Source organism: Hyalella azteca, unplaced genomic scaffold (genome assembly GCF_000764305.2).
Source record: "Hyalella azteca isolate HAZT.00-mixed unplaced genomic scaffold, Hazt_2.0.2 contig13432, whole genome shotgun sequence".
Taxonomy (NCBI): Eukaryota; Metazoa; Arthropoda; class Malacostraca; order Amphipoda; family Hyalellidae; genus Hyalella; species Hyalella azteca.
In genome coordinates, this window is record NW_025943355.1 from 1 (window position 1) to 68,559 (window position 68,559).

General features: G+C 40.2%; 1 protein-coding gene across 1 annotated transcript; it reads left to right on the forward strand.

Moving 5' to 3' along the window:
- Positions 1-20,014: 20,014 nt before the first annotated feature.
- Positions 20,015-42,797, forward strand: LOC108668655. The gene is made up of 9 exons (XM_018155900.2): positions 20,015-20,136; positions 25,865-25,906; positions 26,683-26,787; positions 29,176-29,287; positions 29,699-29,839; positions 36,693-36,803; positions 38,393-38,548; positions 41,499-41,764; positions 42,274-42,797. Exons 1-9 carry the CDS (start codon positions 20,089-20,091, stop codon positions 42,358-42,360), a joined length of 1,068 nt encoding a protein of 355 aa, XP_018011389.1. The 5' UTR covers positions 20,015-20,088; the 3' UTR covers positions 42,361-42,797.
- Positions 42,798-68,559: the final 25,762 nt, after the last annotated feature.

Sequence of the window (68,559 nt, forward strand, 5' to 3'; positions counted from 1 at the left end):
GCCTCGGTGTTGGCATGCCGATATCACCGCCTCGGTGTTTGCATGCCTATCATCGCTCGCATTCAAGAGAAAATGAATTAGAATCCATCAGTCATGAGACTATAAGGACTTTCAAAACGTTATTCGCTTTGAATAACGTGGCAGAAATTCAGGTCGAATCATTGCCCTCTTGTAGAAGCGAAATATAACATATATTGAACCTAACACTAAAAGTATTTCGCTTTTCGCTTTTTAAGCTTGACGTTACACGGAATTACCCATCGTTACAGTGGCGAAATAATACACCTTTATGAAGTGCAGTAAACAACAAAGCATTTACAGTGTTCCCTCTCACCAATTACTATATTAAAAGAAGACCCTTCACTTGGTATTATGAGGATTACGGCGACAAGATATAATATTGTGAGTCGTCATGGCGACAGGATATAATATAATATGGCAGGCCATAATATATGGCCCTAATCCTGCCATATAAGTAATATGGCAGGATTATGGCGATGGGATATAATTGTGAGTCGTTACTGTGAACACAAAATTTAGTATCATATTTATGTGGCGAGGAATTATCAGGACAGTTAATTAAAAATAACCTTGAGTGTTTTGTAAATTTTTTCATTGTGGACGTGCTAAATTAATTAGAATTGGCAACATTACAAGCTGAAAATAACAAGTAAAATAGGCTGCTGTAATTGGAAATTATTCTCGTGAACATGTCTGTCAGCATGGCTATGTCATGAATATATTACACACCAAAAAAACTAGCAATCATTTGATTATTGCCAATCCCTTTAATATGATGGACTGTTCGGGGATATCGATACTTCATTCCCTTGAGTCGACGCAGTGACCCACATCTTAGACGATCTGATAATTCAGTTTCTTTCAACAATATTTTTCTCTGTCAAAGAAGCGGCTTGAAATCAATCATGTATGGCTTATCTGCATGTGAAATGAGCCGAACTCGATAATTGCTTGTTAGACGACCCAGGCAAACGAATATGGACGCAAGGAAGTGTAATCTTGAAATGTACTCCGGTGGTTCGTCTATCGATAGAATATTTTACAGGCTGACCTTTTATTACAATACTTATCTTCAACTTCACTTCTTATTTGTTTGTTTGTCTGTCTCCTATAAATCCTATAATCGATACTTAAAACACTTCTGCCTCTCCAATCGATCTGAAATTTTGCACACTTGCGTAAAGTTGGAGACAACGCATGAATCAATTGACAGAATAAAGAATTTTGAAAAATTTAATTTGTTTTTATTCTAAAAATAAAATTTATAAATTAATTTTTTATATCTGATAGTAAAATTATAAATTCATCGTACATTTGTAACATCGGAGCCACTGCATTATTTTGAAGTGTTGTCTCTAAAAAGTAATTTTTGAACGCATATTATTCTCTGCAGCTTATGACGCATCAGAAGTTCTCTTGTCGAACCTCTTGTGGGAAAACTAATAACATTCAGAATAAAAATATTTATTATAAGTGAAGTTAACTACACGAATACCTCGCGCCCCTCCCGTGCGCTGCTTCGAATGAGTATGACTCAGATTCTATTCAATTATACAAAATTTACATTTCTCATAGTATCTGGTCGGAAAATACCAATGACAATTTACCCTCTTACATTGATGCCTAATAATTATTAGTGAAGTTAAATTTATTCAAATGAAAGAAAAATTTGCACACAAATTTCACCACGCCAATAAAAGTTGTAATGATGATTGTACACGATCACCACGTCTACACGAAAGTCGCTGTTAGACTCATCCATGAAAAAGAGCGTTCGTAATTATAAAATGTCGCACTCTCAATATATGACGGATATCACGGACATGAAACATGAATAAATTTGTTTGTATTTTTGCATTATCATTCTTTAAACGAACAATTCACCTCAGAATATGAAACAAAATTCACGTACGCGAGAAAAATAAATCAGTGAAGGGAGCATCAATTCAAATCAAAGGAGTCCACTTATTAGTTAATTAGACGAATATTATTTCTACCCGAAATAAGCGATTAAACGCATGGGAAAAGCTCGGCCTGTCGCGAGGCTCACCAACACTTCATTTCTTAGATGCAATTATAGATACTCGCTCTCAGGTTCTGTCCTTCATTTCAATTTTTGCATTTGTTTTAGCATGCCCCTAGCAGGTCTGATTTGCATCATGGATACAAATTAATTCTCCAGTGTCGGTCTCCAAACTACTGCAAGGAAACGTACCGTGATTACCACTAATGTATTTAATGATCAGGGGCTATACTTTCAAAACTCGCTAAGTGAACATAAGTACTTACGCTCTATTTTCTTGTCTATAATTGGTGGATTTTGCTTGAAAGGCCGTCAATGATTGGCTGATGAACTTACGATATCTTAACTTTTTTGAAAGTATAGGCCCTGAAGCTGTTTTTACGTCTAAATACGAGACACGCGAAGAAAAAGTATTCCCTGCAAGAAACGCTAAACGGTAATGAAATGAACCTCTTTAAAGAACTCGATAAAACTGAAGTGAGCTAATGATTCATAATATAATTTATAGAAAATACTTTTCCAATATATTATGCAATTGGATAACGTTTAATAATTTGTTAAAATTAGTGGTTATTTCAAGTAGTTAGTTCATACAATAGAAGTCAAAATACAAGATCAAAAGTAATTGTTCGTACATCACTTCTTGAATCATCAAATTGTCTAGGCGTAGGGTAACACGAGGAAACGGGCAGCCTCCTTTTTAGCGCATTTTCTCATTTATGGAAAAAATGCACTATTGTGCTCGCCATGTCCGTCTGTCTGTCTGTCTGTCTGTCTGTCTGTAAGTCTGTCTGTCCGTCTGTCCGTCCGTCTGTCCGTGACCTCAAGTTTTCGTCGACGAGAAAATGCGCTCTCTGTCACTCACTGCAGTGAGTACTGGGTTATATTTTTTACAACACTTCTCTTTAACTTCACTTCTTGTTTGTCTGCCTGTTTGTCTGTCTGCTACAAATCTTATAATCGATATTTAATACAATTCTACTTATCCTATCGATCTGAAATTTTTCACACTTGCGTAAAGTTGGAGACAATGTAAGAATCAAATGACAAAATAAATGATTTTGAAAACTGAATTTATTTTTCAATATTAAAAAATTAAAAAAATAATTTTGTCAACTACAAATCTTATAACTGATATTTGACACACTTTCACCTGTCCAATTGATCTGAAATTTTGCATACTTGTGTGAAGTCGGAGGCAATGCATGAATCAGTTGACAGAATAAATAATTTTGAAAAAAAATTTATATATAAAAAAGTTGAAAAATTAATTTTTTTAACATTCGAAAATAAAATGAATAATTCATTGTACATCTTTAACATTGGAGACACTGGATTCTTTAGAAGTGTTGTCTTTATATATGATGAGGAATATCTAATTCCTCCACATGAGGAATATATGATGTGAATTAGACGCTTATAGATTCATTCAAATTGTACTGAAAATTTTCAAATAACTAGTCATAGTCTTGTAGACCTCATATAGACATATCCAATTACGTTCAAACAGAGAGAGACTTCACAGACACGGAACCACTTCACAGAGACGGGAGCGCAGCCGTGGGTAACAATATTGACTCGTAAACAGGCCCTGGACCCAACGCCAACCATCAGCATGCAATATCTACACATAGCCTCAGATCAATGAGCTGTGTGTGACTCATATCACCACACCAACTTTAAAAGGCACAGCCACTGCTTCACAGCGCCGGAGCACAACTGGCCGGAGCGCAACAGGCCCTACCCACAACGCCTTACGTTAGTTTAGGTTAGGAGTAGGGCCGGGGAAAGGCGTTGCAGGTAGGGCCTGCAACGTTGTGCTCCGGCGTTGTGAAACAGTGTCTGTGACTGAACGGCGCTGTTGTGGTGGGCGATCTGTGTCGAAAGCCGAGAAGATGCCCGGCTGCGTTATACGCGCGGGAAGGTATATGAATCGCACTGTGGACTTGGGATATGCTGACCTCTAGCAATCCACCCACAGAGATGTAACCACTTCACAGAGGCGTAACAAATTCATAGAGGCATAACCACTTCACAGCCACGGAACCACTTAACAGAGGCGTAACCACTTCGCAGAGGCGTAACCAGTTCACAGAGACGGAACCACATCACAGAGACGTAACCACTTCATAGAGGTGTAACCACTTCACAGAGGCGTAACCACTTCACAGAGGCGTAACCACTTCACAGAGGCGTAACCACTTCACAGTGACGTAACCACCTCGCATAGGCGTAACAACTTCACAGAGGCATTACCACTTCACAGCTGTGTAACGGGTACGCAGCCGTGCAACACCAAATTTGTGCGCCAATCAGCCTTGAAAGAAACGCCTAGCATATTTCCGGATGACCACCAATCAGCCGCGGATTAAGCCATCCGTCGGTAACCAGCCCGTGACATCATCTTGCTTTAAATATTAGGAGCTTTACGCCACCATATTCTGAAGTGAACAGCTCAAAGAGTAATGATTGTCCACAACTGAACGTTGCATCGAATCATCACTTCGTACCCTGACTTTAGCTCGAACTGTTACTTGCGGACAACGGACTGCGACCAACCAGCCCAGGTCGCCAGTGGAACTGCATGCATCATGCCGTGCACCACCAGACGGTCACTTTTAGCTCACAACATCCGGGGTTAGGTTTCAGAAAGCATAGTTCAGTTCTAAAATCGTCCTTCGACGAGCGACTTCCGCAGCTTCGATAAATAACGTAACTTTTAGCTCACAGCATCTTGGGTTAGTCAGATAGAATAGTTCTGTTCCATAATTTATCGTCGTACGACGCGTGGCCGTTCGACCGTAGGCTGATTCGACACACGGGACAGATACGGACGGCCCCGGCGAGCTCCAGCCAGGTGGTGTAAAATTTTTTCGCGTAGTGGCAGACGACGCTGGACCATACGTACGACGTCAGGTTGTTTTCCTGTGGGCTGATTGGTCTAATTCAATGGATGTGACGTCTGATGGCGTACGGCTGATAATGTTACAGTCAAGAAGTGTTGTAGGTTACGTTCTTCAGGGAATGGATCATGATAGTCCATTCGAAGCACGGCATTGGTGGTCTCCGATATGCGTCCCGGTGTAACAAGCCCACCATGAGCGCTTCACTCCGTGATACGCTGGGCTCGTTGCCCTAGTAGTTGCCATTTCAAGATACTCGTATCAACATTTTATTTTAGAAGCTGATAGTCCAAACTTGAACTCAAAATTATCCTAATAAACACTGCTTTTAAAGTTTACCTAACAATGCTCTGAATAGCTTCATATAAAGTGATGAAAGCAAAGCAGCAAGTTATTTAGCAGAATAATAATTTTTATTTGAGCAAAAACATGCATCGACATTTAACTTACCGACACAAACTGTCGACCGGTGAAACTGTCCTGCTATTGGCTCATGACCCGCAGTGTTGTCGTTGTCCTTTGTTACCGTACGATCATTGATTTATTTTCAGGTGTCAATTGTGGTATTCTATTTCATATTCATTTTGATTCTAAGCCCTACTGAACTTCTGCTGCGATTCCTTTGCCGTAACAGTCACTGACAAATAACAAAAAAATAGCAACATCCATTATTATTTCTGGAAGTAAATTCAACGAAATTTGATCATCTTCACTCTAATACAACATATATCAAAAAATTAATTTTTTGCATCTTAGCAGTGTCAGTATATGAGCAACATAGTTGAAGCGGCTAGATACCTAACATATTTCAAGTGCAGCGCCTTAATGTAGGATTTTCAGAACATTGATAATTGTAATAATATATTAGGCTGATAATTAAAAAAACACAGTTAAAATAAGGGCAGATAATGCACTACAGGGCAGATAATATATAGGCAAATACATGGTTTATTAACATGGTTTATTAACAGCCTCATATCAAAGCATGGGGCATCAATCTATTGCTTTTCAAGCAATAAAGCTTCACGATTGGAGGTCGACGTTCTATTGCCATTGCATGGTGATGATTTGCCTCTTCGCTCGTAAACAAGAAAGTTCTTCGAAACTGAATTTAATTGAGAATAGTAATAGAGAGCGGCCTTAACTGCTCCCATTGGTAGCTTACGTGCCTGAGGAAGGCAGGCGTTTAAGCACGTCTATGAACCGTTGTCCTTTTAATAACGTCTATGAACCGTTGTCCTTTTCATCACGTCTATGAACCGTTGTCCTTTTAATCACGTCTATGAACCGTTGTCCTTTTAATCACGTCTATGAACCGTTGCCCTTTTAATCACTTCTATGAACCGTTGTCCTTTTAATCACGTCTATGAACCGTTGTCCTTTTAATCACGTCTATGAACCGTTGTCCTTTTGATCACGTCTATGAACCGTTGTCCTTTTAATAACGTCTATGAACAGTTGTCCTTTTCATCACGTCTATGAACCGTTGTCCTTTTAATCACTTCTATGAACCGTTGTCCTTTTAATCACGTCTATGAACCGTTGCCCTTTTAATCACGTCCATGAACCGTTGTCCTTTTAATCACTTCTATGAACCGTTGTCCTTTTAATCACGTCTATGAACCGATGTCCTTCGAAAGACGTTCATGAACCGTTGTTCTTTTCATCACATCTATGAACCGTTGTTCTTTTCATAACGTCTATGAACCGTTGTTCTTTTCATCACGTCTATAACCGATGTCCTTTTCATCACATCTATGAACCGTTGTTCTTTTCATAACGTCTATGAACCGTTGTTCTTTTCATCACGTCTATAACCGATGTCCTTTTCATCACATCTATGAACCGTTGTTCTTTTCATAACGTCTATGAACCGTTGTTCTTTTCATCACGTCTATAACCGATGTCCTTTTCATCACATCTATGAACCGTTGTTCTTTTCATCACATCTATGAACCGTTGTTCTTTTCATCACATTCATGAACCGTTGTTCTTTTCGTCACGTCTATGAACCGATGTCCTTTTCATCACATCTATGAACCGTTGTTCTTTTCATCACGTCTATGAACCGATGTCCTTCGAAACACGTCCATGAACCGTTGTTGTTTTCATCACGTCTATGAACCGTTGTCCTTCCAATCACGTCAATGAACCGTTGTTCTTTTCATCACGTCTATGAACCGTTGTTCTTTTCATCACTTCTATGAACCGTTGTCCTTTTCATCACGTCTATGAACCATTGTTCTTTTCATCACATCTATGAACCGTTGTCCTTTTCATCACGTCTATGAACCGTTGTCCTTTTCATCACGTCTATGAACCGTTGTTCTTTTCATCACGTCTATTAACCGTTGTTCTTTTCATCACATCTATGAACGATGTCTTTTTCATCACGTCTATGAACCCTTGTCATTTTCATCACGTCTATGAACCGTTGTCCTTTTCATCACATCTATGATTCGTTGCGATTTTCATCACTTCTATGAACTGTCGCCCGGTTAGTCAAGTCTATCATCTTTTGTCCTACTAATCGCTGTGACATTGCGTGTGGAGTTTACAGGACCGAAACAAAATTCACAGCCTACAAAATTGTGTGGATCAACATATTTGAGGAAAATGCCGGGTACCACGTATTACGTGCTGTTAATACGTAATTATGGTCACATTGATTGCGTTAAACATTTCAATCAAAATTTTATGTCGGAATTGTCCTCTAACGAATCAAAACATAAATGACTTATGTTTTGATTCGTTACCTCGAGCAGTAAAATTTTCTGACGTCTTTTACACTTCTAATATAATTTTCACTAACGGTCTGATGTATTAATTCGATCGATCATCTCATCGAATTGGAAATAAGGAAATCGAGGCATGTAGTTATCCTGAAATTACCACAACTCCTAAATGAGTGACAACTTATAAGCAAAGATCTAGATGAATCATGAAGAGGTGACTATTTAATTGCTTTGTGTAAGACTAGTGACGAGAATCCAAATATTCATTATAAATTTGTCGATGGGAAAATTTCTATCATAAGATTCTTTTGGTAAATGACAGCTTATAAACTCAATTAAAGGATGAAATCTGATTTCCACATGCATCTATGAATCGACAATGGGAACCAAAAATTGTTAGCCTTATCAAAAATTGTTGGATTAGACTGTGACGCCAAGTAGAGACCTCGATATGTCACTTAGCATTTCAAACTGGTAGAGATATTCATAACTCGCAAATAATGAGCTATTTGATTTAATACCCAGCTGATTAACGAAAGAAATCCGGAACAAAACTTACAAATTTGTAATGATATTGATATTTATATGCAGTAGTTCATAAAATTATGAATGATTATGCATCTCACACAAATTATGCTAATGCTTACAGAGATTATAAATTATTACATCTAATTTTCGTAATTCATATCAAAATATCAAAATGATATAAAAATGAACGTTTTAAAGACTGAATGGTTCTATCAGACATAATCATTCAATTACAATCTGGTGGTAAACAAATGAATACAAGTCGCTAAAAATATGTCAAAAGTCGTTTTTATTATATTTTATTAAAATGAAGCAGGCGTAAAGAATCAAATCAAACTGATACGGAGGATGCTCGGTATATTAAAGCAAAAAACAATGAAGTATTGAATAAAGGACGTTGCGTGCTTTGTGAAAAAACCAAACTTTCTTTTGTGTCTAGGAAAGAAGTAAAATGCGGTACCATCTTTTTCAATGCCTGTTATCCTAGGAGCTTTCGGAGCTGCTGGGTCTTAGGTGTTAGGAAGGGAGCGCAGCCGTACACAACCAATTGTGTGCACCCATCAGCCCTGAATAGGACGCCTAGCATATTTCCGTAAGGCCATCAATGTCCGTCTGTCCGTCCGTCTGTCCGTGACTTTACGTTTTCTTCGACGAGAAAATAAGCTCTACGGTCGGCGTTCCGCGCATGCGCTCTGGTTACCTACATCTCATGTCTACGCACTGACGCCATTACAGTCTGGTTCTTCATTGTATTCGTTGTATACAGAGAAATTATGATGCCTCCAACAATCGTGAGTCCCGGTGATTGTGAAGTGCGATTGTATAGTGCACTATACAATCTATACTATAGTGTGAAGTGAACGGTGTATAGTGCGATTTCTTTGTGCTATAGGCGTAAAACCAATCGATATTCATCGTGAGATCGTCAAAGTTGGGTACGGACAAAACATTAGAAGTGATGGAATGGCAAGGAAATGGGTGAGAGCATTTAAAGATGCCGCACAAATGTGCATGATGTAGAACGGAGTAGGCGTCCTTCGGTCGTTAATGAAGATTTCGCGCAGAAAGTGGACGAAAAGGGGAAAGAAATACAGATGCTTCACTATTTCATCATTGTCCTATTGCTTTCCTCAATATTCTCGTTGTGTTTTGTATCGCTTTGTGACCAAAAACTTGAATTACCGGAAATTGTGTTCACTTTGGGTTCCAAAAATGTTGACGGATTTGCACAAAACCCAACTTTTAGGCAGTGAATTTATTTTCCTTCAGCGGTACCACAATAAAGGTGAAGATTTTTTAAACCAAATTGTTACTGGTGACGAAACATTGGTGGCCTACGTCACACCAGAAACGATGCAACTGTCCATGGAATGGCGACATTCATCATCACCCAAAAAAGTGAAGTTTAAGCAAACAATTTCTGCCCGGAAAATCATGTGCACAGTTTTCTGGGACAGAAAAGGAGTATTGCTAGTGGAATTTCTGCCTCATAATCAGACAATCAATGAAGCGTCTTATTGTGAGACATTGAAAAATCGGCGTCGTGCAATCCAGAATAAAAGTCGTGGCAAGTTGAGTAAGGGTATTGTTTTGCTGCATGACAATGCCTGTCCACATGGGGCTAATCAGACCAAAGGTCTCATCAAATCAATTAAATTGGAAACTCTACATTATGCTCCATACAGCCCTGATCTGGCGCCCAGCGACTACCATTTGTTCCTGCACTTGAAGAATCACCTGGGCGGTCGGCGTCTTCAAGACGATGACGAAGTCAAAACCTTTGCAATGCAGTGGTTAACAAGCCAGGCGGCAGAATTTTATCAGGAGGGTATTCAAAAGCTGGTGCCACGTTATGACAAGTGCCTCGATATTCACGGAAATTTATATGTAGAAAAGTAGACTAAGGTACAGGCTTTCATGTAAAATTAAAATTATTGCGATATCTTTGTACGTCTTTTCTTAATTCCAAAACGGTACTTACTTAAAAAAAACATTCCTCGTATCAAGAGCTTTACGCCACCATATTTTGAAATGCATATCCCACAGAGTAATGATCGTCCACTACTGAGCGTTACATCTTATCATCACATCATATCCTGACTTGAGCTCGAAATGTAACCAGCGGACAATAGACTGCGATCAATCAGCCTAGCTCGCCAGTCGAACTGCATGAATCCTGCCGTGCACCACCAGACGGTCACTTTTAGCGCAAAGCATCTGGAGTTAGGTTTCAGATAGCATAGTTCTGTTCCAAAATTTATCGTCCTTCGACGAGTGGCCGTTCAACCGTAGGCTGATTCGACTCACGGGACAGATACTGACGGGTTAGTGGCGGGCATCAAATTCACTGCAAGGCTGAGGTGTGCTCTGTCCGAGTGGTGTAGAACTTTTTCGTGTATTGGCAGACAATGCTGGGCCACACTACGTCAGGTTACTTTCCTGTGTGCTGACTTACCTTATTCAACGGATGTGATCAGTCTGGTGGCTAGTGGCTGATAATGTTATAATCTAGAAGTGTTATAGGATACGGTCCTGAGGGGAAGGATCATGAAAGTTCATTCCAAACACGTCAGTGGTGGTCTCTAACAGGCGTTTCGTTAAGAATAGTACGAATTTAAATACATTGTCAGAAATTTTGTTCTGGAAATAGTTATTTTTCCAATTTGATCCCGTGCCTTCCGCACTTCATTTTGTTTACTTCCGAGATTTATTCCCCCATGTTATACATGAGAGCTGGAGAGGACTGGAGCTACAAATGAAGATGTACATAGTCGCTTTGTTAACTTAAGTGTGAAGAATCTGTACTTGACTATATGGACAGGTTCACTGCGTGAAAATTTGTGAGTCGTAGAGCTGTAGTCCTCCAGCATAAGGGGTTAATTAACCTTCATCTAAAGGAAAGTCAGAACGAACTTGAATGCCCTTCAAAACTTTCTTGGTTAAGCTTAAAATAAAAAATCTCAGAATTATTGTTTCTTTACTTCACTTCCTCGATTGTGTGATTGAACAATATTACATTTGGCACAATGCACGATCACGAACAAATTTTGAGTTTACGGCACCACTTTTAATTAAAAGTACCTCTCAAATTTTCAAAATGATCCGTTCCGTCTGCCGGATCCACAAGTTGAACTCATTGCAAATTGTATCAATGATCAAAGGCCCGTAGCAGGGGACTCACTGGAAAACAGGGTGACGAAAGGATGACGTAAAAAATAGTAAAGATAAGCAGGCCACTCGCTGGACCTAAGGTTTTATTGCTCAGTATTGTTGAAAACTTTTAAAATTAAAAAAATAGAAGATTAAAATTAAAAATAAACCTTATATATAATAGACCTAATAAAAATAGACCTAATTGAAAATTAAAAATAGACCTAATCTTATGATTTAATTGTAGTGAACTTCGCAGGTAAAGTAATAATACACCGCAATATCAAAGCAAAGAACACTTGGAGATTAGTTGATTGTTTGGATTAGTATATAAATCTAAGCATTAAATTTGAATTAAATTACTAAAACTAAGCCGAAATACCCAACAGAATAAGCAAACTAATTTAAAAAGGCAAAAGGAAGAAATCAAAACGAAATAAAACAACATTCACACCAACTAGTGAATAGAGAAACAGACTTTAAGCAAGATATAAGAAATACTTAAACGTTCGGGTGCAGAAAAGTTTGCAGAACTGTTAATGACGATATAGCAGAGGACGCGTTTATGAGATTTATGATTTAATTCCACTTTAACTATAAATCGTGTAAAGAATTTGAATTCCGATTCCACTTGCAGCGAATGTTTGAACCACGTGATATCGACTTTCGATGGCCTCTGAGCCTGCTACAGATTCGCTGACTTTGAATACCTACTTTTTCTGCTAATAACGGAAGGCAACCTAAAATCTATGTACAAATTTACTGTGTGAAATGAGGAATTTCTCACAACTTGTTTTCCATCCAGTTTTTTATTTCAAATGCTCGTCCATCATGGCCGAGGCTACTGGTCATGATAGAGACAATCCCGTGTTCACGCAAACGACCCAGTTAAAATTTTGAGCCGAGACCGGCGCCGGGTTTAGCCGGGCTGGTCGCGCATTAGCAGGATGGAGCCGTGGAACTATAACCGGCCATCTATCCCTAAAACTGCGCTGCGCCATGGCTGATATAGAGACAAAATTCTAGCAGCTCGGCAGGGACGGAACTCTGCGCAAATTTAGCGCTGGTACTTGGGATTGCCCGGCAGGGAGCTGTACAGAGCAGCTAAGCAGGCCGTGCATGGGGGGGTTTTGAGAGAGGGAGGAGGGGTAGGGGTTGGAAACAGTGACGGGAGAACGAAATTCATCCTCCATCTAGTTCATTCGCATAGCACGATATTTTGGGCCAATTTCCGGTGCCGTTTGTGATATTTTCACGTCAGTATTTTAATACTTTGAATTACTTAAGAATTTTATATGATCTTCCAGTTTTAACACTCTAACAGAAACGTTGAAGGTCATTCACGCTTTGCTTAAGCGAGATATCAATCAGTAGTTCATGAGAAAGTTTTCTAACATGGATATACAGAAAACGCGTTAATAACAGTAAATGTTAGAGCAAAGAAAACACCGAGGAAATTCACCATATTTTCAATGAAAATGTGTAAACCAGCACCATCATCGGTTCATAAAATTGATCGACTTTCCCTGCGTTTCGGTTCTGGTCTCCGAAACGTTTTCATTGAAGATATGTTGAATTTATTTGGCGCTTTCTTTGCATTAAAACTCTTGGAGAACTTGCGATTTCAGTAGACTAATGATTTGCGTACGTTGTTAATTATCCTATCAAACTATCGAATGACATGAAGCTAATGCAATAAGATAAATTACTAAACAAATTTAGCTCTAATACTCACTTACATCTAACTGACGGGATCATACGAATGGCTACTTTGTTCATTTTTTAAAATTAGTGCATTATGAATAATATCTATCAAGTTCAACCACAAATATAGCTATTCCTCGATTTGCTAGATGATGGCGAGTCATTTGTTCTGTATTATAGTTAAGTAGTTCATAGAGCCTAGGCTGGTAAGGTGTCCGCTCGGTCAACTGGTACAGGCTTGAAGTACGACGCGGAGAATCTGCGTTCGAATCCCGGAGCTTCAGTCGACGTTTACAGATAGTTCATAGCGGTGAGTAATTTGATGTGTATATTTCCTCGATAATTGAATTTGTTAGATTCTGAGTTATGTTGCTAAAGTCAATACGATGAGAATGTCAGTAACCAATGTCAATACAACCTGTCATTGCAAGAGAGAAGTCTAGGTGATCTCAGAGAGAGAAGGAACAAATTTTTTAAATCGTTGTTGACAAACGGTGACGCGTAACTGCCGCGTACACTGCCAGATCCCCAGTTAAAATTTTGAGCCGAGACCGACGCCGGGTTTAGCCGGGCTGGTCGCGCTTTAGCAGGATTGAGCCGTGAAACTATAACCGGCCATCTATCCCTAAAACTGCGCTGCACCACGGCTGATATAGAGACAAAATTCTAGCAGCTCGGCAGGGCCGGAACTCTGCGCTGTTTTAGCGCTGGTATTTGGGATTGCCCGGCAGGGAGCTGTACAGAGCAGCTAAGAAGACCGTGCATGGGGCGGGCTTTGAGAGAGGAGGAGGGGTAGGGGTTTGGAACAGCTAGTGGCGGGAAAATGAACTTCATCCTTCATCTAGTTCATTCGCATAGTACGTTATTTTGGGTCAATTTCTGGTGCCAGTTATGATATTCATTTCACGTCAGCATTATAATACTTTGAATTGCGTATGAATTTTATATGCTCTTCCAGTTTTAATACGCAAACAGAAACGTTTACGATCATTCACGCGTTGCCAAAGCGAGATATCAATCAGTTTATCATGAGAAAGTTTTCTAACTTGGATTTACAGAAAACGCGTTAATAACAGTAAATGTTAGAGCAAAGAAAATACCAAGGAAATTCACCATTTTTTCAATGAAAATGTGTAAGCCAGCACCATCATCAGTTCATAAATTGATCGAATTTCCTTGCATTTCGGTGCTGGTCTCCGAAACGTTTTCATCGAAGATATGGTGAATTTATTTGGCGCTTTCTTTGCATTAAAACTCTTAGAGAACTTGCTATTTCAGCAGACTAATGATTTGAGTGCGTTGTTAATTTTCCTATCAAACTATCAAATGACATGAACCTTATGCAATAGAATAATTTACTTAACAAATTTAGCTCTAATATTCACTTTTATCTAACTAACGGGATCATACGAATGGCTACTTTGTACATTTCTTGAAATTAGTGCATTATGAATAATATCTATCAAATTCAACCACAAAGATAGCTATTCCTCGATTTTCTGGATGATGGCGAATCATTTGTTCCGTATTATAGTTAAGTAGTTCATAGAGCCTAGGCTGGTAAGGTGTTCGCGTGGCCAAGCTGGTACAGGCGTGGACATGCGACGCGGAGGATCTACGTTCGATTCTCGGAGCTGCCGTCGACGTTTTCAGATACTTCATAGCGGTGAGTAGTTTGATGTGTATATTTCCTCGATAATTGAATGTGTTAGTTTCTAAATACCGTTGTTAATGTCATTACGATATGAATGTCAAAAACCAATGCCAATACAGCCTGTCATTGCATGAGAGAATAAGGTCTAGGTGATCTCAGAGAGAGAAGGAAAAAATTTTAAATCGTTGACAAACGGTAACGTGTAACTGCGGCGTACACTGCCAGAGCCGCCCCAGAGCAGGAGTCGGCTCTGCAGCCGGCGACGGCCTGCTCTATTCCCTGCCCTAAATTTTAACTGGGGAGCCGCCCCCAGAGCAGGCGTTGGGCAGGTTTGAGAAGGCGGTGCTCAGTAAGGGCTGCGTGACGGCAGGACAGAGCACACCTGGGCAGGTACTCAGAAGCTAATTAGCGCTGATACGCGGCTGGCGATATCGTCTCTAAAGCGGACATTTCTGCTCTATATCGGCTCTGTCGCGTCCCTACGTCGGCTCTGCAGCCGGCGACGGCCTGCTCTATTCCCTGCCCTAAATTATAACTGTGGAGGGAAGATGACATTATCGAGAACTTTGAATACGTAAGCAGCTAGCTACCTAGGCAATTTGGAAGCCAATCAGAATGCATTTTCACCGCGGAGTGAAGTTTGTTTCCGCGATTTTAAGAAGGAATTGTTAATGTTCGTAAATTTTTCCCCGTCTCTTACACCACTCAAGGACTACTTATTACCGCACGAGGCACTAATTATGTCTCTAACGGTCTCTCTCTCTTCAAAGTGTAAATCGTCTTTCGAGCTTTCCGTACATCGTCCGTTTCCGTTCATCTATCACCTTCAAACAGTATACGAACCTTCAACGAACTATTAACAGTCGAGGTTTTCTCAGAAACGTAGAAATTAGTTGAACAATTAATTGTTGGGATTTCAATGTTAATTTGTAAATCCTCTCATTTCATTCTAAACCAACAATTATATTTATGCGATTATTTGTAGTAATTTTCATCTATCCCATAATTGAATCGACCATAAATCTCTGATAAAAATCCCATTAATTCTCATTCACTGTTGGATCATTTTAGTATTATTTTTCTTATGGAGCAAACCTTGAATCGGGCGTTACTAGCTGTTACTTCTCTGATCACGTGACGGCGTTCTTTTATTTTGAGGCCGCTATATCTCAGAAGAAAATTATTCGCTTATATATTGATACAAATATTTACAAGATTAGAGAAAATGAAACTTTTTCTATCATATAACAATGATTATCACTTAACAAAACACTCCTTTTTATACTCCTTATATATTTATATTTTCTTAAACAAAATTTGTACAGTATCTGTATAAAAAACAATGGCCTACAAGTTCGACTGTTGAAATTAGGTTAGCAAACAAAAAGAAGCATAAACGCTTCCAGCTATCCCGTTTTAGTATATTTTTTGTAGGTCGTACTACATTTATCGGAATGTCTATAATGCAAAAAACTCATATAAGCATTTTCGAAATGAATTCGGGTGTAAACGGGACCAAAATATTGGAAGCAGTCAATGATAAATGCTCGGAACACATCAGTTCTAATATAAGAGCCTTCAATGCGAATGAAGTCGTTTCTCAGCAATATAACATGAGAAATTATTCAGTAATCAAACAACGAAAGTTCGACAATATTATATTACAGTAGAATTCGCAAGTTGAGTTCTATAAATTCAAATAAATTTTTGAGAAACTGTTTAATCCCGCTAGGTTTAAATCCGTTAAATATATTTAAGTTTCAATGAATCCCATAAACTATAATACAGAAGACTGTATGACAATCTGATGCACAGAATTGAAGAGTTTACAAACAACTCTTCTGTATCTACATTGAAAAAGTTGTTAAACTTCAGTATCAAAATTTTTGAATGCAAACTGGTGAAAGGATCTATATATATCGAATTGCCAATGGGTAAAGAAAGATATATAGATTAACTAAATAAATAATCTGGACAATATATACTTACTCTGAATGGACGGTTGCGGGTTACTTCTGCATAGATGCAGAAAATGCTAATAGAAAACATAAATATCTAGGCAAAATGCAGAAAATGTATATTGAATTCACCGCGAAATCGATCGATTTCCTCTAACATTGAAAGCGCCACAAAATAGATCGATTTCACCAAATATCAAATGATTTTCCCAAATATCGTATTCCCAATGAAATCGATCGATTTCCCCAAATATCGAAGGATTTTCCCAAATATCGGATTCCCAATGAAATCGATCGATTTCCCCAAATGTCGAATGATTTACCCAAATATCGAATTCGTCATGAAATCGAAATATATCCCCGAATATCAAATTCTCCTTGAAAGTTGAAGACATAGATTACTGTGAAAAGACGACTAACATTTCAATAAATGTATTTAACTTGAATTTTTGTTTGGAGTTATACTCACTTCGAATAACTAAAGCTAAAAACGAATATGTAGTTTCATTATTGCTAATAACTCGTGGTATGAATATCATTATGTCTTGATGAAGTATTTGATTCAATTCGTTATAAAGTCAAGATGAGTTATAAAACTAAATAAATTTGTCCGTACAGCTGGCATGCATTCATAGGCGAAAACTTCAATAAACTCAAGGGACTCTCTGATGAGTAAAAGATTAAACTGTACATTCATATAAAATGTACAATTCGGTTACAAATTCTTACATGAATCAACAATTATTATTAATTGTTTAATTAATTAATTAATAGTTCATTCATTATATTAATTCAATATTATTAGAGATTTAAAGATGGTGAAGAATAAATACAGTATCCAGTCCAAGTATTTGCTTTAGGGTTTCTGAAATTTCAAGTGAAACTATTCGAAATTCCCACTCCACCTTCAATTTAATTATCACAGCTCTGGGAACAGACTTGTAAGCTGAGTTTTCTTGATCTAGAGTTTTCTTGAAGCTAGAAGAAGTTTCGGCCTTAAATTGAGGTTGAACTAAATGTATTTATTGATGGTGCTGAAACAACGATTGAGGTCAACATGAATGAAATGGTAAAAGTAGTGAAAATGCAAGATGAGTTTTCCGATCGACTTGACTAAAAATGAAAAATCAATTGGAGGTCTGTTGAGGTATTATTGTGATTTTGAGAAAAGATGAATATTAAACTAAATTTATGAATTTGTCCAGCCGAGGTACAAGTAATAATGCTTGGTAGAGGGTAGAGCACGAGTGAGATGGGAGCAGGGGGTTGCCGCCGTCTGGAACAAGCCCGTCGCGCTCGAGGCAGTGGGGCCCCTGGAAGAGGAGGCATGATGATGCGAGGTAACTAAAAAACAGGTGCGTGGTTGTAGTTTCGTAGCGCGGTAGTATATGCAAAGTAAAAATATTGTCGAAATAATATTTATCGAAAACGAATAAGTCAAACTCTTTTTGTGACACGCACTTATTTCTGAGAAACTTCTAATGCATGTAGGGAGGGTTCAGACACCAAAGAATATAGAACCACTAAACATATAGCCACGGATGACCATCCGCTGTTCAGATGAAAATATTCACAAAAATGTGTGGTTTATGGCGTCCGTCCATCACTGCGCAAACACTTGTTGGTCGTCAGCAGCTGCGCGACCAGTACATCACAGAACCCAGCTTCTATGATCATCTGTAAATGTCAGTATGTGAGACTTATATTGCAGTGAGCAATAACTATCAAGTGAGTTATGGATGTTCACTGACAACGAACACGCGCATAAAGTGAACCACTCTGGACATATTGAAGAGTTTTGAGCATCGTCATAAATGCGCACTTGTTTGTTATAAACTGCGTCGTGACGGTTGCTATGCGGGCTTCTATTTTACTGGCACGTGTCTTGTGTGAGGTGCCTCACCGGGTCGTAATTATCAAGCGCATAAGGGTCATTTTATTTAAAGTGAACAGAAGCGTCAGACGGAATTCATGAAAGTTATTCCGTATTTATTTCAACATAACGATCAAACTGTGAAGCTCATTTATCTGAAATTCATTTCATTCTCGGTAGAAACTTGATTTAATTGATAGATTACTTCACTGAATCGAAAGTATTTTAAATTACTATCTATTCAAAATAATGAAAATTTGGATTCCATACTGGTATAGTTTCGATTGTAACAACAAAACTTTTGTCATCGCATCACAAGAAGTAACCAATGAACGAAGAGCGCGTTACCAAGGAGAGCGCTGGAACAGTTGTAAGTTTCGAGGTAATTTTATTCAGGGTAACAACACTAGAAGCTCAACAAACACTTGTGTCGACGGCTCTACGTGAGCGAGTGCATTTTCTGATGCTAGTCTTGCTTACTCGCTCTGTGCGACCGGTCGCACCGCGTGGAAGTGCTCCGGGGCGACCGTTATCCCTTACCGGCCCCGCGTATACCTTCCCTCGTGGGGAGTGACTATGAAGCTGCGGCTCTCCTGAGACAAAATTCATCAAACTTATTTTCTGAGTCTAAATTTTTATCACCTGGGTTGATTGGCTGCCATATATTATTCTTCATCTCTGCATTCATACTTCGACTAATAGTGAATGACCAGAAATAAACGAGTTGACATATTTCCTGATTTCCTATTTTTTCTCGAAATTTCTGCGCCGTAAAAAATTAAAAAGCAAATATAACAAATGAGCTCATTGTATTTTTAAAATAGATCATTAAGTTCAAAGACAAATAATAGGCGTAATGTAACTAAAATGTCTGTCCAAATATTGCGAAAAAAAGTTAATACAAATTTAATTATGCAAAAGGACATACCAACGTTTATAATAAATAAAAAATATCAGTAAATAAAAAAGTTTAGATAACAGTGACCAAGAGTAATTAGTTGTTTTTCCTGCAATACTTGCCACCATCTTTAAACAAGAAAACAATTTCTGGAAGCTGGTGTTGAGAGCAAATTATGAGTACCGTTAAGTGCGGCTGAGCGATGTGCTGGAGCTATTACATGATAGCTAGAAGTTCAGAATTACCTCCAACAGGTTTTTTCCTTGAGAGATCATTCTAATTTTTTTATTGCTGCTTCTAACCTTATAAACTCGGAAGAAGAGAGTATGGATTAAACTAATTAGTTGCGTCTGAATGCTCAAAGAACTTGTTTTTTTATAAAAAATTTATTTCTTAAATTTGGGACAAACTAGTAGTGAAGGGCTCATCAAGTGGATGCTCCAGGAACGCATCGACTGAAGCTCGCAAAATCCATTATTTATTTATTTATGTCATATATTTTATGTATATTATATGTATTATTCATTTATAATGTAGATATATTAATACTAAATGCGTCATAATGAACAATTTTTTCAGCAACCATTGTCGTTAAATAGTTATTGCCTGTTGCAATAAACCCAGAATTAGAATCTGCCGCCATGAAGAAGCTTCAAGTCCGCGTATTTGCCCTTGGCATCGTGGCTACGGTGAGTTCGATATCAAGATACTCTTTGTTTTTCACGGATAGGTGATGAAAATTTCGCTGTAGGTAATCTAAATACTTGTGTTTCCATTCTTCTTACAAATCTGCCCCTCGCAATCTTGCAAGCAACTTAGTCAATCATAATGAAGGTTAGAATAATTTCAACATTGAAACAATTTCAATGTTGAATTTATTTCAAAGTTGAATGTATTACTACGTTGAAATCATTTCAAAGTTTATTAATTTTTTTCAACGTTGAATTTATTTCGACGTTGAATTAGTTTCAACATTGAATTGATTATTACGTTGTAATAATTTCGACGTTGAATTCGTCTCAACGTTGAAATAATTTCATTTGAATTAATTTCAACATTGAATTCACTTCAACGTTGAATTAATTTCAAAGTGAATCAATTTCAACGTTGAATTTATTTTATAACGTTGAATTTATTTCAACGTTGAAATATTTTCAACGCTGAAATGATTCCTACGCCTAATGATTTGGATGATTTTAAATTTATTTGTGTTTGTCCTGATGAGCCATTTATTTTAGAAGGTGTTGATCTGTTGCATGGCGTGTCGTGTTTGTACTGCTACGTGGTTGAGTGGGTAATGTCCAGTGGCTATTAGTGTTATGTCATCTGTAAAAGCTATGTAAACTGTTTTGGGTGATGGTTGTGGGAGGTCGCGGGTGTAGAAGCTGTATGGTATTTGAGAGAGACTAGCCCCTTGAGGGACACCTGTGCGAAGCTGTAGCGGAGACCTATCTAATTACCTATTCTTAAGGATACTTTTCTGACTGTATGGTAGACTAAGAGTGTTTTGGTGAAGGACGGATAGAGGTTGAGTTGGAATGCTTTTTTATTAGAGTCCGGTGCGCCAATCATTGTCAAAGCCGTTGGTCACATCGCTGAGCACTGTGTAATTGGTGTGTCTTCGTGCTAAGTGTACGGCTAGTGTTTCGTGGAGTGTGGCTAGTGCCTAGTGCTGTGTGTGTACCTCTATTTTTCTTCAAACTATGTTCTCCTGTGTAATGTACGTTTTTTTATGAAAGTTTTTTGTATAATCTATGGAGTATTTTGTCTAAAAGCTTCTCATGGATGTCTAGCAGTGAGATGGGTCTTGAAATTCCAACTGTTGTGATGTGTTGGATTTATTGAGGAATATCATGATGGCGTATTTTAGTGAGTCCGAGAAATAACTGGCGGAAATGACATGATTGAATATGCATATTAGATAGTGGATCATGGTTTTGGGTAAGTGTTTGAGTTAGAGTGTTGTGATGCCTGTGCAACCAGGTGTTTTCTTAACACATTTTTCTTAACTTAGCTTCGCGTTTGTTTGTTTGTTGTTAACATTGACAACAAAAATTAGCCCACTTCTGAATGCTCTAGAGATCTGAATTTTGGCATGCAGGATTTTTTCGCCTAACAATTTCAGATACAATCATAAAAACTAGCAATTAGAGGCCTAAATTAGCTTGATTGAGTAAAGTATATATATATATTTAGTATATATATAGTATGACCTGCGGACGCTGACGTTATAGACGAGCAGGCGCTGACGCTGCGTATCATCGATACGTACGTCAAGTCATACTTAATCAAGTCTTAATCGTTTTTCTTGTGGACTGAAAAGTAGAAAATAAAATACTTAAAAAAAACTTTTTGAAAAACCACGTTTTTCTTGTGGACTAAAAAGTAGAAAATAAATTATTGCTCGCCCCAAAAAACGTGGGACGGGCTGTACGTTCACCTTAAAAAATTTCCAAAATTCGTGTGTTGTGTGCTTTTCGCTCTAATCATAAATCTGCCCGACACACGTTTTTTGGGGCGAGCCATAATTTATTTTCTACTTTTTAGTCCACATAAAAAACTTGGTTTTTTATACGACGTTTCGAATATATATATATATATATATATATAACTCGGAAATACCGCGACTATGATTAGTTGACGTTTTTCAATTAGTTATTTAAGGTAAAAGAACCTTTCCTATTTGGACCTAACCTTAGTAAAATTTTAGAATAGTGTCTAAAGAAACATTTTTTACACTTCTTACCCTAATTCTAACCCTAACCTAACGAGATTTGTGTTAATTACAATGTCTCGTAATATGGTTCATTTTTTTTTCGTCGCGATAATAGCTAAAACTAATCATACACATATACCGCGACGTTGGTCAATATCGAGACATTTTTACCGCGACGAAGTGTCGCGCAATGTGCCAAAAATGTCGCGCTTTTGCCGAAAGTATATATATATATCACTATAAGATAGCAGAATAAGCTTATTTAAACACGAGTGGTTAATGACCAGAGAAATCATTGATTTAAATTTTCAGGATCGAACAATATTCTTCAGTGGACGTTGGTTGATAAAAATTCAGGTTCAAGGAAGTAATTTAATTTATTAACGACGTTTCGAATGTGACATCATTCATTTTCAAGTTATAGGAAGCATTGAATACTGAAATTTTGGCGGATATAAGTACGTGATACACGTAAATATGATACAACACGAAAATTTGGAACCGCGAAAATAATTCCGAAACAATCTCAAAGTTCAGAAAATCCGGTAGTTATGAGACGAGTAGCTGGAGTCCAATCCGTAGAGATGAGGGCTTCAGCTATCGTCGGTCGAATATTTCGGGTCACTGCACGTTGAAGATGCAGGTGTGTTTCTCCAGCACCGTGAGAGTTGTTGTCAAGGGTGTCAGGAAGCCTGTTGAATTCATCACGGATCATGAGATGAAGTTGCTCGATAGTAAGACTTTGAGACCTGGTCTGGTTGCGAAATTGTCTCAGGTGGCAGGAAAAACAGCTGCTCAATGTCGATGAAAGCAGCTGCTCAAAATTTAAATCAATGATTTCTCTGGTCATTAACCACTCGTGTTTAAATATATATATATATATATATATGTTGTTGTGTCTGAGGTATGGGAGAGTTTGCTTGGTGTTTGAGCCTATCATGCGTTTTAGGGATGACCAAATTTTTGGGGGATTCTTTTGTTTTTCTCATGTGCTAATGAGATCCTACCATGGCTGTGTTTGGATGTGTCTGTATGCTGTGGGTAGTTATTGACGTATACAGGGAGATGAGTTGTCTGTTTTGTGCTGGCGACGGACCGTGGGTGTGAATGTTTTGGAGAGTGCCTTGGTATGGTGTTTGAATGAGTAATGTTCCATTGTTGGGTTCGATGCCGGAATGATGCGGTGTGTTATGGTAGGAATTGAGCTATCGGTGGCGTTCTGTACGTGTTTTGTCCAGGTTTGTTCGGGATTTGCAGATATGTGGGCTATTATGGGAATGTGATTTGACGGTGTGATGAGTGCGGGCTGTATGTGCATGTTGTGGAATGCTTTATTGTTGTATAGGACTATGTCAGGTGATGTTGTGCTGTTGTGTGTAATGATGGTTGGAAGGTAGGGGCCGATGTGGGATTAGTGAGTGTACTCGTCTTCTTATGTGGTTGGAGGAGCTCTCCCCAAATGTTGTCTGTCTTCTGTTTGTGTCTGCGAGGAGGTATACAGGATGGGGCCTATTTAAAAAAAGTGTGGAAGTGAATGCAGTTGATGTAGTCTATGCGGGGTGGAATGCATGTAATTTCTATTGTGCTGGGTCCTTGTTGGTTATCTATTATGATTGCGAGCTTGTCTGTATGGGAGTTCTCGTGTAGTTTGTATGGGATATACTGTTTACTGCTATGGCAGCACCGGAGTGAATTGTGTTATCTATGTTGCTGCTATGGACGTTGTAATTAATAATTTGAGTTAATTGTTGTTGTCTGTGATAGAGTGATCGTTAATAGGAATGATGTCAGGATCTGTCTCATTGTAAATAGTTGATAATGTAATTTCTTATTATGACAGTGTTGGACATTGTATCGGCAATGTTAGGCAGTATCTTTAGTGTTAATTGAGAGGTCATGATGGGGAGGATGTTTGAATGTGGATTGTTTCAGTTTTTTTGGTGGCGGCTGTTTTTATGGTTATGTGTCTATCCATGGTAATGAAGGCGTCGTGAGGGATGATGTTGACTGTGGGCTTGTTGAATTCGAATTTGTCTCGTCTCAAATGGTTGGTAATTTTCGAAGAGCCTAGGTCTATCACTGAAAGCTTCCGTCCAAATTCGTTCTTTCTCAGTTCGTCAAGTACCAGCTGTTGCGAGGGACGGCAGGGATTGGGTTGGGTTTCTGTTGCTCCTTAATAGTATAACAACTATTAATTCGCCTTCTCCTGGCATTGAAATGGGTGATTCTCCGTATTGTTCGTCACTAATTCTTCGTTTTCAAAGGTCGTGTTTTTAGTAGTGGATTTTGGTTGTCGGTGGGAGGGACGTTCTGATGGATCTCTTGACCTCTCTGTCGAGTTTAGTGAGGACCGTCTCATGTCGTCATCGTCAAAAATTCCGTTTGGAGGTTGAAATCGGTGTGTGGAGTCTTGGTTTCTGGTTGGTATTAAAAAAAGTTTAATATTTTGACGGAGATTCTGTCAGAAAAAGTCGCGTCAATATCGTAGTTGGTCTTCAATTATTTGTTAGTATGCTGCCGAACCCCTCCTGTCGAGAGAAGCAGGTGAATGGGCTTCTAGAGTAATTGCAGTCAGTTTAAGTTGCGTCTTGTCTGTCAATGTAAGGATGTGTTGTGGAATATTTGTTTGTTTAATTGCTTGTTTGGATATGTTGAGACATGTTTGGTTGGTTTTGTGTTCGATAGTTTCTTGTTGTTTGTTTTGTAATTTTTACTTGAGGTACGGACAGTTGGCGGCTAATGTGCAGTGGTCGTTGTGGCAGTTGTGACATTTTTCGTAGGTGTTTGTGCATTGAGTGCAGGTCCACGTGGCGGGAGCTAAATTGCCTTGTGTTTGTGAGGTGTAATCACACTAATGGTGTGATTACACCACGTTCACGTGGCGGGAGTTAGACATTTCATCAGTCTCATTTCATCAATAATCTTCACTCAATTGCAGTTACAAATTTCGTTTTTCATTGATGTAAATAAGCCATCATGCGAGCGCTTTGAGTCCTCCTGCTCCAGCAGGGGTTAGTCACATCGAGTAATGGTTATCAAAAACTTAAGAGCTTTTATTAATGATCTTGAAAATATAATTACTGTCCTCAAAATGGCGTTTTTAATTAGGGCTGATTGTTGATTATGGATTTGATTCGGTTGAGATGATTTGATAACGAGATTCTCAAAGCACAATGATAATTATCTACCTCGAGCAGCGCCAGGATCATCTGCTAGTGTTTATGAAAGGCAATGGGCATGAGAGGCCACAATTATGAATGCGAAACAAGATCAATCAGTTATTTATATTTAATTTGTAATTATGCAATATCTGTGTTTTCTTTTCGCTAGCAATGCACCAGCTGGGTTGATTTTTTTCATCGTAGTTGTAAGCAAATAAACCTGCCTCTTTGATGCCTGTCTTGCCAGCTTCTAACCAATATACAGTACGGCTTCTCAAGAAGAGATTGAGGGACCTTGGAGACATTTGCATGAGCTTTACAAGAATTTTTACCTTATATATGTTATTTATTTCCATGATGATTGATGATCTGTAGATAATCACTAATTAGCAGCTTTACAATAACCACAAAATGTACCCACGCCGAACATAATCTGTACACCAAAGCTTCACGAATCTTCCTCTTCATGCTGGTTTATCTTGAGCAGTTTCGTACGGGCATTTGTCTCTATTTGACATCATAGCGCTCTTTGTGTTGCAGGTGTTGGGTCTTGGACTCGCCACGGCTTCGTATCCTGACAGCGTGAGTACAATAGCCGTAGCCATGTTTCCAGTTGCATCGCCTTGATTATTATTTTGTGTCAGAATTCTTCATGAACAGCTAATAAATCATTCGCTGTGTGCATATGCATAAATGCTATTGATTTTAATCAACGTAATTTTAGGGTAAGGGTGACGACACACTTCAAGGCTCAGACTACCAATGAGGAGCAAATAGATTGAAGTTTCTTATGAAACACAATTTTTTCTGCAGATTCTAGATGAAGGTAAACTATTGATTTGATGGAAGGCTGATATTAACTACTTCCAAAATTATTCATACTCATTGTACTAGTGATGTATGATTCTGCTCGGTAATTATTAGCAAAGTTTGATAAATAATTAAAATCCATAATTTTTCGTGCCAATTCACAACTATTAACGTTGATAATAAATTTAAGCTTTTGGGTACCTTGGAATGAAGCAAAAACGCTGTCTTCGAATGAAAGAAGCAAAAACGCTCATTCTTTGTTAAATCGAACTACGAACATGGTACTGAGTATTGATCCTTCTGAAATGTATAATTTGAACAAAACTGATATATTTATTAGGAAATACGTGAGTAACTTGCGACATCGAATTGGGTAATGAGCAATTCTTCAATTAGACCAAAGCCCAGTCTTACAGCTCCTGGGTCACCTCGGCTACTCAAAACTAGAACTGCATGAACTTTTCCGCCCAGCTGCTTGCAGGGAGGAACTCAATTAGCAATAAAACCCACCCACAGCGGAGGAGTAACTCACACACGTTCATCCGCAGGTCAACGTGGTTACAGGCCGCCCTGGCCCGCTGAGTTGTGGAGCAGTGACTTCCACTTCTGTCCGCTTCCGGTCCCTGACGATGCCGGGCAGCAAATCGCTGGTGGTGAGCCGTGTACCTGTTTACACATGCAGCATTAGAAGCAAGTATAAACGAGCTCGGTGGTGGTGAGCCGTGTACCTGTTTACACATGCAGCACTAGGAGCAAGTGTAAACGAGCTCGGTGGTGGTGAGCCGTGTACCTATGGTGGTGAGCCGTCTACCTGTTTACACATGCAGCCCTAGCCGGCCCTCTGACGTCATTTTTTTCGAAAAACTTTGAACGAAGGAATGTTGCCGGCTGACTGAAAAGAAGCTCAAGTGACACCATTGTTCAAAAAAGGTGATAAAAGCTGCATGGGCAACTATCGCTCTGTCAGTTTGACAAGCGTCGTTTGCAAGGTAATGGAATCTGTTGTGAGGGATCGATTGATAGATCATTTGACTGCTAATAATCTGCTATCAGACTGTCAACATGGCTTTATTGCCGGGAGATCCTGCACCTCTAACCTCTTGTCTACTCTAAATGAATGGACCCGCCTGCTGGACGAAAGGGAGCCAGTAGATGCAGTGTACCTCGATTTTGCCAAGGCCTAACCTAACACAGTGTCCAACATGAGCGGCTGTTGCGTAGATTGAAATCTTTGGGAATTGAGAGTAAAGTATTCAAATGGATCAAAGATTTTCTAGTAGGGAGGCGACAACGTGTCAGTATTAATGGGTCCGTATCAGACTGGGCTTCAGTGCGCAGCGGCGTGTCACAAGGAAGCGTTCTTGGGCCTATTCTATTCGTTGCGTTTATAAACGATCTGCCAGAAGCTGTGTCTAGCGTTTGCTCGATGTATACTGACGACAAAAAAATGTATAATACAGTGAAGAATATGTCGCAAAAAGTACAGTTGCAATGTGATCTTGACAGGCTGGTTGACGGGGCTGATAAGTGACAGTTCTGTTTTAACGCTGACAAATGTAAAGTTAATCCACCTTGGCAAGAATAATGAACAGCAAGATTACAGTATGAGAAGACACGGTTGCAACGACAGAGTGATGATGTCGAAGTCGACAATGGAAAAAGATTTAGGAGTTAATATCGACAATGAGTAGAAATTTTCTAACCATATTGAAGGGCAAGTTAATAAAGCCAATAAACGACTTGACTGATCAGACTCTCTTTCGAGTTCCTAGATGCGGAAGCGATGAAGCAGTTGTTTGTTGGTGTCGTATGCCCGAACCTAGTGTTTGGAAACGCCGTGTGGTCACCGAAATTTGAAAAGGACAAAAATTTAGTAGAGAGCGTTCAAAGACGCGCAACAAGGATTGTTCCGGGCTTGAAAGGCAAGTCCTATGAGGAAAGATTAAAGATTATGAAGCTTCCAAGACTCAGTTATCGACGTCTGCGCGGGCACCTCATTGAAACATTCAAGTATACTCATGGCTTATACAAGGTCCCAGAAGGATTACTAGAATTTGAAACAAGAACCAACACCGGGGGCCACGGCTATAAACTAAAAAACAGCGTTGGAACACATCCATGCGACAACATTTCTTCTCGCTTCGAGTCACCGAGATGTGGAACAGCCTCCCTGACAGCATCGTTGACGCTCCGAGAATGAAAATCTTCAAAAACAGATTAGACGAAGCTATGCAGGAGCATATGTTGTCTTAAAATGCCTAGCAAATTACGGACCAGGCAATAAGTCCAGCAGCTTTCTCAATCAATCGTCAATTATGGAAAGATCGGGTTCCAAAGGCCGGATCCCTTGTGAATCAAGTCACAAAAAGTTCAAGAATCGGCAACAGGCCATGGGCCTATTTCTCCCGTGTACCTGTTTACACATGCAACGTTAGGAGCAAGTGTAAACGAGCTCGGTGGTGGTGAGCCGTGTACCTGTTTACACACGCAGCATTAGGAGCAAGTGTAAACGAGCTCGGTGGTGGTGAGCCTTCTACATGTTTCCATGCACATGCAGCATTAGGAGCAAGTGTAAACGAGCTCGGTGGTAGTGAGCCGTGTACCTGTTAACACATGCAGCATTAGGAGCAAGTGTAAAAGAGCTCGGTGGTGGTGAGCCGTGTAGCTGTATAGTGTTCACACATGCAGCATTGGGAGCACTTGGAAACGAACACGACAGCATGCCACCATAATAGTTTCAGTATGTCCGAATACTTTTACATATTTAATTTAAAAGAAGGTATCGCAATGTCGAGCACAGTAGATAAAGGTGTTTTTAATAGTTTGATGCTTTCTTGGCTGGAGGGATGGAGGGATGTGGTGGAGGGATGCGGGATTCTGCTAGGGCCCCATCCAGTACATATACGTCTACTTTTTTTTTGTATACGTCTACTCATTAAAAGACAAGATTACGTCTCCAATTTTGCTGGGGACTTTAGCTCAGGATGTTCGTGGATAGATAATATATGAAGCGATGATGTTCATTTGCTTTCTTCTTGCAGACTTACCGACGCTTCTCGATCTCGACACTCAAGTTGACCGCTGCCGTAAATGCGACTAAAAGGATGTCAGCAACGGATGTGGTGCAGTGCGCGAGGCAGGCTGCCTTGGAAGGTGAATATTCTGCTTCCATTGTGGTCTTGAAGAATTGTTTGAAATTAGTCTTTTTGCAACTTCGGCACTTCCGCAGAGGCCACATCGGTCAGAAGCAATAGAGTGGCAACAATTCATTCTTTGTTGATTGGTGAACAAATGTACAATATGTTATAATGAACATTTGATAAATGATTTTAAGCTTCAAATTTGTGCCCATGCTTATAGGACCTTCGAAAGACGCGGCTGGACCTGATTCTTTGAACTGTAAAGAGTTCCGTCTGCTAAGGTGCTTTTCAATGACCGCGGTCACTCACCATGCAGGAACAGCTTACACTCGAGCATAAATTTCAAAATTCTAGTAGCTTACCACTTTCTCGAAAATTGATAGCCGTGAATATATGTTTGTGAGAAATTAAATGTTTTTTTCAGACATGGCTGGATTTTCTTTCAATGGAACCTGCACAGCCTACAAATTTGGCGAGAAACTTTGCTCCTGTTCGACGGCAGAACCAGTCATTTACGTGACCGACTCCAGCGTTACCTACGAAACTCCCTCAAGTGTTCCTTTCAGTGAGATTCCATACATTAATATTGGCCTGTGATATCACTGTGAGATAAACAAATGAGTCCGAAAACCTAAATTGAATATTATTGCGTAATGAATAAGTGTGTTCCTAGACGTTAATTGATTGACCTGGGATATTGCTGTCCGATAAATATGTGGGTCCCGATATGTATATTGACTGACCTATGATAGTACTGCGTGATGAAAGTTATACATTTCTAACCAAATGCTATACATCTCTAAGCCTCCCTATACATCTCTAACCAAGCCCTCACACGAAACCCAACCCTCACATAAAGATCTTAAGGCCTCAAAGTATATAAGACATTCAAGAAGCAAGAGTTTATTTAGGGAAATAAACACTAGGCATTCTTCAAACAAAACCTTTGACGGTTACCAAGCAATTCTCGCCAGCGATACGGAGAAATGAACTGATCTTTCCAATGCTCGGACTTACGGCAAGCTCCACTCTTTTCGATGCTGCTACCACCGCGCAAACAGTTGTGCTAATCACTGCGCTATATAGTGGCACTTAACCCTAGGACCCATCCTCGAGTGCAACCTTCCCGCAATGCTCAATCCTCATACGTAGCCTACCTTTCCAGTCAGACCCTCGCATAAAGCCCAACTCCCGCACAAAGCCCAACTCCCGCATACAGTCCAACTCTCTTACAAAGTCCAACCTTCGCATAAAGCCCAACTCTCGTGCAAAGCCCAACTCCCGCACAAAGCCCAACTGCCGCACAAAGCCAAACTCTCGCACAAAGTCCGACCCTCGCCTGTACCAGCAGACAGAAGCTGTCAGATGGCATGATTTGATTTGTTTGTCAGCGTTGTGCACTGTGTTTTGCGCAAAGTGTATTGTGTGTGAGCGCAGTTACTTCTGTGTGCTTCCTTTAATATGTCTAAAGAAATTATCTATATGCGTGTGGGAGGTTTGTTAATGTAAGCGAGCGTGTGGGGGCGCTTGGGTCAGGACGTATCTTCGTTTAATGCTCAAGTGCTTATTTAAACGAGCGTGTGGGGGCGCTTGAGTCAGGACGTTTCTTCGTTTAATGCTCAAGTGTTTATTTAAACAAGCGTGTGGGGGCGCTTGGGTCAGGACGTTTCTTCGTTTAATGCTCAAGTGTTTATTTAAACAAGCGTGTGGGGGCGCTTGGGTTAGAACGTATCTTCGTTTAATGCTCAAGTGTTTATTTAAACAAGCGTGTGGGAGCGCTTGGGTCAGGACGTATCTTCGTTTAATGCTCAAGTGTTTATTTAAACAAGCGTGTGGGGGCGCTTGATTCAGGACGTATCTTCGTTTAATGCTCAAGTGTTTATTTAAACGAGCGTGTGGGGGCGCGTGGGTCAGGACTATCTTCGTTTAATGCTCAAGTGTTTATTTAAACGAGCGTGTGGGGGCGCTTGGGCCAGGACCATCTCCGTTTAATGCGCAGGTGTTCATTTAAACGAGCGTTTGGGGGCGCTTGGGTCAGGACGTATCTCTGTTTAATAGGGGAGCATGTAGGTCAAAATCAATTTTCTATATTTAGGGAAGGATCATCTCCAAACTTGGTACACATATGTAGAATGGAAAATGACGACTATTTTGTTCGTGTGAATTTAAAAAAAAAAAATTAAAGAAAACGTGAAATTCATAGAAAACGGCCAAAAAGGGGGTACTCTAAAAAAGTTAATAACTGTTGCAAATCACATGCTACAATATTGAGACCCGTATCATTCGATGCGTAAATACCATATCTAGCGATTGTCGGGCCACTTTTTAAATTTTTTCTTGGTTCTCTTTTTATGATGATTTTTCTGAAAAATTCCGATTTTTCACGCACTTTTTGAATTTTTCCTCTTTTTTTTCAAAATATTTTCAAAACTAAAACGCAAATAAAGAAAATGGCTCGTGAATCGCTAGATATTTTAATTGCGAATCGAATGGTATAAGTCTCATTGCTGTAGCTCCAAAACTCTAGGAGTTATTAGGTTTGCCGTGACAATAAGTTAACTTTTCAGGACAGCCCGACAAATTCCCGCGCGCCTCGAAATAGGCACTCAATGTATCAAGGATACGAAACTAAACGTTACGGGAGCTTGTACCAGTCAAGGATGGTGGGAGCGACTGCTAGCAGACATCCTCGTGCGACGACAGGAGGGTACATATAAGCTCTATTTCTACCAGCCACTCTATTTATGTGCGACGCAGCTAATTTTCCTCCATCTAATTTCTTAAAGAACTCCCCTACCCCCTACCTTGCGGAACCTCTAGTGAACGCATAAATTAACGTACAGAGTTGGTAATGGTACCGTTGGAAGACGGAGGGGCAAGGGTGAAGTTGACGGAGCTCGGTTCGAGAGAGTAGGCTTAACAGAGGGCACTTCGCATATCTTCGACACAAGGTGCCATCACTCACTAGATTTACCCTCGTTTTTTAGCATGAAAAAACAGGGAACCGCTATTTACTTCCACTCTCTGTTTGCATTCTCTTTCACTGACTTCACTTCAAGTCTTTTTAGTGAGACGTTTCAATACAAAATGCGTTAATACAGTCCAACCGCATTGTGAAAAAACAAGCTGTGAGCCCGCGCAGCACGCACGTCTGTCTTGTGACACGGCTCAACCGCGACTCCCAAACATTTCTAACCAAATGCTATACATCTCTAAGCCTCCCTATACATCTCTAACCAAGTCCTCACACGAAACCCAACCCTCACATAAAGATCTTAAGGCCTCAAAGTAAATAAGACATTCAAGAAGCAAGAGTTCATTTAGGGAAATCAACACTAGGCATTCTTCAAACAAAACCTTTGACGGTTACCAAGCTCCTCTCGCCAGCGATAACAAGAAATGAGTTGATCTTTCCAATGCTCGGACTTACGGCAAGCTCCACTCTTTTCGATGCCGCTACCACCGCGCAAACAGTTGTGCTAATCACTGCGCTATATAGTGGCACTTAACCCTAGGACCCATCCTCGAGTACAACCTTCCCGCAATGCTCAATCCTCGTACGTAGCCTACCTTTCCAGTCAGACCCTCGCATAAAGCCCAACTTCCGCACAAAGCCCAACTCCCGCATAAAGCCCAACTCTCTTACAAAGTCCAACCTTCGCACAAAGCCCAACTCTCGCACAAAGCCCAACTCCCGCACAAAGCCCAACTGCCACACAAAGCCTAAAGGTGCCTGTACACAGGGATAGTACTAGCCGCTAGTTCATCCGGCGCTTGAACTGTCCACGCTACTAGCCTCGTGTATAGGGGTTCAGCCGCTTCAGAGGCATGCGCCGGCAAGTGCCCGAGGCACGGCCGAGAGAGACAACGATGTGTTGATATCTTGGCTGGAGAAGTGGCTAGTAGCGCTGATGCAGCCATGGTGAGAGCATCTGTGCCGCTCCTGTGAAGTATCTTGGGTCACGTAAATCATGGCTTGTTTGAACGATAATGTTTCTAAGAGGAATCTAACAAAGTGGATTCCAGATGATATTCAATTATTCTTTGAAATATTCCAAAAATATGAATTAAAGTATAATGTTTTCCATGATGGTTACACCAACAAAATGAAGAGAGAAACGAGTATTTTGAAACGGAAAGAAGACCTTATTAGTCAGGGTTTAGTTGTTCCCGACGCTGTATTTTTAAGGGCTAGATTATGGAGACTTGGGTCAGGGCGTATCTTCGTTTAATGCTCAAGTGTTTATTTAAACGAGCGTGTGGGGGCGCGTGGGTCAGGACTATCTTCGTTTAATGCTCAGGTGTTTATTTAAACGAGCGTTTGGGGGCGCTTGGGTCGGGACGTATCTCTGTTTAATAGGGGAGCATGTAGGTCAAAATCAATTTTCTATATTTAGGAAAGGATCTCTCCAAACTTGGTACACATATGTAGAATGGAAAATGATGACTATTTTGTTCGTGTGAATTTTTCCAAAGAAATAAAGAAAACGTGAAATTCATAGAAAACGGCCAAAAAGGGGGTACTCTAAAAAAGGTTATAACTGTTGCAAATCACATGCTATAATATTGAGACACGTATCATTCAATGCGTAAAGACCATATCTAGCGATAGTCGGGCCACTTTTTTAACTTTTTCTTGGTTCTCTTTTTATGATGATTTTTCTGAAAAATTCCGATTTTTCACCCACTTTTTGAATTTTTCCTCTTCTTTCAAAATATTTTCAAAACTAAAACGCAATTGAAGAAAATGGCTCGTGAATCGCTAGATATTTTAATTGCGAATCGAATGGTATATGTCTCATCGCTGTAGCTTCAAAACTCTAGGAGTTATTAGGTTTGCCGTGACAATAAGTTAACTTTTCAGGACAGCCCGACAAATTCCCGCGTGCCTCGAAATAGGCACTCAATGTATTAAGGATGAGCAACTAAACGTTACTGGAGCTTGTACCAGTCAAGGATGGTGGGAGCGACTGCTAGCAACCATCCTCGTGCGACGACAGGAGGGTAACTAAGCTCTATTTCCACCAGCCACTCTATTTATGTGCGACGCAGCTAATTTTCCTCAATCTAATTTCTTAAAGAAATCCCCCACCCCCTACCTTGCGGAACCTCTAGTGAACGCATAAATTAACGTACAGAGTTGGTAATGGTACCGTTGGATAGCTCAGAATGTCAGCTTTAAGATGAGACTAAAAACCGGAAAAGCCGAAATCCAAAATTTTCACCTACATGCTCCCCTATTAATTTAATTTTCATTAATTAATTAATAATCAAGAGTTTATATAAACGAGCGCTTGGGTCAAGTGGGTGGGGGCGCTTGGGTCAAGATGTATCTACGTTTAATTCTCAAGTGAATGTAAGTGAGCGCGCCTCTGCAGGAATGCACCTGACTGCGTAAACGTTCACGCGTGTTCCTGCAAATCTGTCTATGTTGATAATTTTTACAAATGTCTTGACAGTTGGTGAATTCGAGCATATGAGTCCTTATATTGTGCATCAGTCGCGCATCTTATGGACGTGCATCTTGTATACAGTCAATCATCTTGCTGACGCGCATCTTGTATAAAGTCGCGCATCTTGTATACAGTCGAGCATCTTGTGGACGCGCATCGTGCATACAGTCGAGCATCTTGTGGACGCGCATCTTGTATACAGTCGAGCATCTGGTGGACGCTCATCTTGTATGCAGTCATGCATCTTGTGGACGCGCATCTTGTATACAGTCAATCATCTTGTGGACGCGCATCTTGTCGTCGAGTATCTTATGGACGCGCATCAACACGGTCGCGCATGGACCAGTGTCGCGTGAACGTCTGCTGTTTAAAGGTGCCTTAAGGCTGGTAGTCAGAACGCAGCAAAGTCTGAGAGTGATTTTTTCGTGACCATCGTGTGAAATCCTTGATCTTCCCGAAGCTCGGCCAGTCGCTACCCTCGAGCTTGTACACTTTGTAATATGATATCCTAGCCAGACCCTTTTTCGCGGCAACTGGTCGCTTTCAGGTAGCCGAGGCATGGCCAACGGTCGGCTACTTGGACTATGCCGGCCAATGGCCACGTATAATTCCTCGCCCTCATAGAGTTCGCCTTTACCATGCCGCCCGTCGTGAACTGACAGTTCAGTAATTTTCGACGCCCCTATCCCCTCATACCTTTCACAAAGCCTGCTTTTGAGCAGTTAGTATGCGGGATTTTCCCTCCGCGTATCAGCAGGCTCGATCATAACTATTTTTTGGTAGATTATATCTACAACAAGGAGACTGATCAAGAAATGCCGAGTATATCATTCAATGGAGAATAAAAATTACAATCCGTTTACATATTGACAAAAGTGTAAAAGTCGCAGACTTGATGAACAATAATATTCAAAGTTTATTGAAATTTCTTTTCATTATAACTCTTCTAAAACAAAGTTTACATATTTTTTGTTCCTGGTCACCGTTTATAAATAAATAGCTGGGTAATCATGGAAAAATCCATATCGCCATCTCATTTAAAAGGGGAGAAAAATCCAGCCTAATTTGTGAAGAAACTCATAGGGACGAACCGATCGAGGCTGTTCGTAGCCTCGCTCTCAATCAGAGCCTTAAGCTGCCGTTTAATGCACCAACACTGTTGACGTTTGCTTCAGGAGTAAAGTAACATTCTTAGAGACATTTTTGTGTCAGGTTGAGAGCTGCTTGATGTTGGTTAAGAGAGGCTGGACTTTGATCAAGATACGTTTTCTGTTGGTACAGAGCGATTATGTGTTGCTCATGATTATGTTGGTCTCGAGCGCCTTACTGTTGGTCAAGCGCGGCTTGTTGACGATCGCGAGCGGCTTGATGTTGTTCTCGAATGGCTTTATGGAGAAGGTATTATAATGGCAATATTAAGGAATGACATGAAGAGAACAGTGACATTGAATTATTAGAAAGTTTTGGTAAGTACAGGACTAATTACGATATTTTCGTGCACGTTCAGTACTGACGTGAAAAATTATTGACAAAAGACGGGTGGAGGCTTCCACTTTCTGTACTTTCTTTAATGACGCGAGTCATGATTCATACACGAATCTATAGAAATCTTACAACAACGAATGGTTTTAGACATGATACTCAAACCGGAAAGTGATACAGTCATGACGCGCTTCATTAGACTGGAAATGTGATTGATTGCTCAAAACAGGTTTGACAGACCTCATATGTCCAAGCCCTCAGCTCTTGCGACTGTATATACGATCAAAAAATTGGCCAATTCTGAGGCGATTATCTAGTGCGGCTTATTTGGTGACGCGACAACTTGTGCGGCTAGAAGGCAAGCAGGACATTCGCGGATATGTAGGAGGTTTTGTATTGTCGTGTACTGGCCATGCTAACCGCATTTCTAGCTAGTAGCTTACCATTATTTATGTTATATTTAAAAAAATAAAAATTCAACAGGCGCTGCTTCCTACGTGAACGTCACGGTTGAGAACACAGGATTTAAGCAGTACAAGCTCGTGAATTTCTTCCTGGATGTCATTGAGAACAATATTGCACAGCCACCTGACAGTAAGTTGTCAATAATTAATGATGCAATTACCGTTTGCCGGATAGGACAAAATCCATCTAGCCTCTCCCTCACGACTCCAGTTAACCTTCTCTTTCGGCATTCTAGTCACTGTTAAGAAACCTTATTTTTTCTCATATTTGTCAACATGATTCGTTACTCCACACTCGACACTCCTGTGACCACACTGGCAAGGAACTAAATCACACACTGGCCAAGGTTAAATTATTAAATGAATATTTTTTTTTCAAACGAATCTCAAGTTAAGCCACAAGTCCGCGTATAATGGTGATGTCACGCCTATAGGGTGCAGTGTCGACATAACAGAATTTTCTTCATTCTTTACATCTTCGTGTGAGACACCAGTTTTTTAATTAAGTCGTCTTGCTTCTATTGAAAAATTTAATCATAATTTCATAAATAATCTTTCTATTTAACGCTTCAACTAACCATAATAAAATCATTATAGAAAACAACGTTCTCGACACTAATAATTAAGCTGTGATCGAACTTGATTTTCCCGTATTGTCATTTGATTACATAAATACATATCTAACACGTTGAGTCCGATTGCTTCATCTTGTACCATTATTTCATTATATATAATATTTTGAAACAGGGTTGCCAGACAGCCTTTTTGCTGACAAATTCTGCAATCTATTTTTTTCAATTGCGTTGGCCGGCTAAAATTAATGATAGGGGTACTTCCTAATTAAACTTTAAAATCTGCAAAAAAGAAATGGAAATTTTACACCGGAACCTACATACTAGTGTATATTGAGTAATATGATTTTTAGGCCTTTTTTGTTCACGGACACTGTCGTTTTTTAGGCCATCGGAAAACACAGAATTAGTTACCACTACTTCCTGGAGAAATACAATTAATGGTACGTATATATGTACAACTTCAGAGTTAACGTGTTAGAAACGACACTCTGAGCTTAATTGAAATAAAAAATATTAGTACACAAAACTATTTTCATCATCAGTTAAATCCTCGATCCCTATTATGATGAGTCCTGTACCTCTATTATGATGAGCCCTCGATCTCTATTATGATGCGCCATCGATCTCTAGTATGATGAGCTATCGATTTCTATTATGATGAGCCCTCGATCTCTATTATGATGAGCACTTGATCTCCATTATCATGCGCCCTCTCTCTTATGATGCGCCCTTTATCTCTGCTATGATGAACCCTTGATCTCTATTATGATGAGCTCTAGTATGTGATATCTATTCTCGCTTGCCGAAGATGCGCGCCGTTTTGTTGTTCCTACTATTTGGTGTCGAGGTAAGGCAGTTCAATCTGCAGTGTCATGCCTTTTTTTTCTAATTGAAATAGAAAACATATTGCTCAAAGTACTTATTGAGGACATTTTTAAGATCATTCTTCATTTCTAAGGTAATTTCTTTGGCATTTGTCGATGCAAAGTTCTGGTCACAGCTTTCTCCAAACCACGAAGTTTCCTAGAGACCTTGACCTATCACCTCGAAACTGCCGACCACACCTCGTCCCTCCCAGGATCTTAGCACCGAAATGCACCAATTCATGAGTCATCAAATCCACTAATTCCTTTGTTCCTGCCAGTCTCAAGGGGAGCTGCGACTCTCTACTTCTTTCCTCAAGACGATGGCATCTACAAAGCTATTAGAAGACCCTATCTGGACCTGGCTTCTTGCGTCACCGACTCTCCATGCGGAATACCTGTCCTCGTCAACAATACGCTCCCAGCTTACTACCTGCGTGAGTATCAGTTACGCAGAGTGTTCGGTATTCTAACTAAAGTATAATGTACGTCAGGTTCCCTTGATTTCTTCACACTTTAGGCATTGTGGATAAGTGCTCCGATATAGCACCTGCACATTTGGGACCAAAAGCACATTTGGGCCTAAATAATTTCCAATTGATCAAATATATAATTGATAACTAGTATTTAATTTACAATCGATCTCATATGTAATTGATATTCGTTGTTGTTTTATTTTAGCACAGCAGAACAAGGTCAGTTTTTTCAGTAATAAATACTTAGAGCTCTTACAACCACCATGCTATCAGTTCTGGAATGTGCTGAGTTGTGCTGCCCTAGCCGATGGTAATAAACTTGCTAGTCTACCTCATCCTATGGGATTGCATTAAGTTAAGTTTTCTGTATATATGCCGATATTATTATCATTTTCTACTGCACCGTGCACTAGAAAATATTTCTGGGAAGTTTTTTCAGTATCAAATTTTATACCGTGTCGAATAATGCGTACCGTAGTGGCAAATATTGTCCCTTTGATTGAGATAAAACGAATAATGATTTCCCTGTTGATTTTTTCATATTGTACAACTGCCATAGTTTGTATTTTTTATGATAGGTGTATCTCATTGGGGATCTGGAGACTTTATAGCAGCTCCTACACTGAAACAAATCGGTGCGTAGAAACTACGCACCAAAATGACTATCCCGGCTTGTCCCAAATGAATTGCCAAAAGCGTCTCAAACGCCCCTCAGCCAGCCGATAAGCTACTTTTAGCGCGTAAACAGAGAAAGCCTCATTGAACTACAGCCGACGCTTCTATGCAGTGTGGTGAAGGAAAACATTAAATATAATATAGCGCATAGGATGAGAGAAAGACTGCCGGAAGTACATCATTTTATTAGAATAACACATTATGAGTATCTCGTCCACTATTGCTATGTCTCAATACTAAAATTGCAAGCATTTGTGAATGATTTAAATTCAAATTAATTACTCAACAATACAAATGTAAAAATTCGTATGCAATATATAGCCAAGGATTTTAACGCACCCTTAGTGATATTACGAGGTAACAACTCCGAAGAAAACACGTGGCATCGATTGGTGTATATAATAAAACATTTCTTGAAATTCCTACATGGCTCTTCACAACGTAGCTCTCTGAAAATGTCCCTTCATGTTGAATCGCCGGATTTAGTTATTCATGTTTTATCGTGATAGTTACATAAAATGAGCATATCATTCCAATTAGCTGCATTATTAGATATAGAGATACTATTTGCAACCATATAAATTCACTTACCTCCGACCCTACGTTGGAAGAACCATCCGACCGTAGCAGGATTCCAACCCGGGCTCGATGCAGACCGCGCGACGCCTCAGTCCACTCGACTACGGTAGAACGCATGCATTGCAAATTAAAATAAGCTATTCAACCTAACTTTCTACATCATGACTGAAAAGGCACTCGTGTGCCTACATTTTCTAGATATAATTTATTTCTGTTAATCTGCAGAAAAGGAACAATTAAACTTGTGGAAAGTTCAAAGACACCATCATCCACCACCACAATTTGCAAGTCGCGTGTTATCGCAGGCTTGCATTACTGGTAGCATGAAAACTGATCGACGTTCGAGGTGTTGGTGTTTAAGCATTCCTCGCAACGTCAATTAATACTCGACTTTATTTGGTATACGTAGAATTGTTATGTAACTTATTTTGCTAAAATCAAGCCTATGATATAATAAGCTCCAGGTTTATCTTTTGGCATACTTTTTACATACATTATTAGAAATAATGAATAAGTTTGAATTTGCTGTCGATGATCTTTTTCACCTGGCTCACCGGTAACAAAGACTGTAATCGAACTGCGATATGTTTCATAACCAATATGACTTCAAAACCGCCTCTGTATTCGAGGCAATAAAACATCAAAGATGAAAACTACATAAAGCATGCGAATGTCGTACGTGTGTTTAATCACTATTGCATATCTTCAACTAGTTATCTTATCACTATTATAAAGTTGATTTAAAGCTACTATCATTTTGTGTTAACTATTAAATTCAAACTCGCATGTAAATTTGCCGTTTTTTCGTTGGTCCTGACGTCATACGCCTAGCAGAAGTGGCTGCCACTGGCTGAGCGAAAATTAGAGATAACTGTTGATAAAACGGTGAACGAACGTTTCGGAATGATTCGTTTAGCTACATTGAGCGTTTTAGCCAGTTGAGATGTCTTAAACTAACGCACCGATTTGTTTCAGTGTAATCATGAAATTGTGCTTAAAACAGCTCTAATTACTAAATACAGCAGCTTGAGTGTACGAAATATGCCACAGAATTAGACCAGTGCTATGAAGAAAATTTTTCCAGGCTGCATTTCATGTGCAAAGTGAGAAAATTCTGGATTTTACTCGGTATGCTCTGATTATTAATTACAATGATTATTCATTTAAATAATTTAATTTCTTGTTATTCGCATCACTATTTTTTACGGTCGTGTCACCACTTCAGTGATGTATATACGTATAATATTATTCTAAACTAAACTATAATGTAATAATAATCAGTTCTGTGCCATTATATACATATACGTCACATCTACATCATTTAGCGTCATGCGCACTACACTACGAGACATTGAGAGCATTCGGTGAGGTTGGTATGCCAGATAATTACTTTGATGTGTCCTTGCTTGACCTCAGCCGATACCTGACGATGTGAGTCAATACGAGGCGATGCAATCATTATACCAAACCCGTTTCATTAGAGCAAATTTACTCGGGTGTCGAGTGATCAACGACACTTTAATTTGTGCTCAGTGCCCAGGCTTAACTACAGTCGTGTGCAGTGAACTTAGCCTAATTTTCCTTTCCATGTCATATGAAAGGATCAATGCATTGTACTCTGTCACATCAAGATCATTCCACTAATTTGTATCCGCAGTGAACGAATGCGGCAGGACCATTGAACTTACGGCTGACCTCTCCAAGTCAGACTTCGTTATTGTGTACTCACACCCCGGATTCGGGTGCAAGGCATTCCCGGACGGTCCGGCCTACAACTGCACCGTTACTTTCACATCAACTACTACTCTTGTCTTTAAATTTGTGGGATTTTATTTCGATGCCGCTGCCGCTACCTGCGACGGCTACACACTGCGCGCTTCTTACGATACCACGCCCGACGCCGATTTCTGCACTGTTGTTAAGGTCGGTGAAAGGGAGGGTTTTGGTATCCTTGTCAATCTTGGTTTTCTTCGATTGGGTTCTCTTGTATCTCTTTCCAGAAGAAATATGACATAATAATACACGATATATCGCGCCGATGTCTTGAATTAAACTAATTTATCACAAATACCAGAGGGTCCTTCTGCACTTCAGTCCTATAGTGTCGGTTCAACTTATTAATTTACCTCCACTAAATCTGCACGAGGAAGTCCATTTCCTCAGACTCCATGCAATCAAACTCAATTGAACTGGATTGATTAATGTTTCACAAGTATCGTCAGTTTATACAAAGATTATAAAAATATTTTCTTTTCTAAATCCTCTATGATCAATAATTTTACCGCATACTAATAATATCAAAATAATGCAATAATGCACGTAAAGTGGGTGTAAACTATATACCTAATGATCCTAGGCCAGCGTTGACCTTTTATTGAGGACAAGAAAACAGTGTCGCACTGAACACAAATTATTGCGACTGTTCTCCTCAGGACGGACGTGGCAATACAACATTCACTCTGCTAGGCCAGGCGCTGGCCAAAACCTTCAAGGCGGGGTTCCTCTTCACATTCTCGTAGTTGCTTGACACGTAATTTTGCCCCGCTTGCCCCATCGTCACCCCACGCGTCCCCATCTAAGAAACATCACATACATGATCACCGCAGCATTCACCTCGAGCGGGGATTACAATTCCCCACAAACTAAATTTTATATTCTTCTGAAGTCATATTTTTGAAGTTAGTTGTTGTGACTGCGCCTCAGAGAGGGATGTGACTGCACCTCAGAGAGGGATGGAGAACGAGGGGTGAACTGCGATAAAAAATAAATGCAGAAATAATCAGAAATACCTCATAGAAAAGGATGGGGGCTTGCGGGGTGTGGGCAACGCTGGACTTTTGGCAACCTTGAACGTGATGTGATGCCACCCATTGTATCTCGCTAACTGTGTGATGCCATGCACAAGTGCTGTTACTTTAGCTGTGTGAAGTGGTGATGCCACGCACAAGTGCTGTTACTTTAGCTGTGTGAAGTGGTGATGCCACGCACAAGTGCTGTTACTTTAGCTGTGTGAAGTGGTGATGCCATGCACAAGTGCTGTTACTTTAGCTGTGTGAAGTGATGGTACCACTTACGAAAAGGCAAAAGTTCATGAATTTCTTTCCAGCTCGCTAAAGACAAGGATTCGTAGTTTTTCACATAACATCCGCCGGGTTGAGATCCTGTACAGATCCTATTCGAAGTAACAATATTTTGTAATATGTGTAAATCTCTTCGAAACATGTTGAAAGTAATTGAAAGTTTTGGGATAAATTTTTCATTATTTGTTCTGTGTTTATTTAGGTTTAACTCGTCTAAATTAACAAGCTACCATGTCTGTTGTTCGATCGCTACTTTGATTCTAAAATGTATGCTACATAAGGAATAGCCAGTGCACTGAGTGGGTTTTCTTGAAATTTGGCAGCGGTTCTATGTGTGTTTTATACGAGTATAATGCTGTATTAATTGATTCGACTGAGACAATATTACATTGTGTTTGGTTAAATTTTAGCGTTTACTTTAAATTCCTCCCCTGCAGTCCCCGGCTTTGGGGCTCTATTCCCTAAATTTGATCGTTTACTTGATCATAATGAGAGTGGAGCAATTCCTACCCCTCCATACATAACCGTAGTGGGGCAATTTTGCACTATTTTGCATTATTTTAGGTTATGGGGCAGTTGTTGCTCATGAATGCACTGCCAATTAGAGTTTAATTAACCCCCTCCCTCCGTGCCCTGGTATTCACCAGCACCTTCCTGATGCCCGCTTTTAAACAAATCAGGCGGCGCATTATTCACGTACTCATGTCTTACTCGCCACACGCTTTATGTAACCGAGTCGTACCCGACGGGTATTCTACTCATCTGGCACTTGTCTCATATGTTGCTTTAGGTCTCACATTATATTCGTGACAGCAATAAATGCCTTCAATTAGCACGCCTTATTATCCATTACTCAAACCCGACATGGATTCGTCCTTAACTTCTCGTCTATTCCGTGTAATGTTTGATCGTTGATCAATGGCGAATATTTGAGTTAATACCCTTAACGGCCGTAGTGAACGAATTCGTTCAGTCTATTTCAAAGCTATAATATAGAGAAAATATTAGCGATTGGATTCTGAGTCCGAAGTAAACGCATTGGTACAGTCCAGAACAACATGCCAGATACCGCCACATCGCTCAATTAGGGGAATTGTGCTCAATAGGCAACCTGATGTCACGGAAGTTGTAGCGTGACAAGACGACCTTTCATCTTGTCAACTTTTGTCCATCATGGACTCCAAGGGAGGTTAGTTATCCCAACGAAAAAAATACCAGTGAGATGAGCATGATTCATATGTGTGATATAAGGTATAGCTAAATTATTTGGCGCTTATATTTATATTGTGGACGCCCATTTTTGGTTAGTACAAATTAGTTCAGTTCGGACAGCACCATTCATTACCAGACACAAATTGGCAAAATCGTTCAGTTCGTCGTATCAAGGTAATCGTTTTTTACACATAAATACAGATAAATGCAACTATATTACTGTTTTAGGCATAACATCCATATAGACATAGCATGTCAAACTCTGTTTTGAGGTTGCAGTCCTTCTCATAATTATTTTTTTAGATATTGCTAATTGGTTCTTTTATGGATCGTCTGCCAAGAAAGCATCTATTGCTGAAAGGATGGACATATTAGCAGCTAATACGAGCGATGTTGATGAAAACTACGATAATGTTGACAGTGTTTCAGATCCAACGTTTTGCCCAGGTGCCCATTGGTTCACAGGAGAACAGATGCAGGTGCCCATTGATAATTAGTTTACTTTGGTGCCTTTGCAACAACACTTGGCAGAAAGAAAAATCTTTTGCTGTGGAACAGTTCGGGCAAATCGCGTGCCTGGAATGAAAATTTTCAAAAAAGAAGATAAACAATTGATGAAGAGAGGAAGAGGAGCATTTGAAGAGAAGAGACTGATCAGCGAAACATGCGATATTTCTATGTACGGTGGTGTGACAACCGTGTTGTGAACATGCTGTCATCGTTTGCCAGCTCAAATCCTACTTCTGAAATTGATAGATTTGACCAAAAACAGAAGGTCATCAAAGTCATTATTCCAAACATTGTTCAAATCTACAATCGGTCAATGGGTGGAGTAGACAAGGCAGATCAGCTGATTGCCATCACCAGAACCCCATTGAAGTCAAAGAAATACTACATGAAGATGGTGTTCCACATGTTCGACATAGCTGTTGTCAACAGCTGGCTTTTATATAAGCGAGATACAATCTTGTTAGACATGCCACGTAAAAGTGTCCTTGCACTATCAGACTTCAAGTTTCACGTAGCATTTGCTCTCATGGAAGCAGGCAAATCAATCAATAAAAGAGGAAGGTCTTCAGCTTGTGAAACTCCTGAGAGTAAGAGGCAAGAACTATGCATGTAATAACAGTTGTCCCTCAGAATTATGTTCGATATGATCAAGTTGGCCACTGGCCCTTTGTTGCAGAAGCTCGTCGCATTCGCCGTTTGAAGGTTGTGCAAATCGCACGAATGTTGCATGCACAAAATGCAATGTGCATCTCTGTTTCAATAACAAGACAAATCATTTTGTTGCATCCCACAATCGCTAGAATGTCACATCAGCTGATCTACATTCAGAGGAAGGCAGTAGCGCGCTACATGTAGCGGCCGCTACTAGCGGCTGCTACATTTTCAGTAGCGATAGCGGCGCTACGATCTAGTGGGTGTAGCGGTAGCGGTAGCGCTCCGCTACATTTAGAGCATGTAGCGGTAGCGGCCGCTACATTTAGAAGTATCGCTGCCCAGCTCTGTCTACATCAAATTTGCTCATATTTTTCCTGCAACTTTATGTTATAAGGAGCATATTTATTTGGGAAATTGCCTCAGTGCTGGCTGTGAAATTTGTAACAGGTGCCATTTTATTATTTTTTACTGTGATTTAGTGCGTGAATAACAGAGGATTTACAAGTCGATAAGATGCTACTATGATAAGTAACTTCTAAATAATCATGTATTTTTGCAGTCAAATATGTGCATAAGAAAATGAATTGGTTCTAATTCAACAGCAAAGCTCTTTTTCTGATAACATATGTATTTTCAATGTTTCCTTTGGTGCATGTGTGGTCCTGACTGTACTAATTCGTACACCATTAATATTGTTTTAGTGAAAGTGAATTTTCTAGGTTTGATCATCCATTACTCTTATTATGAGTCAGTAAAGCCCAAAAATCAACTTCAATATTTTTTTTACAAAACAATTCATTGCGCCGGCCGTTAAGGGTTTAAGGTAAGATTTACGGCCGGAATCAGACCTGGCCGTCAACGCCTATGGGACCGACGTAGCAGAAGAAGAGCTGAAATGTCTGCAGTAGAGACGAAATCTGTGCCTGCTTGGTGTCTAATATGTGCCTGCTTTAACAGTTCTGTGACTTTTCTGTGCTTGTTCCGTGCCTGCTCAGCCACTTCTGTTCCTGTTCTGTACCTGCTCTGTATGTTCTGTGCCTGCTCTGTATGTTCTGTGCCTGCTCTGTATGTTCTGTGCCTGCTCAGTCAGTTCTGTGCCTGCTGTGCCTGTTTTGTGCCTGTTGTAATCTGTTTAGTCAGTCAAAAAGGCAAGGCGTTTCGCGGATGTATTAGGGTAGATTAAGTCCGAGATGCGTTGACGAGACACCCGCGTAAGGGTACGCACACAGTGAAAGCAGGTTTCCAGCGTGCTGGTTACCTGCTCAGGCTGGCGCCTGAAACCATAGAATACGGAAGCCTATTCGTACAGGTTTTCACTGTGAACACTTACATTATTATCCTATGTTCATTCTTGTGGCAGGTTGGAGCAGGTTGTCCGCGCGGGCAAACCTGCTTTCACTGTGTGCATACCCTAACATCTCCGCAAAATCAACGATCGAAGTGTCCACTTTTTAAGTTCGCTCTATCGCTACAAGCGGCCTCGGGATGTGTAGAAACCCAAACTGTTGTATCCGTTTATACTTTTACCAGTCGGAGCATCTAACAGAGATGCAAGTATCGTAAAATCTCGTTATCAGATCGAAAGCACAATTCTTTTTTCGCTATCATATCAAGTCTACTTTATTTCACACACACTCGAAACAAAAATATTAGGGATCAGCTACAACACCTCCAACGCAACGCAAACATCAGACTAATAAAACTCACTACGGCCCTGTTGAGTGATCAAGGATCGAGTGAACTTGGGCAATCCAAGCTTTACTGAACAAATGCCCAGTTACCTGGAAACACAACAACTAATGTAAAATACTTATAAACGCAACACGGAACAATATAACATAACAGTAACAGAGGAAATATATAACAGTTAACAAGTAAGATTCGTAAAGGTAAGGAACGTTGCACTTACATCATAGAACAGCAGGAGTCAGGCCCGTTCGTACTGGCTATTGCATAGAGACTGACAACATTAGTCGGAGTCCGACCGCATTACAACTTGCTACACGACGTGTCGTACTAGTTCTTTATTATGGCAGGTCCCTAGGCGGTACCAAATTTGGCAAAGACAAAGAAAGGTGCTAGAAATTTGGCAAAGACAAAGACTAGCACCCACGTACAAACAATTCATCAGAACAGTGATGGCATATGCCAGCCCCACCTGGGCGCCCGCATTATCCAACACAAACATACAGAAACTACAAACACTACAAAACAAAACACTCATTATAGTCACAGGCTGCACACAAAGCACCGCCATCGAACACCTTCATGCCGAAACAAAAATACTTCCCATAAAAGCACACCATGACATGAGAGGAACACAGTTCATAGCTGCGGCCATAAACAACATAGAACACCCATGCCACTACCTGCGCGACCACCCACCTACACACTGACAAATAGTGCAAACCCCACATAGATGCTACACCAACATACTGTACACAGTATCCCCACCTCAAGGCAACACCAGCACAAAAAAAAAACACACACAGTTCCCAGTCAGATATCGCCGCAGTCTGGAAGCCAGCCGCGGGTGAACTTGCCTGCGCCAACGCTCGCCCCAGCGCAACGCCAGGGTGGTCAACAGCGCAGGAATGTCCACAGCAGCGCAATATTGTGGCAGCGCTTCTCGGCCTGGAAAGAGCCTGCTGCAGCAGTCAGTCTGTCCTACCGCGAGCTACCAGGCCGGCAGGCACTGCCAGTTTCCGTGCTATTGCGAAGGTGGTTGCCGCGATTGGCGGGACCGTTGCGCAAAATTCCCGCAGGCCAGAGGTGGCCGAACGTGAATTTCGAGCCAAAAAAAAANTCTCGGGCCTCGACTGCTTCGCGGGCAAAGTTATAGTCGGGTTTAGCTGCATTCAACATTTGCCTGCAACAAAATGGATTCCATCAGTTTTGATCAGTGAACCTGTGACCAGTAATACGAGCTTACAGACGTGCTAAGTTTAACTGACTCTGTCATCTCGATCAGTTTAAAAATATCAGCTAATTTAATATAGAAAAAAAGTAGGCTTCTCGAAATTTTTATGGTGGCACATTGATGCATAACTCCGAGACAAAAAGTTCATTTCAGATCATAATAATAACGTTTAACTAGAATTGAGTGGATTGACAACGGATTCAATAGGCAAGCGTGCCTTTCGATAGCAATACAGTAAGTTAGGCTGGAGATGAATCCTTGAACGAGAATCAATGTTTCATGACTTGCAGTAACCAAAATTTCCCCTTAATAGTTGCGCATGAGATCTTAAACCGGATGAAAAAATGTAAATACATTAACTTTTGACGTTTTATCTGTTCCTTACCTCCAATGTTTATCCAAAATTAACCGAATTCGGGTCGTGTGCACTGCACCACACGTACATTCTAGTTACTTCCCGGCCACACCACTGTATAGAGCAGACTAGTTAGAAAACTGCGCATGCGCTGCAGTCAGTGCAGTGTTCGCTGTCGCGCATGCGCAGTAGCCTTGCAGTTACCGTTTGCGCTCATTTAGTATTTCTATTATTTTGTAAATTTATATTATATTTACTTTCAGATTATATACCGATTTCGCGTTTTTCATAGAATTTATGTCAATAAACTGAATACACACAATACTGGATGGAACTAGTTCCACAAATACTGGCGACATGGGTTCGCTGTAGTATAGAATAGAATAGAACCTTCGAAAAAAATGTAGAAAATAAAAAATCATGTAAACCTCATAATTTTAGAGAAATTAAATAAGTGAATAATTCAATCAGTTTCTTCCGGTAAAAGCTCCATATTGAGATTCATGCCTAGATGGTTCTTTCAATATTCTTCCGCCTTCCTCACCCTTCACCCCCTTCCTCTCCCTGCCTGCTCAAAGCTTGAACCGTTACCGCCGGCATATTCGACGTAGGCCGCGGCAGAGGTGCGGCCAGTTGCCTGCCGCAGCTTTTGCCGACCGAGGCCTCGCGCTGTTCGTGGCAGATGAGGCCATATCATCGCTAGACTGCTTGGGCGCGAGGTGAAGTCGGCAACAACGGCCTAGATTTGCGCGTTTGCGAACGTCTCTGCGGCGAACGGCCGCAATGACTGTGAGAATTTCGAACTGGGTTATGACACAGAGAACGCTGGAGCTGGCCGGCAACAACAAAGTCCTTGGACACCCACCACCTGACATAAGCCGCACAGAAACCCAGCTCTTTAGACTGGCGAAAGTACACCTAGCCAGGCTGCGCTGGCTAGGTGCGGCACCACTCTTCACTACAAACATACGCAAACCGAATCGGCCAAGCAGACTCTGACACCTGTCCATCCTGCTAGGGAGCTCCCCACACAAGCACTCACACTTTCCTGGAATGTCCGCTCTGGCAGAATCTCAGACAACACCACAACATAACCTGGGCCCTACAGCTCTGAAGCGACCCCCTGTGGGTGGTGTCAAACTTGCGCGAGGGGGTTTCTTGTAAAAGTGAGCCCAGGAAACCACAACAACAACACTTTTATTTTGCTTGATCCAATCGGTACACTGCTATGCGTAGGAGTTTAAACATCTACCAATTCTTCCAATATGTCTAAGAAATGTCAATAATAAATACCGTAAAGTATACATAATTAGAATTTTCCGCCCAAACTGACGAGTTTCCAAATTTTCTTCGCGTATGAACAAACACTCTTGATTCAAATACGCATTGCGTGTTTCTTGAAACAGTTTTTCGTCTTGGGGTGTAAGTAGGAGATCGCGATTGTTAATGACCTGAGACTCTAAATAATACTAATGAATGACCCGAAAAGAAATATTCCAAAAGGACCAACAGTAGGCCAACTCGTTCACACTATGAAGTCATTGGAGAGATGAACGCTCAATTCTATTTCGGTCGAGGTTATTTGGTGGAGGCCAGTACTATTTCTGCCTCACCTGTTGTCTGACCTGTAGGCTTCTTCATTTGGAGAAGCTGCAGTATCAGGAGTTTATGCACTTGCTCTATGTTCAGTGAATTCCCAACTAGCTTTTCTTTTGCTGGCATGTGTTTTTCAAGTGTATCGCCATGCCCGCTTTTTGCCGCCAACGACGAGCGTGCCCGGCAAGTGCATGACTAACTCCTGAAAAATAACCCAAAATTGCAATAAAATGGTTCTAGGAATTTTACTGATTCAACAAAATAATAACTTAACCGAAAGTAAATTCTAAGGAGTAACTTTCAATGAATGAATATATCTAAAGTATGATCATCGATCTTTTCGTGCTTGATTGGTTGTGCTTAACCTTGAATGGTCTTTGTTGTTCAAACAAATAAGTAAAAAACAGTAGCACTAAAATATATTGCTGCTTGGAAGTCGTTAGATATAAATAATTAGGCAAAATTTCTCACAATAAAATGTTCAACGTCGCTCCTGGCTGCCGGCGGTGTCCACGTTTGCGGCATCGGGGGATCAATGTTGCGCCAGACCTCCAATTCTAGGACAGAAAATATCAAGCTTGCTGCTAGCAATGGTCTGTGTAGGCACTTTAACACAATAGAAAAGTGTCAGTTTCCACTAAGATACAAAAAAATGAAACATGTGGCTGATTCATGGTCGTTTCTCAAAGACACGGTTATGTCTGCAGTTGATGCTTGTGTACCCAAGATTACGCATGGAGGAGTCAAAAAGTCCCAGTGGATGACCAGTGCAGTTAAGACTCAGCTAAAGACCAAGAAAGAAGCCTACAAGCGTTATTCACAAACTCGCAGCGAGTCTGATTATAACCTGTATGCCAGAGCTCGAAATCAAGCTAAAAAAGTTTGTCGCACTGCAGTGAAAAACTTCGAAAAAAATATTGCTAAAAATGCCAAAAAGAATCCGAAAGCCTTCTTTTTGTACGCTAGTTCGAAGTGTATGTCAAAGGACGGTATATCTGATTTGAAAGTAGACCAACGAAAGATTTCCTCTGATGAGGGCAAGGCTAACGTTCTTAAAACCAACACCAGGGGCCACGGCTATAAGCTAAAAAAAATGCGCTGCAACTTCTCCACGCGACAAAATTTCTTCTCGCTTCGAATCACCGACATGTGGAACAGCCTCCCCGATGACATCGTTGGTGCTCCAAGTATGAACGCGTTCAAGAACAGACTAGATCAGTGGTTCCCAAACTTTTTCAGGCTGGCGCCCCCTTTGGCTCCCTGGTGAATTTCTAGCGCCCCCCAGAGACATACGCCTCTTTCTTAAAATTTAGTACGCCGCAATTTTAAAAGATAAAGGTTAAATACAGTTGTGTATTTCACAAATAGAACCCCATTTAGTGAACCAATAAGTTTTTTCAGCTGTTTTAACTGTTTCAGCACTAGAAACCTAGGACGTTTCGGGCGAATTTACGGCCGGACCCGTGGCCGTCTCACGACCAATCTCCAAATTCAATTATCAAGTAATATCTCCCAAACTAATGAACGCAGATCAATGAAACTTGGAACACGTATTCATCAGAACCTAACGGTGATGTTTAGCTCGTATTTTTTTACATTTCACCTTCATTCGTGAATTACGCGTATATTACCAAACAGGCCGATCAAAGTGATCAAAGAATTTCTATCAAACTATTGAATAGATTTGAACGAAATTTTGAATATATATTCCTTACTACCTAACGGTGATTTTTTAGCTTACAAAATTTTTTCGATTTTACCTTCGTTTGCGATTTTTTTTTTCATTACACCGTCATTCTTGATTTCACACTTCTTTGTATTCGGCCCGTATCGCCGGGTATCTTCTAAGCTGCTAAACAGATTTTAACGAAACTTAGTATATAATTACCTAACCTCTCAACGGTGATGCTTTGCTCGTGATAATTTTTCTATTTTCCTTTCGTTCGCGAGTTATTCAGGCAGGTGCCGTCACGAGATCGCCATTATTGGTCGCTTTAATCACTGGGCAGGGTGGCCCAGTGGTTAAAGTTCAGAGTACCATGAGAGGCGCGGGTTCGATCCCAGCTATGTGCGCCAGTTTCTGGTCAGAATCGGCGAGGAGGCCGGGCGGTTAAGCATAGCAGAATTGTAGCAGTGAGTTGCGAGTTCGAGACCGCAAAATGCTGTGAATGTTCTGCGATGTTAAGAATCGGCGACAGGCCTACGGCCTAATAACGCTGAAACCGCTATTATTATTTTTTTATTATTATAGGAGGAACGACCGGCTTTTCTACCGGCCGGTTTAACCAAGAGGATTATACGTATAGCCGTATAACTCGCAAACGAAGGCAAAACGAAAAAATTGTAAACATCACCGTTGCGGAGGTTAGGTATTTAAATACTAAGTTTCGTTCAAATCTGTTCAGCAGTTTGGAAAAAATGTCTTGAATAATGCGAATTTAAGTACGTATTGCTGTTTAAATCACGAATGAAGGTGAAATGAAAAAAAACTCGCGAGCGAAGGCACAATCGAAAAATTTTTCACGAGCTAAACATTACCGTTCGGTAGTTAGGACTGTAAATTCAAAATTTCGTTCGAATCTGTTCAGTAGTTTGGAAGAAATTATTTGCGTGTGTAATTAGTTGGAATAAATTACTGTGAATTTCGGCCCGTATTACCATATAACTATGGCAAAAACAAACGATGGCAAAATTCAAACAATTTTCACGAGCAAAACTTTATCGTTAGGTCCTAATGGATACGAGTACCAAGTTAAAGTTTCATCCAGTTAAGTTCATTATTTTGAGAGACACTCCTTGATCATTGAATGGCCGTGAATCATTGAAATTGGCCGTGAGACCGGCCACGAGTCCGGCCGTTAATTTGTCCGAGACGGAAACCCAGGAGAGGTTAAAAAACAGATCTGGGTGAAAAAACCATCGCTGGGAGTCAGGTGCTGCACGTGTTGTGCACAAATCGTCAAACAAGAGTTCGCACTTCTAAAATTGACTTCGGACTACCGCCCCCCTATCGCCCCCCAAACACCCTCTTCTTTCTTACCGCCCCCCAAAATCTTTTCACCGCCCCTAGGGGGGCGATATCGCCCACTTTGGGAACCACTGGACTAGATAAAGCTATGGAAAAATATATGTTCAGATTTGAAATGCCTAGCTCCTTATCGAACCGGGTGGAAGTCTAGCAGCTACTTCAAACTATCGCCAGTCATGAAAAGATCCGGTCAAATGACACGAGTTTAGATCTATGAACAAGGCACGAAAAGGAAAAGGATCGGCGACAGGCCACATCAGGCCTACACTTCAGAGCCGACATCACTATGTTATGTTATGTTATAAAAGATGGTATCCAGTCGAATTTTACGTTCCTTTATGAATACACTTTTTACCTTATTTACAGAACTGGATTTATATACATGATTTCCACTATTTAATTGTCCTCCATCTCCCGTGCCTGTCGGCGAGCGGTCGGAGTCCTCGTGAGATCTTGAATGGTGTTGACATGATTTTCCGTGTTTCTGCGTCTGTTTCGCTCCTGCCATTTCTTGCGGAACTTCGCCCTCAACTTGCGGAACTCCGCCCTCGTATGAAGCAATTGACTTTTATTGAGACTAATCGATTTTCTCCGGAGGCAACACGAATATGAAAATTCTATGGCGCAGACCGCGGTTGACGTCTGTTAATGTGATAGTCTATAGTTAAATTATTGACTTGAATAAATGTAGAAATCAGCGCGATGCATAAACACTAATTTTTCGGAGATTGGACGATCTAAATATTTATTAAGAATTATTTATCTCTCCACCAAATTAGCTTGCTGTTGATAGAAACGACTAGTAATCGGTCCCGAATGGAATTTTGCCACAAGCTATGACTTCCAGGCTACTTACGTACACACACGACACATAGTAACTCATGCGTTCACCACACATCCTTGAAGCTTGAGAAACTGCATGGTGCCGTATTATCAAAACTTCGTAAGTACGCAAAATCGACTTACGAGTGGCGTAAGTGCTGACTTGATGACGTAACTCTAGAGGTGATATTATCAAAACATTTGCGCGGAAGATACGTAACGTAACTGTACGCCTGCTCGGAGATGTCGTAAGTGAAGTTCGCCACAAGTTTAGAGTGTCTGCTGAAGCGATAGGAAACTATTGATTTACTAGCAAGTAGCAACACCTTGACTTGTGATAGAATTTTGTCAATAATCTGACAGCGCGTAATATAACCGCATAGAATGATGGCTCTACTTGTGATATCTCCACTACTTGATCGTGCAACATTTGCACGATCAAAATATGTGATCGTGCTAGACAGTGCTATTGGAAAAAATTCAATTGTGATAGTGCCAGAAACTGATTTTGTTTTCCTTTTACGTTATATTTTACAAGCAAATGCATATTGCGTTATATTTTACAAGCGCGAAAGCAAAAAAAAATAATTGGGCTCGAAAGCAAAGCTTTCGCGCCCAACTCTCATCATTCATCCCTTCTAGTCGGTACTTTATATCTCTGCCGACCCTAATTTTTAGCTCCGTACACAGATTTCTTCTTCAAAACACGCTGTTTATTAAAAAGAGTTCACAACTATTTTAGAACAGCTTTTTCTGGGCCAACAAGGAGCAATACCGACTCAATACCGACAGACAGCATTCGATAGTCGATACCATCGAAGGCATCGATTCCCGCCATCGAAGTTCACAGAATGTAAACAAATCCAAAGCCTCTGATTGGTCACTTGGCCAGATGGTTCTGATAGTACGCTTTTAGCTAAGTCTTACGTACGAATGTTTTGATAATGCCAAAATTTGGGTGTACTTACGTAGCACGTAACTTTTTTGTCGGAAGTGCAAAAAGTTACGAAGTTTTGATAATACGGGCCCTGGACGAGTTGATTACATCTGAGATCGTGGTGAGTTTTGCTAGTACCCAGAAACGAAATTGGAAGTCGACAGTATTTTTAATGTTTCGATACTTGCTATTAAAGCCATAACCCCTTGTAGAATTTTTAGTTCCTACAAGCACATTTTTTAATCAATTTTACGCTTGATGTGCATGTGTCTTACGCATCTTAGTTACAGTTGATTTTAATCTACGCGATTGATTTAGTTCGATTCCGGCTCTCGACTTGTCTAGTGAAGGGAATATTTGTTACGTGTTTAGTTGGGAATCTCGTTCTGCATGGATATTTACACTCGTTTCTAGTTCTTCGTGTATTTTGTTCGAAATAAAGTTTTTTTTCGTATCCTATTTATGCTATGTGCAATACTAATTTATAAGCGATTATTTTTACCATTGTATGCTTATTTTACAGAACCCGATTTTAATAAGAAGTTCAAGGAAACTCGCGTTTTCAAAACCCTGTGTGAATAACCTTTACACCACTCGTGTACCTATATGCCTGTTCGCGTTTCATTTACTCGAGCAGTCAAATAATTTAATAAATAATACGTTACAAATTATTTAATAAATAATTTGTAACGTTTCATTTACTCGAGCAGTCAATTTACTCGAGCAGTCAAATTCATTTACTGCAACGTGAAATAGTATGTAAAAGCACGTTCCAATTTAAACGCTTGACCGTGACTATGCCTTGCTGTAAAACTTTGTCAGATCTCTTTGAATAATTTAAAATGGAATTTATAAATCTACTTTGCGCTATTTAACTCCTGACAAACCTAATTTTATAATTATCTCGTCCTGCATTCATGAAGGTACAGCCATTGCGCCTCGGCAAATTTTACAACAGTGTGGCACTGCTCTGACATACTACTTGTACTAAAAAAGTTAACTTAGTGCAAACGTATTTAAGGGTTGTGAAGGTGGCCGATGTTGCGTCTCAGTGGTGGTCTCTTCGAATTGGCTGTGCGGTCGCCTTCGCTGGGATCTATATAGCGGCACAGAAGAAGAGGAAATAGTACCCGGCGACGGAGAGAGCGAATATTTAGTGCTGGTACCGTGGAAGAATGAATGGTGCTTTTGGCCTGGCAGAACGCATGGTGTTGGTGACGTGGAAGGATTCATGGTGCTTTAGGCGGGCGCGGTAGAATGCATGGTGTTGGTGATGTAGAAGAATGTATGGTGTTTTTGGCGTGGTAGAATTCATGGTCTTTGTGACGTGGAAGAATACATGGTACTTCTGACGTGGTAGAATGCATGGTGTTGGAGATGTAGAAGAATGTATGGTGTTTTTGGCGTGGTAGAATGCATGGTGTTGGTGACGTGGAAGAATGCATGGTGCTGATGACGTGATAGATTGCATGATGCTTTTGGCGTGGTAGAATGCATGGTGTTGGTGACGTGGTAGAATGCTTGGTTTAGGTGACGTGGTAGAATGCATGGTGTTGGTGATGTGGAAGAAAAATGCATGGTGCTTTCGGCGTGGTAGAATGCATGATGCATTGGCGTTGTGGAATGCATGGTTATGATGGCTTGGTGGAACGCATGGTGTTGGTGACGTGGAAGAATGCATGGTGCTTTTGGCATGGTAGAATGCATGGTATTGGTGACGTGGAAGAATGCATGGTACTGGTGCATGCATATTGATGACATGGAAGAATGCTGGATGGCGAGATAGAATGCATGGTGCTTTTAGCGTGGTATAATTCATGGTAATGATGACGTGGAAGAATGCATGGTGTTGGTCACGTGAAAGAATGCGTCTTTTCGCGTGGTAGAATGCATGGTGTTGGCGACGTGGATGAATGTATGTTGCTTATGACGTGGTATAATGCATGGTGCTGGTGACGTGGAAGAATGCATGGTACTGGTGATTTGGTGGAATGCATGGTGCTGGTGACATGGAAGAATGTTCAATTGGGGCTAATGTGAGAGCACGCGGGACAATCTTGCTTACTTTAGAAGTGATATTTCCCTTTGTATTGTAGCTTAAGAACAACTCGAATAATGTAAATTCGTTTCGAAGTGGAAAAATTGCCAGGTTCTGAAAGCTTTGTATTGTTTACAAATTGCATTTTTGTGCACTAATTGCGTTCGTTTTCTTTTATTTTTCATACTATCTTTGCTAAAACAGAAACGGGTAACGTGGGTAATCGAGCGCCCCTTTCCCTGTCCACCACAGAGGGGCAGGAGAGGGCGTTTTTTCAGTTGCTTGTTAGGTTCGGCAGCACCTCGATCTCTGGAAGGCATCAGGCGCTTAACACGCGCGCATCATGATCGCCCCAAGCCCGCCAGGTATTTGACAGGAATCTGATTTGGCGCTTAGTTCGCCCTGGCAACCGGAACCTAAAACGGACATAGAGGAGCTAATTCACGCGCTAGGCGAACTTGGGGCGTCCTTGTGCCAGCGACTGACGGGAATAGAATTTTGATAGGGGTGCAGTCGTACTAGAGCTTTGAAAAGGAAGATCATTATAGTGTCTCACTGTGTACCCTAGCTGGCTGGACCCTTGAGTCCCAGTCTGCCCGCCTGAGTTCATTCATGATGCTCCTTTATGCAGTAAAGCATTTCCACCATCATAACAGAACACCAGTTCCGGTATAGAGCTTTGCAACCATTAGAAATCAGCTATTCTGTGTATAATTAACCCTCTACCGCCGGACATGTGTAACCGGAGCAATATAGTCAAAAGTCTACTTCCCAATAAGGATACGTTCTAGCGAACGCAAAATGACTTGCACTGATGGTTACCGCCACGTACAACTTTAAAATGTTCTCTGCTGCGTACCAACGTCCTCTGGCTGCTACATTCAATAGTGTACGCAGAATTTAAAGTGAAAGTTATGTTCCAGAAGAGACATACGGCGGGAGAGGGTTAAACTGTACTATGAGATGGAAAAACAAACCATACAGGACCCTGTTTCCATATTTTCAGCGTGAATTGTTCCAGTAAGGACAAGTCAAGCACTCTAAAAATATGACTAGATATCATTGATGTATTAACTTTGCTCATGAATTGGCTTTGTGGAAACCTTACAACGACATAACGACAAAATAGCCAGGCAGTTTTGTCGTTATTAAAGTAGTGATGTTTCGTATGTTAACATATACATTCATTATTCATTGATATTTTCTATCAAATCATTACCAACTTTATCTATTTGATTACATTTTCTCAACAGGCATTCAATTGCCAGTGATCATGAATGGTAATGGGGTGGTGCTACTAAGATATATCATAAAATTCATGGAGTATCATTTCACTATAAAAAGGGATTAATTTTGGAAGAGATTGTAACTAAGCGCGTATTTTCCTCAAATATTTCCCTGAATTCACTATCGAATACAAGATGAACGTCAAGTGTAAAATCTAGTTGAGGTTTGCAGTGCCAGTCCACAACTGAATGCTCAAGGGCACAGAAATTTCAACTATTAAAGGCGCTTCTGGCTCTTGAATCTTTATTTCTCCTACTCTTTACGTTTTACTTATTTCAGCCGAATTATTCTTATTTGATCATAAATGTGGGTGAACAATGTTCAAACAATAGCCCATCACTATCCTAGCTTTAAACTTGAACAAAGCAATTTTTTGTTTGAACAAATCGTCTTTAGTTTCTTCGGGTCAGAAGTGAAACTCATTCATTCGCGAAACTATAGTTAATGCAATTATCATATCTATATACGCGTAACGAAATCAGGTGAAGAATAACCGCGATAAAAGCAAATAATTTAGTTCATAAGCATACAGTAAGCTAACCTATCTTGTAACTTAATTAGCACGCCCTCAAGTACAGCTCACAACAGTCCCGTGAGTCAGGCAGCACATGTATCACTGTTAGAAAAACGGGCGAAAAATACGTAACACGTTATTTTTGCACGCTTATCAACCGTAATCTGGTCATTCGGTTTTTTACCGTGGTTTGTTCGAGTTCAGCGGTAGATGGCGCCACGGTCATCAGTCGAGTTATACATAGACGCCATTTTGAGTGGAATACATTGCTTAAGAGCTAAATTTAGCCAATTTATTTATGTTGTTTTATGCTCATTTTTTGTATGGCTGTAATTTTTGTACAAATGATAAGGTATCGTGTGTTACTCAGTTGAGTTGCTCATGTTTGTTGTCCTATTCTTCGAGTGTTAATACTTTGAGTTGCGTTGGCTCGACATCAGTCGATTGCTGGACATAGTAGACTAGAGCCATGAGGTTCATGGCGGTGATGTAATGCCAGACGAGTGACACCAACCAGCAAATTATATTAGTAGAGGGTTGTCACTTATATAGCTGGCCGTCGTCGCGGTATTGTGTTACTTATACAGCTGACCGTCATCGCGGTATTGAGTATTACTTATATAGCTGACTGTACAAAATTGTGGTACAATTTAAGGATCTTAGAATGAGAAATTGCACCTCATGTAATAAATTAGAATTCCAAATCATTACTGTACCGTGACTCCAATATTTACGTGTAGTCACGAACTATAGTCAGCCAAACCGCACGGCTAGCTAGCGACAATGAATCAACAGTCAGTAGAACTTCAGATCCCATCTGGTGCAGACCTGCCCACTTTGGTCTCATCAACTTTTTGTATCTTCAGTTAGTCTTCACCGTAATCCGACCACCTTGTTCTCTGGGCCCATTTCACCTGATGCGTACATCTTCACCGTATCTCCCGAGTTTTTTTTTTTTAAAGGCCTCCTACACTCACCATTCCAACAAAAAAAAAGAATTGATTTTATTAATTAAAAACAGGGAATGGTTTCATGTCAATGATCAGGGCCCCGACCTTAACGCCTCTGATGGTGGCCTACACCGACTCCGAGGGTCACTGAGCTGTGACGCGAGCGAGGAGCGGGCCCTGTCTCTTATACACATCTAGATGTGTATAAGAGACAGGTGCCACGGTGTTCAGAAACCCGGATGTAGAAGTTACGCGACGTCATTCCAACGTACGTAGATGCACAGCGTGCACAACAGAACTCATAGACCAGGTTTGATCGCATCCGAGCAGGAATAACGTCCTTATACCTGAAGAAAGAACCAATTTTGAAATTATTTACCAGTAAAACATGCAAATTTATATTTGGGAAATATTTCAAACGCAGCATTTTTAATTCTTTGGACATAGTTTCAGACCTGTCTCTTATACACATCTTCAAGTTTTCGTCGACGAGAAAATGCGCTCTCTGTCACTCACTGCAGTGAGTACTGAGTTATATTTTTTCTCCTGTCATCCTGACGCAGTTTGGCCCGGAGAAAGGGCGTATCAGTGCTACGCCCGCTCTCTGCTCGCGTAGTGGGTGAAAAAAGTGTGTCACTATTTGGACAATATTACCCATTTATTTCTTTGAGTGCAGAGACGTCTCGAATGCTTCGGCCATGAGCCTCGTTGACAAGGCGAGGCTTCGTGAAATGAAACAATTCTGGACATTGCTCAGTTTTTTGAAAGAATTCATGGAAATTGCAATGATGCAACGCACAAATATTTACGGTTTTTAAGATGGAGAATATAATAAGTCGCGTGAATATGGATACATAGGGCTCCATATAGGCTGTCTCTTATACACATCTAGATGTGTATAAGAGACAGGCACATGGATGAATTGAGTTGCGTGACATCCAACGCCTGACGAGTCAAATCTTCAAATTTATTTAAAAGGACATTAAATTTGTTGAAAAAACTTAAAATGTAAACGAAGAGGCGAATTTAGACAAAACATGACGAAAAGCACGAAAAGCACAGCCAGACGAACAGAGATTAAAATACGTGAATGATCATTCGCTAAGCATTCATATTTCTTGAAGACTCCTGACGTATTTTGATAAAAAAAAAACAAAAATATTTCATTGTAACGACAATGCAAATGTCAATGCATTTTTTTGCCTAAGGCTCGTAGCAAGAGTACAGGCGTTGCCACAGCGATGCCAATTGCCGCGATATGCCCTGTCTCTTATACACATCTAGATGTGTATAAGAGACAGGGCCGTCGTCGCGGCATTGAGTGTTACATAGCTGGCCGTCGTCGCGGTATTGTGTTACTTATATAGCTGGCCGTCGTCGCGGTATTGTGTTACTTATATAGCTGGCCGTCATCGCGGTATTGTGTTACTGATATAGCTGGCCATCGTCACGGTATTGTGTTACTTATATAGCTGGCCGTCATCGCGGTACAGGGCGTTACTTAAATGCCCAGCCACCGTAGTGTCTGTGGATGTGGGTATAATCTATACATGTATATATCCGAAACGGCTGCGGCTGTGTTACTGATTTACCAACAACCATCGCTGTTGCAGAAGTACGTAAATACCGGTCAAAGCTAACCAAGTTTAAGAGACAACCCGTCGAACACAAGCCAATCTTCTATCAATATTTGCTACCATTGAAACAATTACGCTATAAAGAAACGCGTTGATACACGTAATTTATTAGTAAGAAAGTTATATTGTCTAATTTAGGTTTTAGTTCCCCTTTGACGTAATCATCCCCGTGCTTTTATCGTACTTTCTCATACTTATTTATGATTTTGCCAGAAAGATACGCTGGTCAATTAGTCGTCATAATATTAGAATATTATCATTTAAGTCAGCTCTTGATTTAAATCTATTATGCTTGCTAATGTTATGTTCCAGATTGCTAGTTTACCGACTATCACTAGTTTAAAATTTGTATTTGTCTGGTTTGGTTGTTCGTGCTGCTGCTGCGATTCTTTTGTCGTTACTATCAGTGGCTCCTGAGTATTATCTATATCTCTACTTCATAATCTCTCAAATTAAATAGATGAAAACTTTTCCGCTTTTCCAATTTTAATTATACCATATTATGTGCAACACAGTTGAAAATGATTATTGCGTGCAGCAGCTTTATAGAGTTTTACGAATAGTTTTTTTTGTATAAGGTACAAAAACGACTAGGTACACTGATTTTTATCTGATTCTTATCATTATATGTATTATCAGTTTATTGTTTTTCAAGTAATAAGGCTTCATAATTTGATGTTAACGCCCCATCGCAATTTACGATAATTTGCCTCTTCGCTCGTATACAAGAAAGATCTTTAAAACTGAACATAATTGAGGATAATATTAGAGCGCGGCCCTTACTACTGCTATTGGTGCGTTGCCTGCACTCGAGGAGGGCAAGCGTTTAATCACGTCTAGAAACCGTTGCCCCATTAATCGCCGTGACATTGCTTCTGGCGTACACAGGATCGAAACAAAATTCATAGCTAAAAGAAATTGTATGATCGACGTTTTCAGGAAAATTTCCGGTTACCGCAAATTACGTGAGGTAATTACGTTATTATGATCCATGTTGGTTAACATTAAAAAAATATAAATAGTATGACGGAATTAAATTATGTATCGTTAAATGCTTTATTTTTTGTTGCGTTACCTCAAGAAGATACGTTTTTTATTAACATTCAGCAAATAAATGAATATAAATTTTTTATTATGGTTATTACTTTCTGAATTAACCACTTTCATTCGTTAAGATATATTTTTGGGAATTCAAGCTCCGTGTCAGATATGGGATCTACATATTAAAAAATTACGTGGAATGTGGAAAATCGTGCTGAATTTATAATATATTTTGGAGCAAACCCACTTATTTCATAGCTTATAATCACAGAGAGAAACAATAAGCAGAACAATTAAATAAGGAAATATTGGAACAGTTTTCTTATTATTGAAGTTGGTTTGCTGATTCCGCATTCGCAGAGAGAAGTACTTCCCAGATAACATTGAACATAATCCCTTGAGACCGACATTATAACTTTAGCCTAAGTCATCAATGAAATTGTCACATCCCCCGGTTGATTCAAGGCCCATTGCGCACCGTTACCACGAGAATAGAGAAGTTGAACACAATATACCAGCGGTCACAAGCCAACGCTCAGCGGGCGCTATAATTACTTCAATGACAACACCAAAATGTCCCGTTGCCGGACATTTTGGTTGAAGGTGATGAAAGTCCCGATCTGTAATGAAGGCGAACAGGAAGGTAATTGGTCGCACCTCGAGGTCATTATCATCAGCAATTGCTGAGTAACAATGATGCGTCGCACCCAAACCTTCTGATGCCGCCAGATAGACTTGCTGGAGTGACACGCGCGTCCATGTAGCCTGGATACGAGCTGTGCTTGGTCCTGGTGCGGCCTTCGTGATGAATAACTTGCTTCATATATTACGGTGCACTGCCACTTCTATGGGCTGCGTTAAATAATACTTCCAATAATTCTACGTTTAGCTTACAATCGTCTCGATTACTCTATTCCCAGCCGATTTCCATCCTACGGCACCCAAAGCGAATTGAGGCAATGAGCTGAGATAAGTGCATTCTTACTTTAAAAAATAACATATGCCACCATAGCTTGATTCAATCTTGAACACTTTATTAATCTCTTACTATCTAGCTTATTAGAAACATCAGCAAATGAATAAAATACTGTATTTTGTAAGACTATAGCAGCAAGGTTTCTTCGAGGGGCGGTTAAACTTTTGATTTGTGAGAATACAAAGCCCGTGTGAAGAATATATGCTTACTTAAGAACAATTAAATAAATTCTAAGAACACGCTAAAGCCCTTCAATCGTGGACATTTTGGCTGTGTCTAAAGCATTTTTGCCGTGCTATATAGTTGATGACTTTAATTCACAAGCTTAGTTAAGCGTTCACATTTGAAAAGGAATTTAAGAATTTTTGAGAAAAGTGGTGAATGGGATAGAAGTATAGGTATAGCTGTACTACATCTATTGAAAAAAATATAATCACGCAAATAAAAAGCTGATTTATTTGTAAGCTTCTTCTATGGTCGAAAAATAACTTTTAATTTTAGAAAGCATGAAGGTATATTAATCATAACCTTGATTAATCTTGGCTGTTGAAATTATATGCACGCATTTTATAATAAAATTCCTAGCTTCTAGAGTCCAAAATCCGAAGCAAGCAGCTTGAATAATTTAAATTGGATTGAGATGTTAAACGACTGCTAGAAAACAAAAATAATTATAGTAAGATTATGACGGCTATAGCGGAGCAGCTTCACTTCAAAAAATCATGTACTGATAAATTTAACCGATACAGCGATCCTTGCAGCGTGCGCTAATATACCTGGGGTGATGACCGGCAAACGTTAGACTGCGCATGAGCAGCAAAGATAAGTCATTTACCTGTCAATAATACGGGTGCATTAACGGGACGTGAAGAGAAGTTGGATACCTTCATGCGTGTTGTTCAAGTAGGCTCCAAGATCCAAGTAGGCTCCAAGAAAACTGGCTGGGACAGTGGTCTCCTGCCAGATTTTAATCTTAATCTTTCCAATCTTTGGCACTCCACTACGCACAGGATTCCAGACGTTTTCATCCACGGACTGATATTTTTGCTAGATTGATAAAGGTTCTAATCGAACTCGGACTTTGGGACTCAGTTCAATACGGTTCAATTTTTGAGTTCAAGTAATTAGACAAAAAGTTTTGCATATTTCATTGGCGATTTGCAGAGATATTTAAACAATGTAACACTTACTACGTTAATATGCGAGTACATGTGATACATGGTCCTGATGAATTAGCTGATATACAGCGACGAAGACTAGAGGAATTAGCTTATATATACCGCGACGGCATGAACCACGCCCCTGCTTGTGAGCGTGCGAACAATTTGCTTTTTATGCCAGGCAACCTAAACCGAAATGTTTTGCCCACGTTACTCGCGCCTACGGTTACAGTAACCGTCGCCAATGCCATAGGCAATATGAAGACGTAGTGAGTATTTACCGGCACCAAGATAAGTTAACAAGGTAAGTAACCTACTACGTCGAAATCAACGCATCGTATCTTCTACAGATGCGCACTTTAATTCGTTGTTCTAATACCTCGTCCAGCCCAATGTTTATACGTTATTCACGTAAGTGAAATAATCAACACAACGTTAAGATTAGCTAGAAACTCGGCATGACCGACGCAAGGATACGCAACAAAGACAATTTTGTTGCGATAAAGAAGCGGTTCCATCTTACTGCAAAAAAATTAAATGAATTGCGAAAACTTAAACCTGCATTCCCAGATAAAGTTCACATATGGATAAGATTTTTTAGCTTACTATTCCAAATTTACATTCTTCGCAAGTATACAGACGTTCATAAGTATTTTTTAGTTCCGTGTTGGAAATTATCGCGTCAGAGACGCCCATATGATGTATCAACTTAATTTAATGGAATATATTCAAGAGATGTTAGGAATGAGAAGCTTTCGGATGACCCGAGAAGATTAGAGTTAATAAATATTGATAAATGTCTTCATCTCTTCTACCTTCAACACGCCTCGTAAGGCCGATAGAAAATAAGTTCTCATACTTCGGTTTGATAGCATCCACTTACCTACGTGAGTTATTTTCAATTGGGTAACATCGAATAATTATCTCAAATGAACGCAACCCTAGAATTTTTTCGTCGAATTAACAAAAATCTAACTTATAAGATGTACAGAACTCCTCGTATCGTACCGAGTTAATCTTTTATTTCTTATTTATTCCTTCTGAATGAAGAGTAACCATGATCCTCTTTGTGCCGTAAGAAAGCAAAATGACAAACCTGGTGATAAGTGATAACTATGAACTGCTTCTACAGAATTCAATTTTAGAATATTCTTAATCCAATGTTCTTCATTCGTGTTTTAATGATGCCAGAAAGTAACAATGCTGAATCAAATTATCATACATTCATCTCACTTTTGGCGATAGTATATACGAGTATTACAAAATGATCATTTCATTATAACGTTATAATGTGGAGGCCTTGCCAGTCTAACTGCAGTAAACTCGATCAATGCATGGTCTGGCGGGCTCAAATTGCCCTATGTAGTAAACCTGCAAAAAAGTAGTTACTAATTTGAAAGCTCGTAAAATCTTTTGGAGCTTGTAAACTGTAGATGCAAGACTTTAATGGGCGTTAAATTTAATTGAGAGTTGCTGTTACGGACATGACGTTCGAGCTTCCAACTGATACTTTGCTATTGATTAAAAAAATTACCATCAAAAGGAGGAGATACTCTACAGTAGAGGCCACATTTCATTAATATGCTATAAAAAATACAGACGGCGGGTGCTATAATTTCTTCAGGGCCACACACACGGGAAGTGCATTGTGCTATGAAGGTAAAGCAAGCTGAGGGAAACGAGCGCAGGCTTTTAGGAACTTTAATGGATATTATAGATGTATGGTTAGATGCAATGTAGATGTAATGGTTATGTAATGCTTTGAAAACTCTGCAATGGGTGCTGAAATTCCACAAAGACTAATGCTAATTCAGAAATCAACTCATCAAATCTCTAAAATGTTTCTTTTGTGACACATCAAATGAAATAGGGTTGCACAGCAAGGTTGTGGGAAACAACAGCGTTTTCTGTATATCCATGTTAGAAAACTTTCTCATGATAAACTGATTGAGATCTCGCTTTAGCAAAGCGTGAATGACCTTCAACGTTTCTGTTAGAGCAGTGGTTCCCAAACTTTTTCAGGCTGGCGCCCCCTTTGGCTCCCTAGGGAATTTCTAGCGCCCCCACAGACATGCGCCTCTGTCTTGAAATTTAGTACGCTGCAATTTTAAAAGAGAAAGGTTAAACACAAATGTGCATTTCACAAATAGAACCCCATTTAGTGAACCAATATGTATTTCAGCTGTTTCAACTGTTTCAGCACCAGAAACCTAGGACGTCTCGGGCGAATTTACGGCCGGACTTGTGGCCGGTCTCTCGACCAATCTCCAAATTCAATTATCAAATAATATCTCCCAAACTAATGAACGCAGCTCTATGAAACTTGGAACACGTATTCATCAAAACCGAACGGTAATTTGTTCAGCAGTTTGGAAAAAATTTCTTGATTATTGCGAATTTAAATAAACACGTATTGCTGTTTAAATCACGAATGAAGGTCAAAAAAAAAAAAAAACTCGCGAACGAAGGCGCAATCGAACAAAATTTCACGAGCTAAACGAGTTTGGAAGAAATTACTTGATCAATGTGAATTTCGGCCCGTATTGCCATATAACTATGACAAAAACAAACGATGGCAAAATTCAAACAATTTTCACGATCTAAACATTGTTGTTAGGTCCTAATGAATCCGTGTACTAAGTTTCATCGAGTTAAGTTCATTAGTTTGAGAGATATTCCTTGATCATTGAATATGGCAATTGGCCGTGAGACCGGACGCGAGTCCGGCCGTTAATTTGTCCGAGACCGTCGAGACGTAAACCCAGGAGAGGCTAAAAACAGGTCTGTGAGACAAAACCATCGCTGGGAGTCATGTGCTGCACGTGTTGTGTACAAATCGTCAAACAAACTTTTCAACTTCTGACTTTGACTTCGGATTGTCGCCCCCCAACCGCCCTCTTCTTCCCTACCGCCCCCCAAAATCTTTTCATCGCCCCTAGGGGGGCGATATCGCCCACTTTGGGAACCACTGTGTTAGAGTGTTAAAACTGGAAAAGCATATAAAATTCTTACGTAATTCGAAGTATTAAAATACTGACGTGAAATAAATATCACAAATGGCACCGGAGATTGGCCCAAAATATCGTGCTATGCGAATGAACTAGATGGAGGATGAAGTTCATTCTCTCGTCACTGTTTTCAACCCCTACCCCTCCTCCCTCTCTCAAAACCCCCCCATACACGGCCTGCTAGCTGCTCTGCACAGCTCTCTGCCGGACAATCCCAAGTACCAGCGCTAAAACAGCGCAGAGTTCCGGCCCTGCCGAGCTGCTAGAATTTTGTCTCTATATCAGCCATGGCGCAGCGCAGTTTTAGGGATAGATGGCCGGTTATTGTTTCGCGGCTCCATCCTGCTAAAGCGCGACCAGCCCGGCTAAACCCGGCGCCGGTCTCGGCTCAAAATTTTAACTGGGAACAGCAACTTTAATAAACTTTTTTATATGCCTTGAAATCTCGTCTTTTTGCTCAACTCTTGGCTCTTGAATCCCATCTGACGACCTGAGCATCTCTTTCGTTTGGTTGATAAGTGTGTCGCTCCATGTAACGTGACAAATGCAAAAATGTCTTTCGGCTCTCGCACGTCGATCGTTTATTGTTTTACTGGTACTCCATATACTGTACTTTTAAAATAACAAGAAAAAATAAAATAGAAATATAGGAATCAAATGTTCATTCTAAGCTATTAATTAAGACGCCAAATTTCAGAACTGTATCGCTGATGACATAAAAAGTGCTCTCTCATCGATCATATATGTCAAGATATTGGTCATGAAATTTTTCTTACAATTTCATAGAATAATCTTATTAAAATAAATAATTTTATTATTTCATTTCCTTCGCTTATTCCATTTCCATTTCCGGGCCATCGATCCCCGTCAGGGACTTGCCCCCCCAGGGTCCCACACCAGGCACGCCCTCTGGTGCCTCGCCATATTGGCGACCGACAGCACCCTGTTGCACCCCGGGCACTGAGCAACCCTCCCCTTCCTGGCTCTCACCGG

Bases quoted from the DNA above. Each gene is read 5' to 3' on its own strand.
- LOC108668655 (XM_018155900.2), top strand. From the start codon at position 20,089: ATGAAGAAGCTTCAAGTCCGCGTATTTGCCCTTGGCATCGTGGCTACG. The intron at 20,137-25,864 runs GTGAGTTCGATA...TTTGTGTTGCAG, and splicing joins CCCTTGGCATCGTGGCTACG to GTGTTGGGTCTTGGACTCGC. The intron at 29,840-36,692 runs GTGAGATTCCAT...AAAATTCAACAG, and splicing joins TCCCTCAAGTGTTCCTTTCA to GCGCTGCTTCCTACGTGAAC.